The 71,696-nt window shown below is 49.5% G+C and overlaps 2 protein-coding genes across 2 annotated transcripts; one reads left to right on the plus strand and one right to left on the minus strand.

The window, feature by feature from the left end:
• Nucleotides 1-11,198: 11,198 nt before the first annotated feature.
• On the plus strand, nt 11,199-18,118 carry MPEG1 (macrophage expressed 1). Its single transcript, XM_090032083.1, has one exon. It carries the CDS (start codon nt 11,290-11,292, stop codon nt 13,453-13,455), a length of 2,166 nt encoding a protein of 721 aa, XP_089888209.1. The 5' UTR covers nt 11,199-11,289; the 3' UTR covers nt 13,456-18,118.
• Nucleotides 16,211-42,844, minus strand: DTX4 (deltex E3 ubiquitin ligase 4). Its single transcript, XM_090032084.1, has 9 exons — nt 42,207-42,844; nt 32,531-33,281; nt 28,158-28,219; nt 27,595-27,756; nt 27,252-27,313; nt 24,546-24,698; nt 22,991-23,152; nt 21,217-21,306; nt 16,211-19,415 (listed from the first exon to the last, which is right to left on the minus strand). The coding sequence occupies exons 1-9, from the start codon at nt 42,415-42,417 to the stop codon at nt 19,182-19,184; spliced, it is 1,887 nt and encodes a 628-aa protein (XP_089888210.1). The 5' UTR covers nt 42,418-42,844; the 3' UTR covers nt 16,211-19,181.
• Nucleotides 42,845-71,696: the final 28,852 nt, after the last annotated feature.

A 71,696-nucleotide genomic window follows, 5' to 3' on the forward strand; every position in this document is an offset into this window, starting at 1 on the left:
CATAGCTATCCCTGACCAGTGGCTATCCAACCTCCTCTTGAATACCTCTGGTGATGGATTGGCAGGACCTGTGCATAGCCCAGAGACCACTCCTGGATAGTATGTCCAGTCCTAGTGTCCCACACTTCAAAAATCTGTTAAAAGAGTTTAGAAAATAACTAGAGGTGTGCTGATGCTCTTGTTGGGACTTAAGATCCCCAGCACTTCCTGGCTAGAAGGTTTTGCTTCTCCACTTGGGTTCAGAACGTTGCCACATTTGGGATTAGGAAGGAATTGTGCCCCATGGGCATGTTGGTATAGACTGTGGGGGTTACTGCTTTCCATTCTAGTGGAGGGGTATGACCAGTAGCTTTAACTATGTGTGGGTGAGCCCAGCGATGGCCCAAGATGAGGGCACTGGAATGGAGGTAGCAGAGCACCTCCCCCTTCCTCCCTCTTGCACTTTTTACCTTTAGAGTCCCCCCTGCTAACAGACTTTGCCTTTTGAGTCAGGGGTGGGGATCAAGCCTGCCTGCAGGAGCCTGAGGAGCCTACCTTGCAGCTGAGAAGACACCACTTTCCCCCAGCCCTGTCCTGCCCTTCCCTCAGCTCCTGGGCTGTCAGCAAGAAGGCAGGGGGGTGAACTATGGGCTGGGGTTTGTCCAGCCTGAGCTGGAGGGTGGGGGCTGGAGGGGCACAATACACAACCCCTCCAGCTCAGGCCCCCAGCCTGCAACTGGCTCCTCTCCTCTCCTCTTCCCTCCTTCCTTCCTGCTGACGGTCCTGATCACGTGATAAATTAACCCTAAGGAAAACAAGTTCCCAAAGGTGCTCCAGAGTGGAGCGCCTTCATCTGATCCCTCATTTGATGAGGGTTAACTTGTTGTGCAACTAGCCACTTTTAATGCACTCTGCAGCTGTGCATGTGTCAGTATAACCGTAGAGTGCTTTTAGGGGGCCACTGATGCAAAAAACGTAACTTCTATCTGTGCCCACTGTGTTGATGTGGTGCTGGAACTCGGGGATGACTGCTACTGCTGCTCTCCCTGCCCCTTGCCTACTGCCGAATGTGGGGTCTTCAGTTGCCATTGATGACTCAAATCTGTGGCAGGAGAAAAAAGCAGGGGCGGGGCATGAGCCGTGGCAGCATTCACCCCACGGATTCTGGGACCAGGATTCCAGCAGCTGCCCTAATAAGCGTCCGGTCCAGGCTGGGGATAGATTGTCTGGCCTGCAAGAAGCCCCACTGGCCAGAGCCACCTTTTGGACCTAAATCCTGTCCTACATATTTTTTTTCCAAGTCATCTAACCAGGAAGATAACTGTATGACTGATGTATGCAGATACATTTGCATAGCATGGTGCTGAGAAGGCAGGTAAATTAGTCTGGGTGGGGCACAGAGCTAACATGGCTTTATTGCTTTTGGCACCTGAACTAGCTGGGCGTCTGCATGGAGCTGCATTGAGCAGTGTAGGTGTTCCCTTTATTATTAGGCTGTTGGCATTCTTAAAACATTGGAATCTTGCTCTCAGCTATACTGAATTTACAGGCAGAAGGCAGGGCAGGGTGGCAGCTTACAAACTAACTGGTTCAGAGAGGAATAAGTTTTTGTAGGAGACATCTTACTTCATCAGAGGGTCCAGAGGAGGGCCACTCGCATGATCTGGGGACAGCAGGGCAGACCATACGAGGAGAGCCTACAGGACCTGAACCTGTTCAGCCTTCACAAGAGAAAGCTGAGAGGGGATCTGGTGGCCGTCTACAAAGTTACTAAGGGGGACCAGCAGGGAATGGGAGAGACCTCGTTCCCTGAGTGCCTCCCTGAGTAACAAGGAATAATGACCATAAGTTGTTAGAGAGTAGATTCAGACTAGACATCAGGAGGCACTACTTCACAATCAGGGCGGCTAGGATTTGGAACCAACTTCCAAGGGAAGTGATGCTGGCTCCTACCCTGGGGGTCTTCAACAGGAGGCTTGACGATTACCTAGCTGGGGTCATTTGAGCCCAGTTTTCTCTCCTGCCCAGGGCAGGGGGTCGGACTAGAAGATCTACCAAGTCCCTTCCGACCCTGGATCTATGAATCTATGAATCAGATGATATGAATGGACTTGCAGAGAGCAGTGATATTAAATAGAAAAAATGTAATTTAAATATAAGAGATCACTACCCCTTTCCCTAATGTATTCCATTCCACCTCCATTGCTTGAGGCCCAGGACACGAGCTGTTTCCAGCTAGCAGTGAGGAAATGGCTTGGAAAGCTAAAATGAAGGGCACTGATGAAGCTGTGTTTGCAGGAGCCAGAGCTTTCTATTGTATTTTTGTGAGTTTTTCTAAATAGGCCTCTGTGCAGCCATTTTTCCATCCATATCTACCTGTGCATCTCCTGGTGGTGTCTGTCTAATGACAGACTCTTGGTAGGAGTATATCCTCATTTATTTTATCATCATCACACTCCTGTTCTACAGCAGCCTTGACTACTCTTAGCTCTTTCTCTGTACAGACCTCTAGCTACACCCTTTTAAATCCTAAAACCTCTCACAGTCCCAGGCTCACCTACTCTCCACTAGGGCTGCCAGCTGTCCATGAACTTACAGACAGTCAATAAATATTCAGGCTAAAAACATCTTTCTGTAAAGTCTATAAAAAAACAAAACAAAACACTCCCCCTCCCCAAGCCATCCAACTAAAAACTCTAAGCAGTTGGAACTTATCTGAAAGTCCCTGGTCATGAAGATGCTGAGTTTAATGCTAAGCACAGAAAGCACAGCAGTGCCACTGGGTATCTGAGTGGGAGCACAGCACCCTGCAGGGAGCCTTCTCTCACTCCCCACCTTGCCATGTGCTGCTGCTGCTGCTGCATCCTGCTGGTTGCCTATAATACTGCTGGGTCAGAGGTAGGCTTCTTTAGGGATCCATGCCAGGACAGAGGTGTTGTAATTATTTTGCACTTGCTAAGTGCTATAGGTGGCCATGTTCGCATGTGTTTAGTGTTTATGTAACAAGTGCTGGGTGGATGGGAGACTCTGGGGCTGCAGCGTGGAAGCACCATGCAGCTGGAATTTTCCGCACGGGGGTCTCTCAAGGGGAAGTCCAGGGCCTGTCAATAATGTGACAGTCACCGCTTCGGGCCAATGAGAAAGCGCCACATGTAATTAGACCGCCCTGCATCACAGAGAGTATAAAAAACATCGCGCAGTGAACTTTGGGGTCTTTGCGCGCCTGACGGAATGTACGGACTGAATCGACTCGGAGCGACCTTCGGCCTGGCCAGCCGGAGGGAAGGACGCCAGACCCGCCTGATCCCGGCGACCCTTCCCGGAGATACAACACCAGTGTGAGTGGGTGCTCACTGGTGCACCCAGCATAGTTGATTTTGTTTTGTTTAACCCTTATTAATAAAATTAAGCCTGACCTTTAAAGCGAGCGTGATCTGCGTAAGCCCGACTATCAAAAGATCCTGTGTGAGCGTGATCTGCGTAAGCCCGACTATCAAAAGATCCTGTCCACAAGGGGGAGCAAAGCTAGGGGGGATAAGATGGCCAGGGGTGCATGGTGCAGAGTGCATCAAGGTGTGGGGGTGAATAGGGGACCCCTTGAGGGGTATAAAACCACTGCTGCAGTCAAACAGCATTGCCAACCCAAGAACACCTTTTACTGAGAATCACACTTTTTCCCCATTTTTACCATGGCTGGTTTTAAACCTCTACTTTTGAGCCCAGTCCTTCAAACTGGGGCATGGCAGCAGGGCAGAACCTAGTAGAAGACTTATATTTACACTATGTAAAATAGGTGTCATCAAAAAAGTTTGATTGTCAGTAAAACCTTGCAGATTGTCAATAAAAATAATTTCTTGGATAGGCAACCCTATTTCTCACATCCATACCCCAAAAGGCTCATTCCTACAAGCAACCCCACAGCCCATATCTCCATAACCCTGTGCTGTGCTACCCTCCCACCCATGGAGTCCACCTCCTGCATAGCCCTCCTGCTCCACATCCCACTTGCCCTCCAACCCCACTTCCCATCCAACTTCCACCCATCACTGACACAGCCCACCTCCCTCCTGGTCATATTGCCAGGCACATTGTCTGCAATAGCTCCAGAACTGAAGCAGCATCACTTTGTTCATGTGGCACTGCCTGGGCTAATTACTTATGCCTGTGGTGCCACACTACACTGTGGTACTACAATATGACTCCGTGTTCGTTGGCTCATACCCACAGAGCAGCCTGGGATGTTTGGGGGGTAGGAGTTGGTAATAATGTACCCAGGGCTGGGTGAACAGGTCAACAACCCCAGGTGCCAATTTTGAAGGGGCATCAGAGTGGCAGACTCCAGGAAACATGCTATGAGGGCTGCTGCAGTCAGTATGGAAGAAGCCTGTCCTGCAACTGCAGCAGCCCATGCCTGCACAACTGGTGCTACCGCAGCAGTACCAGCTGCTGCTAGTAGCTGCTAGGTTGCCAATGTGTGGTGATCTACTGCCATGGTAGGTAATATTCTGCCCACTGACCACCTCCACCTGTCTGCTTTGTAGCCAACTTCTGCACCTCTAGACCCTTTGGCTGAGGAGCACTGCTGCAGGAAGCAATCATAAGAAAAGAAGGGTGAGCATTTGGGATGGTCACGTTATTCCTAAATAAGACTATCTATAGCCCATACATTTGATAGGAAAGCTATGATGGACACAGGTGGTTGAAATTCATTTGCGGAAAATAACGGCTTCTTGAAGGTAATTCTTTGTTGAAATAACTTTTCTCTCATTTCAGCTTTTAAAAAACTAAGCTTCCCTCTTCCTTTCTCTCTCCTCATCTCAGTTTACCTCTGCTTCAAAACAGAAAGCAAATAATATGTCAGGGAGAAGAGAATATTTCAAACAGGAGGTGACAATTTCTGTTTTTTTTCAAGTCTGATGCAGAAAATGCTTGTGGTGTTCAACAAGCTTTATTTACAGTGTAAGAAGATGGGGCTATTTTTGTTTCCTAACCCTCCTTCAAAAGCCATCCAGAATTATACCCCCAACCCCACCTCCCCATCCAAACCCCACCAGATGCATCTCTGTTCCCATGTGCACGCACACATGTGCACGTGCTCGGAGAAAACCAGATGGTGGGAGCACTTTGCAGCTGGTAATAAGGTTCCAGGGGTCCTGATTGTGTTCTTCATTGGTTCCAGCCTCTAGTGCACAGCCCTGAACCAGCTCAAAAAGGCATCAAAGTGTTTGGTGATTTACCCTACTTTTCACAGGCCAAGGATAGGGTGGGGAGCATTTTCCCCTAAGCTTCAGGAAAAATTGCTGGGGGAGATGATTTCCAGGGGCCAACACAAAGCAGGGAGCAGTGGAGCTCCTTGCCTTGTGAAGAAAGCAGGCCTAACCCTCCTTGTTTCCACCTTCCTTACAAAGCCAGCTAAGGGAAGCCTGGGGAGTCCGTTTGATAGCTTTGATAGTCAAAGTGTTGGGTCTCATGGGCACAAACAGACGAGCTCTGGTCCAGGCTGCTCTCACTCAGTATGGCACAGTGGCTACTAAGCATCATGTGCTGGGGGTGTGCCCTGTTTGTCCAGTGGCTACCACTCCTGGAATAGCCACAAGAGTTACATGAAGAGTTGGGCTGTTAATCACAGTGGATACCGAGAGGGGAACTGTGCATGGGGAGCAGGGGGAGGGCAAGAGGGATATATTTTCCCTTTCCCCAGCTACCACTACTGATCTAACCCCTGTGCTTGCTGATTCCCTGCTCATATCCTATGCCAGGTTCTTCTAATCTCCATCAGAGCCCAGGGGCTGAACAGGGTTTCTCCTTAAAAATCACACTGCTGGTGCCATGTGCCAGTTCTGAGAAAAGGGAACTTTTTCCTATGTTCAAAATGAGAATGAGAAGAAGAAGAGGAAGTAAGGTAAGTTTTTGTCTTTCCTCCCCGGACCTCCCATCTATGCCTTTCTCAATGCTTGATAGCACCTAGAGGGAAGGAAAATGGGCCTCTATGCCCCACCATAGCATGGAGTGGCACACCTCTTGGCAGCAGGGTGACTAGCAAGGGCAGAGCAGGCACAGAATGACCCAATAACACGCTCAGCACCTGGCACAGGAAAACTTTCATTGTGCAGCTCATCAGACAAAGAATACTTGCCTGCAGTCAAGTTTGGGCAAGGGCCAAGCAGCCATAGAAAGGGGAGACTGGTAGCCATTCTGTGTATTTGGTTGTTGCCACAGCTGAAGTGGTTAGAGATGGGGGATGTAAAACTAAAAAGCAATAGAAACAAGAAGAAGGGGCCACAAACAAGCTCTTTCACCTACACATTAAGTTCTTCGTTTTACAAGCTCTGAGGCTTGGTGGTCTCTCTTAACCATTTACCAACGCAACTCCAGGTGTTACCTGAGACACATCAGTACTCTCCACCACAGGAAATAGCTGCTTCTGGCAGGGGAATCATCTGCTAGCTTCTGTGCCAGTTTTTAAGTCCACTAGTCTAGGCCATATCTTGCTCTTGCAACAAAGGAACCAGGACAGGACTATGAGGTTGTAGTCCTGCCCTAATGCAAGCTTCCCCATCCTGCTCTTCCTCAGGAAGCTGGTTGTGGTTTAGACCTTGGAGCTCAGCCAGATCCTGTCCTCTCCCAAATCAACTGCCTAACTTTACTTCTTCCTTGCTCTTAATATATGTGCATGATATATCTCTCTCATTGACCACTCCCACCTTTCCCAATTATTCTATGCTGCTGCTGCTGAAAAGGATTCCTCAGATGGTTGATGGATTTACTTGCACTGCCCTCAGGACTGGCAATAATGATCAATTCTCATGCTTCATGGTTTTGCCAGTTGCCTCTAGGAGTCGAGAAGGATTTTTTTTTTCCTTTTCAAAATTTTTGCCTCCCTCTGAAGCACCAGAGAGTAATTGTAGCTGTAGAGGGAAGAGAGTAGATCAGGGGTAGACCAAATATGTCTCACCAAGGGATTTTATCTGGCCCCTGGTAAGAACCTTGGTTCCCCTGGCCCAGGAGTGCAGGGGGCGGCCTGGACCGTGGTACATGCGACACATCCTGCTGCCCCTGGGTATGCAGCGGGGCTGGGGCAGTACAGTGGCAGACTCGCTTCCCAGAAGCCCTGGTGGCAGCAGCTCCTTCTGACTGCTGCTGGTGCCAGACCTGGCCCCGCTGCCTCGGTACCCTGGCCTGTCCACCCTGCCCCACACCCAGTGCTGAGGATGGGACCCCTGCAGGGAGGATGCATTGCTGGGCAGATGAGATGGGACTGTGTGAAGGTGGGGAGTGGCATCTGGGAGCGGGACAGGTGGGTGGGGCTGTATCACAGGGAGGTTATAGTGTGCGGCCAGGGCCCAAGATAGAGCTGCAATCCACTGCCTGCACGTCCCTGTGATGGGTGCTGGTTCTGTGGGCAGGGGCATGTGGGGAGCAGATCTCAGATCTGCCCTGGCCCCGTACTGACACCACCCCAAGATCTTAGACCCAGCCTTGCCTGCCCATTCCACTCCCAGACACCGCTCTCCCTGCCTGCCTGTGGCACCATCCCATTTACCTGGCCACATCGCCTGCCTGCAAGGCTCCTAGCCAGCTTCCATGGAGACCCAGGATCACTGGGCAGTGACAGAGCAGGGCTGGGGTCTAGGGCAGAGCCATGATCGCTCCCTACACACCCATGCCCACAGAACCAGCACCTGTTGCAGGCACATGTGGGGAGCAGACTGCAGCTCTGCCACAGGCCCTGACCCTACTCTATCACTGCCTTGTGATCTCAGCCCCAGCCCTGCTCCCTGTCCAACTCCCTGCCTGTTTGCAGCTCCATCCCAGATGCCCATCCCAGCGCAGAGCCACTTAGCGAGTTCTGGTGAGCTGTAGTAGGGAGGGAAGGTGCTAAACTAGCCTGCGACAGCTCACCAAAACTCCCTAAGCGGCCCTTTGGCCCAAAAACCTGAAGTACAGGATAGGGCACTGGCCACCTCTGGAGTACAGGATAGGCCACTGCTCTGACATTGGTCAGAAAATCTCTTTCTGAAGTACCTAGCTGGTAAGGTCATTGAGGATGGGGAAGGAATTTTCCCCCAAGTCAGATGGAGGGAGTTCTCCTCCCTCTGCACCACAGAACATCTTTAGATATCTCTCACCTCATCAGCTTCCTGCCACTGCGGGATTTTAGGCACCGGAGGCAATGTGATCTTTTTTGTTCTCTGCCTGTTCAGTTTAAGATTTTTTTTAGACATAGTTGAACTAACTGAAGCTGCTGGCACTGATATGGGGGGGTCTGTTTGAAACTTAATGGGCTGTGATAGGCAGGAGGTCAGATTTGGGGGTCTGATACTTCCTTCTGGCCTTCAACTCTATGAAACAGGAGCTGGGGGTGCTGGTGATGCTTCTCATGTGGACAATGGATTGAAGCTCCCTGTTCCCCTTTCATTAGCTATTTCCTGAGACAGATAAGTATAGCATCTCAGTGTGATGTCCACTACCTTGGCTGATGTATCAGACCCCTGGGGCCAAAGCTCCCATACTGGCACCAGAACAGATTCTCATCCTTTATCTGTCAGCTGCAGAGGAGGGATCAAGGCCATGCTTTCCAGTGGTTCACTGGGCTCTTCACATTCACCATTCACACATGGATGTCAGCCACACAGATGCCTCAGGAGTAGAGACGGGCAGGCTGACATCAGGCCCATTTCATAGAGACACTGGCCAGTCAGATTAAGTGATTTATGGGTAGGTCACATAAGTTGCCTGTGGCTCCCCTGGAGCTAACCCCTATTCCTCCAGAATCCCAGCAGAAGCCTTATCTCTCACTTCCCTAGGGTAAAACCAGGCCCTATGCTATGTCATTATCTGTGCCCATAAAAGCTGTGATCAGATCACTTTGGCCACACACATGCACGCAAACATATGGCCTGTAGCCTCTTTGTCTGCTCATAATTGTCCTGGAAGAGAAAGTTACAGCCTGGGAATGGGGAAATGACACTGTCAGCAAAGGAGCATTTTTACTTAAAAACTCTTTCAGATAGGATCCCTGTTAACCCATCATTGCCCACAAAAAAGTTAAGGCACCACTGCGACATCAAGAGCATCAGCTGATTTTGGGGATTGTACTCAAGGAAAAAAAAGGTACCATTCCTAGACATATAAAAGGCCTGGCTACTGGAATACCTGAGAACTTCACTATCTTTTAATATCTGGATCCTCACAGCAGCATTACAAAGTAAGGAGGTGCCATTATTTTCATTCTGCACATGGCAAACAGAGGCAGGTTAAGGCTAAGTGACTTGCCCAAGGTCATACCAAGTCTGTAGCAGACTAGGGGAACTGAATTCAGGTCTCCCAAATCCTAAGCAAGTTTCAGGAGAAGCAAGCTGTTCCTCATCCTCAGCCCTTTGTACTGTGGGTCTGATAAGAGAGACAGTGTTCAGCCATACAGTGTTAAAGGAACCCTAGGGGAGAGTGACATTTGCACGTGAACCCATGCAGGCTAACAATGAGGAAATCCTTTATTACTGCTGCCAGGCACTCGGTCACATGCTGAATTGGAGGAGAACGGAGAGAACTTTTGGGACTGAGCCAGCTTGATCACATGCAGTGCAGAATCCTTCCAGAGCTGCCCATTGGCACAGGAGCACAGTGCAGAAAAAGGCAAACAAGTCACCAAAATTAGATCAAGATTGTCTGAAGAGTTCTGGAAACTCAGTGTAAGGCCTTGTCTGAGATTAAACAACAAGCTTTTTGATGTGCTTGCATTGTAACCAAGCCTGATGCAGGGGTTGGTTAGGAGGTGTCCAGCAGAGCTTTGAGGGGTCCTATACACATGCAGGAGGCTGTCCCAACACACTGTAATTAATCAAGTCTGCTGGAGTGTGGTAATGACCATACTCCAGTGTCACTTGGATCAGTGTCCCCACACTGAAAAATGGTGGTGGGATGCTTTCAACTAAAGCTGGTTCGATGAGCTTTAGTTAAAAGCACTCCACTGCCATTTTTTAGCGTGGGGACACTGATGCGCAAGATGTTCCAGGCGCTTTTAATTAGCACAGCTCTCAGAGCTGTGCTAATTAAAGTGTCCCCTGCTTCCTGGAGCAAAACTCCTGAGAGGTACCACATACTGTCACACCACCAAAACACTCAACATTTCCAGCTCCAAGTCTGAGGAGGTTCCTAGAGTCTAAGGACCAACAGAGAATGCTTTGTAATGACTGCCAGAAATACTGTTGTAACGACACCAGAAGTGGTCAGGAATTTATTATCAAAAAGGTGTTTCTAGCTGACCTCCAGCTACAAGGATCTTGGAGCTCCCTTCTGACTGGATGTTGGAGACTGGTTTGGCACAGTGTCCATCAGGTTCATTACACTACCAAATGTAGCACAACAGGCCCAGGGCACCTGGAACACCACTGCAATACCCTTAGGAGGGCTTGATGGGCTAAGGTGCTGAGCACTTCTCAGTCCAGCTGCAGTCAGACTCAACAGTATTTGCTCAGCACCTCTGAATAAAAAAAAAAAAAAAAAGGCTAAGCTCTTCAAATTAGTTTGACACTCAAAATTAGATACTGATTTTGTTGTGCATAGCTGACACTTAAAAGAGCATGATCTGCCCCTCCTCTCTCCCAGACATGAATTCTGCAATTTGCTGCTGATGTGAAATGATTGTTTAGGCTTGTGAGTCATTAAAAAGAAGGTTCCTCATGCAATTATTTTTTTCCCTGTGGCTGCCCAGATTCAGTTCCACCTCTTCACAGACCATCAGAAATTTGATTGGAGCCAGGGCTAAAATGTACACAACTCCACTGTAAGAGTCAGTGGTCCCAAGTGGCATTGGCATGGCCCTTTGAAGGCCTTAATGGAACTGCAGGGTCAAGGGAGAGCACCGATCAGAGATGAGGGAGCCCAGGGCTGGGATAGTAGGAGGCTGCATGCCAGGAGTTATGGGCCCTTGAGAGGTATGAATGGCCACTTCAAACTGGAGTAGCAGATACAACTGTAGCTCCATACAAGGGTGCACTGAAGAAAGTTCATGCTGTCAGGGTCTGCCTGCAGTCAGCATGTTCAGATCTCTCCTCCTGCAGAGCACGACACTCATTTGCCAAAGAGCAAGGTCAGGGTCAGGGCAGCTCCTCCATGTTTCCCCTCTTCCAAAGGGTGTCTGATTCTCGTTCATATCAATTCCCACTTCCTCTTTTCCTCTCCTTAATTTGATCACGAAAAGGAAGAACTCTCACACAGTTGTGCTAGGAGCAGCTGAATCACCATCTCATTCTTCTGGGTGTCTCCTCTCTGCTCAGACATCTGCATCTCTTTGGTATTGCTTCAACCATGAGCAAGACTCTCCGGCTTCTTCTCTACTGGACACTGGTGGCTTGCATAAAAGGGGCAGAGAAGCCTCCTAGACCAGCTCCTGCAGCAGGGTTTCAGGACTGTAAGAAAACTCTGAAGCTTCCTGGTCTGGAGGTCCTGCCTGGTGGGGGCTGGGACAACCTGAGGAACTTGGACATGGGGAGAGTGATCAACCTGGGCTACTCACTGTGCAGGACCACGGAGGATGGGTATTATATCATCCCAGATGAGGTCTTTACCATCCCCCGCAAGCAGAGCAACATGGAGATGAACTCGGAGATCATGGAGTCCTGGATGGATTACCAGAGCACCACTGCTGCCTCCATCAATGTGGAGCTCTCACTTTTTTCCTCTGTCAATGGCAAGTTCTCCGGTGACTTCTGCAGGACGAAAACCCACCAGGTAAAGGACCGGGCTGTAACAACCAGGGTGCAAGTCAGGAATCTATTCTATACTGCCAAGTTTGACCCTGGGGCAGCCTTGGATGAAGGGTTCCAGAAGCAGCTGGTCATCATTGCCAGCCACTTGGAGAACAACCAGACCCGGATGGCTGACTTCCTGGCAGAGATCTTGGTGCTGAACTATGGCACTCATGTCATAACTTCAGTGGATGCTGGAGCCAGCTTGGTTCAGGAAGATCAAATCAAGTCCACCTTCTTCAAGGATAGCTTGTTTATGCGGAGTGCCATCACTGCCTCAGCACGGGCTTCCTTCCACAATGTTGTTGACTTCAAGGAAAGTGGGTCGGTGGCAATGGAAGACAGCTTTACCCAGCAGTACTTGACCAACCGCACCAATTCCAGGATAGAGAGCATTGGAGGCATCCCTTTCTACCCTGGTATCACACTCAAGACCTGGCAAGAGGGCACAGCCAACCAGCTGGTGGCTATTGACCGCTCTGGCCTGCCTTTACATTTCTTCATCAACCCATACAGTTTGCCAGGGCTACCCAACCCTACAGTGAAGAGGCTGGCCAGGAAGGTGGAATCAGCCATCCGCCGCTACTACACCTTCAACACCTACCCTGGTTGCACTGACCCATCCTCATCCAACTTCAACTTCTATGCCAATGCAGACGATGGCTCCTGTGAGGGAACTGAGACCAACTTCACATTTGGTGGTGCCTACCAGGAGTGTGCCCAGCTTGAGGGCCCTGACACTGCGGTGCTCTGCCAGGGGCTGGAGCAGAAAAACCCACTCACTGGGGCATTCTCCTGCCCCGTAGGCTACACCTCAGTCCGACTGAGCACCCAGGAGCGGGAAGAAGGCTACAGCCATTTGGAGTGCCACAACAACTGTGTGCTGGGCATCTTCTGCAAAAGAGTTTGCAGGGACGTGTTCTGGCTCTCCAAGGTGCAGTTCAGTGCCTACTGGTGTGCAAGAAGACAGGCCCCCGAGAACACCGGATACCTCTTTGGTGGCCTGTTCAGCAGCAGGAGTGTCAACCCCCTGACTAATGCCCAGTCCTGTCCTTCTGGTTACATCCAGCTGATGCTCTTTGACCAGCTCAAACTGTGCGTCAGTAGCGATTATGAAGCAGGGGTCCGGTACTCGGTGCCTTTTGGAGGGCTCTTCAGCTGTGAGATGGGGAACCCTCTGGCAGGAAACCACAAGGGAACACTAGACGACCCCTATGTGAAGCAATGCCCAGCTGGATTCAGTCAGCACTTGGCACTGATCAGCGATGGGTGCCAGGTGAAGTTCTGCGTTCAGGCCAGCCTCTTCACTGGGGGATCCCTGCCTCCTGCACGGCTACCTCCGTACACTCGCCCACCAGCCATAAGCCTGGTGGCCACTGACACTGTCCTGGTGACCAGTGGTGATGGGGAACACTCCTGGATTAAGGATGCCCAGACCCAGCTCTGGCGGCTGGGGGACCCATCTGAGGTACAGCACAACATAAAGCTGAGTGGGGGCTCAGGCGGGGGCCTGGCAGGAGGGAAGGTGGCTGGCCTCACAGTAGCTATTACCACTGGCCTGGCTGGCCTCATTGCCCTGGCAGTCTATGGCACCAGGAGGTATAAGAAAAGAGGGTACCACACGGTGGCGGAAGGGCAGGGCCTGATCCCAGAGAGAGCTGAGTATAATGTGGAGGCTGAGTTGGGCGAGAGCTACCAACAGGATCCTGAGAGTGAAACAGCTTGAGTTTCCCCTCACCCTTTGCCCCTTGTTTTTAGCTGCTTCTAAAAGCTTTCTGCCACCTCAGGCAGAGCTGCAAGCTTCATCCACCCATCCCCTTCTTCCCCAGCCCCCTCTCCTGGCAGATCCCCTCCTTGGCAGAGCTAAGCCCCTCCACTCTACTGGACAGAGATACAGGATCCCTGGCCTTCCCTTGCCCTCCACTAGGCAGAACCACAAGACCCACCCCCAACCCTCCCACCTCACCCTGCCAGGCAGAGCCATGAAGCCCTCTCCTCAGCCTGACAGGACAGAGCGGGCCTGTGCATGAGGGTTCAGATATTTTGCCAGACTTATGGGAAGGCGAGAGGGGCCATTGATACATGACCAATACAGTCCAGACAGCAATGTGTGGTAGGGGACAGCGGAGGGGGGGAATCTCAGCCTACATTATGGTGAGGAGCCTATGCAATATAGAGATAACTTTATGTGCCCCTGCCTGGCATCAAGTGGGGGCTGAGGCTTTCTTCTCACACCCACCCCCTCACCCCTACTTCAGACTAGACTCTCCAAGGTAACTAGTGATTTGGGATCCTCTCTTTTCAGGGAAAAAGTAGAGGCTTCAAAACTTCTGAAAAGGGCCTGATCATGGCCTACTGCTTGGTCCCCTGAGAGTCTTGATCTTTCATTCTTCCCAGAGATGGAGGGTTTTCTTGTGTTGTGTCAGGCTTGACTATAGTTTTGCTAAGAGGTTAGATTATCAATTTATAGGATGGTTTGGCTAGGGATGATCCTACCTCAAGCAGGGGGTTAGACTAGACCTCTGGAGGTCCTGCCCAGCCCTACTTCTTTATGATTCTATGAATGTTTGCCCCTGTTTTGGCAGGGAAGCTTGTTAGCTGGGAGCCTTTCTCCTCCAGCAGCTCCAGTACATGTCTGGAGACAGACACAACAGCTCTATCATGGGATGGGTAGGACCCTTGGTCAAACTCAGAGCTCCCCCCGCCAGTAACTCTGGGGACACCCATCCTCGTAGTATTAGGACAAGCAAGCACGGATATGAGGGGGAGGATGCCACAGGAGGCAAGGGGAATCTGATGTCAGTGTCCAGGATTTCCAGACTAACCATGCTTCAATGGGAAAGCCCAGCCCTACTTCCTGTCTTGATTCTATCAAGCAGGTGTAGCCCTGGTCCTGCCCAATGCCAGTCTCCATAGGATAGGCAAACTTTAGGGTCTTTCCTTCCCATAGTTATCTTGGGAGGAAACCCCCTTCTCATGCTTTCCCTCCAAATTTTTCTCCCTTTCTTCTCTGATCAATACATTGTCCCCAGAGTCCAGTACAAAGGTGGTAGCAGGGTACACTGTCTGATGGCTCCAGGCAGAGACAGAGTCACCATTCCCTCCCGTCACCAACTCTGTGCCTCAATGTCCCCACCTGGAAATCAAGGGAAATATCTAAGTAGCATGAAGAAACATCATGGTAACTCACAGTGCCTCAAGGGTGCTAGAAAAGGGAGTTAGTGTCACACATGCAACTTAAAACGGAGGCCAGTCAGATTTTAACAAATAAAACAAACCCACCAGAGATCCTGCTCTGTAGCAACCAGAGTAAAAGTCAAGGGCTGGAGAACAACAAGGAGTAGACAAGCGGCCTTTGTGAACAGAAGACTTCTCCAGAGGGCATCTGCAAAAGCAAACACAAGAATGTGCTTGCTGGTCTGCTCTACTGAAATCCCCATCATCCCACCCATGTGTCTACCTGAGACCAGCTCAGAAGCAATTAGAGATGCATGACGTCACAGGAACTGGCTGGAGAAAAGGACCTTGAGGGATATGTCCTGAGTCAGCCATTAACTTCTCTCTATAAACCACAGCCAGGTGGCTAGACCGTATAGAACACTGCATCTTGTCTATTTTTTATTGCATCCCGCAGTTAACAGCACAGCTGAAAAGGCATTAAAAGTGATTGTAAAAAAAATATACCATTGTTGTACGGTAAATATGAAATCCAGCACGTCAGTGGAGTGTGAGGTAAGCATGTACCTTGATCAAGGACTTTTGCATAGATTGCCTCTGCTCTTTCAGGAGCAGGGATATAATCCCAGGTTTCCAGGACAAGAAGTCAGTGCAACTCATCTTGATCCTTGAGGGAAGATCAACTTCATATTTGAACAGCAATGAGATAATTTAAATATGAGCTTTCAACACAAAAGAGAGATGGGGGCATGAGAGAATCAAAGACCATGTCTCTAAGGTGCAGGGAACTAAGTTCTCCCTACCAACTAAGAAGACATCATCGACCCAGGCAGACTCAGCAAATGAGTATTTTGACTCACTCTGTGGGTCCCACCCCTTTCTTAATATTTTGCAATAGCTAATGCCACATGAATTGTTCTCTCTCTAGAGCAGTACAAGTTAAAACTCCCTGTCAATTCTACGCTTGCTGCTATGGCAGGAAGCATCGGCTCCACAAACTTCCCAGTAGCCCTAGGGTTGTACCCATGCCGCTTCCCTGAGACTCTTCCATCTGGGGTTGTCACACGTACTCCGGCTCTAGGAACACAAACAATTAACAAAAGACACATGTACAGGCCAGGGAAACACAGACAGTGGATGCCCTCTGGACTGACAGGAGGGCTTTCCCCATTTATTATTCTGCAGTGCTGTCCTTTCACATGGCAGCGAACCAGAGACGGGCGAAACGCACCGTTCACAAACAAATGGAAATTAAAAAAAAACAATATACAGCAGGACACTTCCCTCTGCGCCCACCCCCCCACCCTTCCCCCAAACACACCAATCACCACCACACACCTTGCATTGAACGCAACGAGGACACACAACAAGACCCCGTGCCCTGCTGACGCCCACCAGTGCTGGGTCTTCTGGAGAACGTACCAACCACAGACAGTTTGAAATTAAACAAAACAAAAAAATAATAATCTGTGTGTGGGGCGGGGCGGAAAGAGACAATGAACACCTCTCTCCCCATAACTCAGTGGAGAGGGATATCTGAGGGGCCTAGAGGATACTCTCCAACCCTGCCACCTACCCTGGAAGCCAAGTCATGCTGAAGGCAGCACACTGGTTGTGGGATGGTGGAATATTGGTCCTTAAAGGAATTTTCTCCTCTTTTTAGGGGTAGAGGGTAGAGAAAGACCAACTAGCTGGATGCTGATGGGGGTGGGGCATAGGATGGGGAGTCTGGGGTAGGGGGCTGAGATGCAGAGAGGGGAAGCTTACAAGAGCAGGACCACTTCCCACCCTGGTAGCTAAGAAGTGCTTGAGGTTCTTACACAGATGGCATTTGGGCATCCACAGGATAAGTGTGAGCCCTGTGCTGAGAACTCTGGAGCTGGGGAGGCTCTGGAGTTCACGTCCAGGGCAGGATGAGACGGTCCGTTTTCACTAAGCCCCTAGGGCAGAGATTCTCAACCAGGATGCTGCAGTGCAAACACCTACATGATAAACTCAGAGATTCCAAATAGGAATTCACAGTGTAAAAAGCATTCTGACCAGTTGTGGTTTGAGTTCTTTGCAATTCTTTGCAAAGAATTGTTCTATTATTTTTCCACAGTCAGAAAAATGAATGAAACCTAAGAGCTGACATTTTCTGTGGGGTGCCTTCAGTCTAGTGAGGGGTGCCCGAAGTCTAAAAAGGCTGTGACCCATTGCCCTAGAGAAGAGACCATGAAGACACCCTTGCAAAGGCAAGACAGTGGAATTACCAGGCCTTATGAAGTCTGTGGGGCTCCTCTGAATCCTACTCTTCTACCACCGTTCTGATGAACCTTGCCCACAATCATGACTCCAACCACACCCCTTCCTGCCTCACCCGACCCAATCATCCACCATTGCATGTACCACCTGCCCTGTTCCCCCACTCCCACCCACAGAGACTTCACAAGGGTCTCAGGACAAGCCCCTAAGCTGGTAAAGAGACCTACAGGATAAGACAAGAGAGATGTTAGGATGTTCTGCAAGGTGCAAACATACCTGCCCCTACCCTGGAGAACACTGTTGTGGGAGTTACTTCACCTGTGATGATGTACCAGAGAAGCCACCAGATGGCAGTACCAAGGGAGCCAAGTGGTGCCTTTTAAACCACAGCGTAAATCCTAGCAATCTCTCATTTAGACTGTGGTTAGACCATGTGGTTAGACCACCATCAGGTCTAACCACAAGGATGGTTTGTTGCTAATACCCCCAGCCTGCGCTAGTGTGAAGTGAATGTTAATCTCAGGACAGACATTCTTCACGCTGGAAGCAATGCTACTAATGGATCACACTAATGGGTGGGATGGGGCATTTTTTCTTTTTCCACCTTTCTGAAGTGCACTTGGCAGCCAATTTGAAACACGGGCAGCAAAACATGGTGTCTCCATTTCAAGATGGCCATCTAGAGAGCCTCAACCCTGTGCCATGGCACACACCAGCAGACTTAGCCTCCAGGTCTAACTTAAGTACCGTTTCATTTAAGTATCCTAACGTCACTGTCTTTTTCAAACATGATGTAATATATACGTATATATATACGACAAATCCCCCAAACATGAGGTATATAAATTCCAATCAGTATTCAGGGGGACTCCCCCATACACACAGTTCAAAGAACCCACTTTAGTGGGGGAGGAGGGAGCACAGGGAAATAAGACTCTCTCCCATCCCACCCAACCCTCTCAACTCAACTCTACTGGTTCTGATCCACAACAGGAAAGGACCAGATAAAACAACTAGCTGGGGCACAGTTTATATGCAGCCGAGAAAGGGCTGGGACACAGTTCCGGGATAATTCGCAGTAAACTTAAGAAAGAACCAGACTTCAGATCCAGCCAGTAACAGATCCAGGAGACGGGAGGTTGCAGTTTCCCTTTCAATTTCCCTGGACACAACTGAGAAGGCTGGACTTGTTCTAAACTAGTTCTGAACTGGTTCTGCTCCACCCACTGTGAAAAGAGGATGCAGCTAGTGCTGGTCTTGGTCCAATTTGGAATGTATCAAAGAGATGAGATTTCCACCCCACTTCCCCAAGGCGTAACTCAGATCCAAGCTGGGGATAGGATCAGAGAGCCAAGCCTGGCTAGGAGTAAATGGGAGCATGAGGTGGAATGAAGGGGGCAATACCAGACCTGCAAACAGCACATTCCCAACTCACAATGAGTCCACACAATGAAAGCAGCAGTGACATGACAACACAAAACCAGCACCCTGACCGAATGAGACGACTAGGGCTAGTTCTGAATCCTGTGTCCCCAGTGGCTTTTGTAAGAAGCCTCCTTGGCTCCTGAGTGGTACTGGAGCTATGTGGACAAGAGTGCTTGCCAGTGGCTGGAACGCCCCCATGAGGCAATTAGTTTTCACAGAGTTTAGCAAGTTCAGTCCCTCTCCCCTCCGCCTGAGCTCAGTGCTAACAGTTGATAGCAAACGAAGGGCAACATAACCTCAGAAGAGAAGCTGTGGCCATACTGGGGGCCTTCTTGCCCCCAAACAATGAGCAGTCCCAATCCACAGATGCTCCAGTTAATGAAGTACTGTGTGTGGGGGAAGGGAGATACTAAGATCAGGGGTTCCTTCTCCTCCACAGCCCCCTGCAAGCCAGATTTCTGAGTGCTTTCAGAGCTAGGGGGTGGCTATGGCAGGCAGAGGAAGTGAAGGGAGGGACAGCACACGCAGGGACAGAAGGAGATGTTGTTAAGGGCCGTGGCTTGGCAAAGGTCTCACCCTCTGCCATGGGATCCCCTCCCCCTGTTTTCAGTCCTTCTCTTGGGCTACACTCTCCTCAGTGATGCCCTGGGCTGCCAGTTCAGCCAGCACGTTGTCCAGGTAGTTGGCATCAGGGTAGCCATGGCCTGTAAGGTTAGAGCCGAACTCCGTCTTGTGGTGAATCTCATTCCAAATCACCGTGTCTGACTCGCCTGTGGTGCTGGATGTACCAATGGCAAAGATGAGGCGCCGGTCCCAGGCCACCAGCAGCAGCTTCAGCACCTAGAAGTGAAAAGCACAGGAGAGAGACAGCTGAGTGACTATCTCACCTTGGGCCTGAGCCTATAGACACAGCATTGTCAGCTATTCCTTATCTGATCACTCAGACTCAGTCAGGTGATGTGCTTACATACTCCCCCAAAAGCTCAATCTGCCTCCCATGGAAATGTTTATAAGGGCAATGATGAGTTTGCAGGATGGAACTTTACACTGTCACTGGGAAATGAAGAAGCAGTGTAAAAATCAGAGTTTAACTCTGTAACTGTAAAAAGCAGAATGAATTTTCCTACTGAGTCCCATAAAACCTCCTGGTATTGTAATTATACAGTAAGGTACATGTGATGGCCCATCTCTGTGATAAAAGGACCCAGCATATTGTAAAATGCATAAGGCAGAAAGTGGGGGAAGTTCCCAAATGAGCCAGGAGTTTCTGGAATGATCTGATAGACATAGCATGGAAAGGGCACATTATTGGGACCATGAATTATTTTCAGAAGACCATGTAAAAGGTGCTGATACATGTTAAAACTAAAGCTCCTGTGTCAAGTAGATGTCACGATGGGGACATACGATTCAGTAGGACCACACCACTGGGGGTCCATGAAAGACAACCCCTGTACTAGAGGGTTCCCCGTACCCCTAGAATGACGGAATCTAACCCTGTGTCTCTAGAGTTTTTTCGGTTTAAACTACACCCCTCACTAGGCACAGAACAACATCCATCCTAGCGACCTCAGACTTACCCCGAGCTTCAGGACTTGTGCCAGTCATTAGTAAGGGCCAGGAAGAACTTTTTTCCACCAAAATGCATCATTTGCCTTCTGAGGATTTTTACTGCCCTCTACTGAGGCACTGGCTTTTGGCCACAGTGAGACATGGGAGACTAGCCAGGATGGAGTCATGCTCCCCTCTCTGATACCTGACTGGAGGATCTTGTTCATGTGCTCAGGACAAACCAACTGCCAGATTGGTGGTCAGGTGGGATTTCCTCCTCCACCGAGGTCTGACTGACACAGATATACATTTTTTGCCAATCCTAAAATCATGTGAGCCTATTTTAATCCAACATATTCCCTGCTGTTGCACTGGCAAGGAATCAGCAGCAGACTTGTTTCTCCTGCTCTTAATGCATAGGTTTTTAAGGTAATACCTTTCATTGAACCAACTTTAGAGTAAGGGCTGACTTCAGTTTAATTAGATAAGTTTTGGGACACAAAATACTTTTCTTCAGGACTTTGTAGTTTTGTACCTGAAAGCTTGTTTAACCTCTCCCAATTATGCAATTTGTCCTATAAAAGATATCACCAAAAACCCTTGCTTCTCACATATTTCTTGGACAATCATAGCTACCGTAACCCTCCAACCCCACTTTAACCATGGCCTGTTCATTGGTACTTTGTGGCTGTTCTGTATGAGAAGGGGTGGACATTCTTGTGGGCCATTCCAGACAAATGGATGCCCATGAAGGCAGGGGCCTGGATCTCATGGCTCAGAGGAATCCAGTACTGGATTCCTTCCCTTCTAATTACTCCCCCTCCTCTCAACTCTTCAGGACATGGTAAAGGGGAATCAGCATAACTTAACTGTGGTGCCACAGATACAGAGCATCTGGGTTATTAGTGGTGCACAAGGATCTGGTCTGTTAGCTATATGTAATGAATTTACATGGGCTTTCTTCCTCTCCAAACCAGGCAGTCTTATTGGAAAAACACAGCCCTAACAACCTTTTCTATGGAGAAAAAGTCTCTGTCCTTTCCTCTGTTACCCCAGGGAAGCAGCAATGGAGGACAGGACAACCCCTCACCTTCCTGCCCTTTTCACTGTCTGGGAGGTAACAGTGTCGAGGGAAGCCACGTGCTGTGAAGCTTTTTCCAGCATTTGGATGCTCTGGTCCCTACAGGGAAAGACAGAAAGAGAAAAAAAAATGGGATTCCTTTGGACTGTTGAGAGAAGGATTGAGATGCATTGTTGCCTCCAAGGACCTGCTAGTCCTACTACAACAGTATGGATAAAGCACAGAGTAGCTAGTCAGTGGGTATAAACTTACTATACACTTTAAGTACTGAAATAATGCATGCATATTAATGATCTTTATAGTTATCCTTCATATATCTATTGTACTTCATTTTAGTTGTATCATTTTACATGCTTTCCGTATGATCAATCATGTTTGGTGCCATGCACCTTTACAATTTACTGATTAATTAAACTGATTTTAGGTTTGGTCATGCCATCCTATGTGCTTTTTATCAATTTTTGCAGTTTATACCGAATCCAATGATTTCAAGATGTTCTTGAACAGATCTCAAATGTTTTGATGCACTCTGGTCCCTTTCACAGAACTTCAGGCCTCCAGGCTTTTAACTCTTCCTGGTGTACCTTATGGCCTATAAGATCTAGCTAAACTCATGTCACTGTAGTGCCTCCTGCTGGTATAAGCCATAAAAGGCAGCTGCAAGGTTTCTTGTGCCAATATTACATACTGCTGAATCAATCAATGGGCCCTTACAATATTGGCTCTCAATCTTTTCAGGGTCAGGGCACCCCACCAGCACTTTTTTAATGTTGAGAACCTCTATTGGTGCAGCCTCAGCTTACCTCAGTGCGTTTCAGCTGGGTTCTGCAGCTGGGAAGGGCTGGAAAACTGTGATGAAACTGCCGTGCACTGCACAGCCAGCCTGGGAAGCACTCCTCCCATGTTAGGGCTCTCTGATCAGCTTGAAGCAGGCAGGAGCTGCCACATGCTGTGCAACTATTTCTGCACAGCATGTGGTCTGGCACCCCCAACTCTCCTCTTGGAAACAAAAACAGATGGGATAGTTTCACCTGTGTCTGTTTCCAGAAGAAGTGAGGGGGGGGGGCAGGGGCAGAGAGGTGCAGATCAGAAAGAGCTGCACAGCACAAGGCAGCTTTGCTGCCTGCTTTAGGCTGATTAGAGCCTTTATGCAGGGGGAGTTAACTCCAGAGCTGTTTTACCTGGCTGCAGTAGCTACTACAGCAGCACCACAGTTGAGAACCTTACACCTTTCATGGGGGGTGACCCTCCAGGCAGTGGCATAACAAGGGCAAGGTGACTGGGCCAGACAACTTGGGAGGGTGGAAGAAACAGCTGCTGCCACAGATGCAGAGTCATACTGGTAGTGAGGCAACAACCAGAAGTCACTGCCGCCCCTGTGTGCGGCAGTTACCCCAGGCACCTGGCCACATCAGTTCATCTCTGCCTTCAGGTGCTGCTGGGGGAGGGGATTGTTTGGGGAAATAGTATTGCAGAACTGGTGTTACCCTGAGCTCCTCTTACATCCTGTCTCCTATAGCTGTCAAGGCCCCCAAGCTAGTAGCCCACCCATCCAAACAAGGATGATTCTATGGCACATGCCACCACCAAGCACAGGTAGCAACTGCTTCATTTGCTGGTATGATCCTCCCACCAGCAAAAACTGAGCACAGCTAGGCAGAGCACCCAGGAAACCTGCCACAGGGCAGGGATTACAAGGACAATGCATGAATAAATGGGACTTTCCTTCACAAAAGAGGCAGACATCCCCATCCATGGTGTCTCCCCAGAGCAGGTGTCTCACCTGGACTCCTGGTGGGATGTTGTATATAATGCGGATGGTCTTACAGTCAGAGTGCCCAGGCAGTGAGTGAGGAATGAGATGATACTCCATTTTCCCAGGGGGCTGAGTTCCAGTCTTTACCCCATAAATGGTTTTGCAGGTTGGGCACTGCAGACTCCCATCCTGAAAGTGAGCAAGGATGATAGAAAAGATTTTTAAAAATGAAATCAGGAGACTTATTTCCCTTTGCTGTTATCAGATTATAATCATACAAACTCCCCAACACCCTCGGTATCCCAAGTAGTTAAAAATGGCTATTTTTCATAGCACAATTTGAAACTAAATTTCTCTCTTTCCAAAAGTTTTCACCTTTTTGCAGTTTAATTTGAAACACAAAGGCTTCATTTCAAATTTTACTTCTTCTATTCCTCTTCCTCCCTCCTTCAATAATTTTCCATCCCTTATTCTTTACAGAAAATGAACAGCTCAAAACAACAATGAGAAAGAAGCAAAATGTTTAAACTTACTGGGAAATTCTGTGGAAAGTACAAGCTTGTATTTGATTCCAAAAGCCAATTTTTGTGAGAAAAATATTAATTGAGCCTAAAAAAATTCTACCATGTTTCCTCGCAAACGTTCTGGTTGACATTCACAATCCTGCCATTTCCAGGTAGGGAAAGGGGAAGGTACCAGTCCAAGGTTGCAGGACAAATCAATACAGCAGGTCAAACATTCGCCAATGTTGGATTTTTGATTAAATACATTTTTTTGGAGGGGAGGGAGAAGAGGGAGAATGTCTACCGCTTTCTGCTGCTTTCCACAGGAACAAAAACAAAAAAGCAAGCTTCCATGGCCATTTGATTTTGTTATGTCCCATTGTGGTAGCTTACTGGGTAGCTCATGCTCCCATTCTTTTCCATGGGATGTCATAGTCAGGTTCCTCTCCTCCAGTGCATTGTGGCCATATCATATCAGCCATGATGCAACCTTCTCCCTCATTGGCACAGATCAAGTTGCATCTTGGGAGAGGCAGTCCAATGAGGGAGCCTGGCATGCTGAGAAGAACAGGGATAAAAGAGTAACTGAACTACAACTCCTATGTAGCTCTGCAGCCACATGTCCAAATTTAAATGCTTTGGGCTTTGGCCAAAATATTTTGGATTTTGATGCTTTTTTCTGGGTAGGCATGAAGAGGAATAGAGGGTAGCATCTTGCCAGAGATGGAGACTTTGGACAGCTTGATACTGAGGACTGTTTTACTTTGACTCAGTGATCTTCAAAGAGACAGCCATGCAATTGGACAGAATCAATCAAAGCTCTCTGACAAGTGCTAAGTGATGTTAGCCCACAGCCTGTAAATACACACCTGGTTCAACATGAATGGGACACACTTGGACAATGCCTTGCATTCCCTCCCTACTGTGGAAGGCTCTCACAATCAATGAGGAGGCAGGATCCAAACCCAGTCAGACCTGATTGGCTCAGTGTTCAATTCTCTGGAAGAGTCTACAATAGGATCTGATCCTACCAAGTCCTTAGGGGTCCCCTGGCAGCTGAAGTGGACTGGGACACGCACCTTGTTGCCATTGTTGTACATGGCAATGAGGCAGTGGAGGTGGTAGATGTGGCCACACTTGGACAGCTTTCCCACGAGGTCTGGCTTCACAGCTGGCTGTGGCCCTTTGTAGCCAGATGGGGCAGAGAGGCGCTCCATGCAAATGGTGCAGTCCTGAGGGGGACAGGCAATGAGTCAGTCAGAAGGATCTGGTTCAAACCCAGCCCACAGGAGCACTGGGTGGAAATCCGTTCAGGTACCACCAGAAATGGACAGCCCCTTCAGTGGTGGTGTCAAGGCGACAAGGCAAAGAAGTAGCCAGGAGTCAGAGCTCTGTTCCTGCAGAGCAAGGCACTGCCAGAGGGAGCTGGGGATTTCCAAACCATGCTTGCCATGGAGAGCACAGGTACCTCAGGTCAATCTGAAATGTCTTGCCAGGGCCCCGTTTCCTCCATGCCTGATACATGCAAAGAGCCAGGGTCAAGTACCAGGGGATGCCTAGAACACAGGTCACACCACAGCTCACTCCCAACCTAGACAGAAAGCAGCTGTGAACATGCACCCAGCATGAAATCCTATGGCACACCTGCACACACACACACCACACAACCTTGCTGCACACATGCGCAGCAAGCAACCCTTCTTCACACATACTGAAGACATTGTGTATGCATGTTGCATGTGGTATACACATGAGCAAATAATCCCTCCTCACACACAAAGTACACAGCCTCACTGCACATACAACATGCCACCCCGCTGGACACATGTGCACAAGCAACCCCTCCACACACACACACACACACACACACACGCACGCAGCTCCACTGTGCACATGCTCATGAAGACGGCTAGCCCTGCTTCTCATATACCCAGCAAGCAATTCTTCCTCACACACCATGTGCATCCCCATCTCTCTCTCTCACACTCAGTGGCAGATTCTATTCCACCTATTAGACCTCCAAAGTAGACTCAGGCACCTAAACATCACTGTAATTCACCATAAGAATGTAAGAAATCCCATTTACTGGATCAGACCATAGGTCTATCAAGCACAGTATCCTATCTCACACAATGGCAGAAAGCAGACGATGGAGGAGCAGATGAACAGGGCATGTTCAATAACTGATCCAATTCCCTTTGGAGCAGGGTTAAAACTACCAGTTCTCCAGAATTTCTTGTGACAATGAGTACCAAAAGTTATTACTTACTGCGTGAAAACAACTGTCTTTTGTAAGTGATAAAACCTACTACCCATGGTTTCATTTTATGCCCCTTAGTTCTAATATTGTGAGAGAGTAAATCATAAATCCCTATTTACTTCACTGCACCAGTCCCTGAAAATCTATTAATGCAGGGGAGACCAATCTGCAGCACATTCACTACAAGTGGCATGGGCAGCTGCTGTATGCGGCATGTAAGCCCTGAGTGCTCAGTAAAGACAGGCAGGAGAATGGAGGAAGAGAGCAGAGTCTGGAGCCTAAACTTGGAGCAGAAGCAGGTGTCCTGCCTGAAACAGCATCTCCTGCTGTGAAAGGAGGTGTCAGGTGTCACCACAAAGAGCCCTTCTATGCTCTTCCACGGTTAGCCCTTCCCTGGGCTGCAGTAGCCATATAAAACTGTGGGTTGGGGAGCCAGGGAAGGGTTAACCTAGCTAATGTTAGCAACACCTCTTGCAGCAGTGTCCTGCTCCAGCTCTGCTCCTCATGGCCCTGCTTCGTGTGACCCCAGACAGAGGCTCAAGCCCCATTATGCCTCCATTCTGGCATCCTACGGTACTCACTATCAGGTACACCATTGTGGGGGCACCCGAATAAGAGCAGCATTCAAGGAGGGAATGAAGCTTAACTTGTGCCATGCCTTCAAAAAATGTTGCCCACCATAGCATCTACTTTTATAACATATCAGCATCTTAGTTTAAGGCTGAGTTGCAACAAAGCAATGAGGAAGACCTCTTTCTGCATTAAGTGTTTTTCAGACTCAAGCAGCATGGAACAGAACTGCATTTAAGTGCCTAATAGAATACGATATCACCCACTAAGCACATAACCCTACCATGCACACGCACATGGCAGCACCCTTCACACTTGACTCCCCCACAAACAGCACAACTGCACCTTTCTCTTTCACACACACATACAAAGTGTGCAACATCACTTCTCTCCCACATACACAGATCAGATGGGGCACAGCCCCACTCATATGCACACAAAACACACTGACCTGCACACAGCATGTTCCACTTACCACCTCACACAAACCTACCAACCTCCCTGGAGAACACCATCACCACACAAACACACACACAGCATGCAACTCCACCTCATACTCTCACACACAGGCTACACTCTCATTTCCATAAGAGGTGTGTTCTGTCAGCATAGTAAGTAATCTGAGCTTGCACTCATGCCATACCACCCTAGTGGGGACCAGCTATGGTTACTTTTGACTCGGAGTGCATCAAGGTCATACCAGGATGCAGGGTTGTGGCACTGCAGATCTGGCTGAGATACACTCAGATAAAACCCCTTTGGATCTGGTCTCCACTAGGCCAGGACAGCAAGGGAGCTAATGAGGTGCTGATGCACACTTCTCAATGGGAACAACCCTCCCTGAGATGCAGTACCATGCACATACATGCCCAGATGTGCACTGGGACAGTGTACATCCATGCACACTCAGAGCAGTCCCAGCACCTCTGCACCTGCCAGGCTTCACTGCTCTCACCTCATCTGGTGGGTGTCGCACCTTCTGCAAGTATTTCTTCAGCACCTCCTCTGGGGTTTTACCTGCAGGGGTTGTGGGAGAGACAGGAAGACAGTACATGGGAGCATAAGTCACATGGACCCATTAGCCCCACCATGGGCCACTGGAGAGAAACAAGGCAGTCTAGAAAAGGGAGGAAGTTGGGGGTGGAGAGCTCCTGTGGACTATTGGGGAGGGGCTGAGTGGGAAGAATCTAGGCACTAAAGCTGAGGTGAATGACTGCATTGAACAAGATAGAGCTCCCCCTCTGGGAATGGGGAGAGGGGGCATCCACAGGGACAGGAAGGGACTGGACCCTACTCACCTTTCTTGGCCTGTTTTTTGGTGGTCTTGCGGCAGGTGTTGGAGATGCCTGGGATGGACTTGATCTCGCTCTTGCTGACGGGTGGGGGGTGTAGTACTAGCTTTGGGGGGCGGGTGAGGCAGACGGGCAGCCCTGCTGCACTCATGAGGATACCTGTGATCCCTGGGAAAGGGGGGCATGGAAGGTAGAGAGAAAAAGAGAGAAGGGTTGGCTCTGAGAAACCAGCCCTGTGCCCAGTTGCTCTGCCCTGACACACTCTCTGGCTGCAATATAACTCAGAGATGTCTCACTCCCTTGCGTTCTAACCCACCCCTCATGCAAATCAGCCTCTCCCTGCCTCCAATTCTGCACTTCATCCCATACCAACACCAAAGAGCCTTTCCTCAGGACACAGGTCTCCCCAGAACCTCCCACAGCTCCCCCCACTTCTAAACAGGTGGGTTCCCTCCTTTGTCCATTCCTCTGGCAGTGTTAGAATTTGTTCCCAGGGACCTGCTGTGGGCCAGCTGTACCAGATGGTACAAGCCCAAGACCCCAGCAAAACTTGGACCTGGATGCCCTACCTGCCAGCGCAGGGTTAACCGGACTCGAGCCATTCAGGTTCTTCACGGGGACAGTGGGGACCCTAGAGGGAAAAGAGACGGGGAAAGGTTAGAATTCACCACAGGGCAATACTTTGCCACAGCTCTTGGGGGGAAGCTCCAGCCCCATACACTGATGCCCCCAGTGCACCATCCCAGGTGCCCTCTTCTTGTGCTGGGAGTCCTGCCTGGAGAACAGGAGATGAACTGAACAGGTGGGGAATTCTCTGTGCTAAGTGGAAAGAACTAATTCTAGACAGTGGGGGCACATCAACCCTGAAGATTTCTAGCCAGGACTGCGCACAGGGTGGTGGTTGGGTACCCTTTCAAGAGACCCGTCTGGGTTGTGCCCAGAAGCATCCCTTTGTTCTCTGCAGCACCGTCATTGACTCTCTCTCTCTCCATCTGTGTAACATGAGGCTATTGTCCAGAAGAGCAAGGAGTGGTGCAGTGAAGATAGGTGCAGGTCCTCAATCCCAGAAGGCTTTGTGCTCTCCATTCTACCCAATGCCTGCCAACGGCAGCCTAGAATCACCCCATTATCTCTGCCTGTGCAGGTAAGGTAGAGCTATTACTGCACACACAAGAACCAGCCCAGCAGGTTCCACCTTCAGCTCCAGCTCATGCCCTGCAGCACAAACATAGAGCTGAGGAAACCAGGTTTGGGCAGTGTCGGCACAGGAACTCCAGCACAAGGCCTGTGCATAAAAGCAGGGTGGGAGTGTGGGACAGTGGGTGTGTAAGGAATGGAGAGGACTGAAATACACAGCTCACAACAGAAAACCTGTCATCACTTAATCTGCAAGTAAAAATCACTAGAGCTCCTCTGAGATGGAGCTACTGGCAGAAACCTAGCCACTAGATCAGTGGTATATTGGGGTTACCCATCAAGCAGGCCCCAATTCCATTCCACTAGGCCTCCCCTTCCCTTCCCAAAAATACCCAGTTCAGGGGATGAATTTCTTGATTGCTATTTTACATATGTTTTCCATCCTGGTGAGCTTTGCACTGTTCCTCCAGAGATTTCAATCTCAGTCCTGGGCCTTGAAATCCCCTCAATCAATCCCCATTTTACATTTCTCTCTCTTGCTCTAGTCCCATACACAGCAACCCAACAACAGCCATAGTAAGCAGCTGAGGCCTCTGAAAAAGCTGGGACTTCCCAGGGATTGTCAGGTGAGGGAAGGCAGTGTGGGTTTCAGTGCTGGCAGCTCTTTTGCAGGCAGCAATCAGCACATTCAGGCAAAGGGAAGCAAAGCATAGTCAGGACAATGGGATTTTAACGTGCAACTCACCCTCTTCAGTGAACTCTGTTTTAGTTTTTGAACTAGTTGATTAGAAACAAGAAACCCCTTGATCTAGCAGTGCAGCTGCAGCACCCACTTGAGGCCTGATTACGGCAAGACCTTGGGTCAATGCCACTGCTGCCTAGCTGGACAATAGCTTCATGTTACCCAGATGGAAAGAGCAAGTCAAAGATGGGTGCTGCAGAGACCACAGGGGTAATCCTGGACACGACCCAAACTGCACAGTGAGCCCTCTCCAGACAGCCTTTCCAGCATGCTATGTCTGCATCCTGCTACGAATCAGGTCAAGATCAGGAAGCTACAGGGGGTGTTTGACCGGTGAGCACAATCTCCTCTCTTTAGGGGCTAAACTGAGCCTGCATGGAGAGACATACACACTTGCACGCTTTCTTCCTGCTGCTGAAGTTCCCTCTAACATCACAGAGAGGACATGGCTTGGGCCTTCTTTGCCCACATGGCTCACCATACGCTGGCCTTTTAAAAAGCGGAAGCAGGACTAGGCGACGCTCACATTCAGGTAACCCAAGCCCACCCTGTGATGCCAGGATGATCATACACACATGCATAGGAGAGTGGTAGAGAGGGGCTAAAATTGAGCATGCAATACCAGCCAAGCCTCTGGGATGGCTAGTGAGACACTGGGGCATGGTATGCCTGGACACCCACTCAAGGGCATGCCAGAGGGTGCTGTTCCCTAGCTGGACTCCTGCCATGGCTTACAGACAGGGAATTGATTTCACTCCTGGGGGTGGCACCACAGCAACATGAAAGGTGGAGGGCCAGCTAGGCACAGCTAGCTGGACAATAGTTGCCGTAGCGACAGACCGAGGCCTGGCTGGAGACAGAGAATTCTCTAATCTAGCGACAGCTCCCCACGATCCCCGCTCCCCCCTTTTCTCTCACTCTTTTGAAACCCGGCTTGTGTCTCCAAACTATTCACAGCCCCCTTTTGTTCCTGGGGATGTCTCCACGGCTGCTTCCTCCCTCACCCGCTTCCATGGGAAAGTTTCCCGGAGGGGTCATGGGCCTGGGGGAGATGAGGAGAGGGAGAAAAGGGGGTGAACGGTGACAGAAGGCCGATGGCAAAGCGAGACAAAGAGGCAGAAACATGCTAATTAAATGGCCGAGAAAGGGGCCTGTGTGCAGAGTGGGGGGGATCCCTTCTCACCCAGCCCAGGGACGAAAAGCTTTCTATAGGCCTTTTGATGTGACCACTCCCCATCCTCCACTGAGGAGAGCTAAAGAATGTCCCTTGGCCTCATTAGGATTCAAACAGGGATCATGGGCCTCCCCCTTTTTATGGCAAAAGGGGTCTCTGGTGTTTGCTGAGATGGGGGAGGGACACTGAGGGGCCGCACAGGGGGAGCTACAGTTATGAGGGGCTTTACTGCTTCTGTGGGGACTTTCCACCCTGCTGTAGGTCTGTGCCACACAGGGCCCAGGACAGGGGACTCAAGTTCCTCGACCACAAACAACATGGGCTTGATCCTGAGCTGGTGTCAATCAGTAGAGAAGGTTAATGGAGGTATGGCTGGCTTATATCAGCTGGGGAATCTGGCCCTCTGCACTTGTTTCACCAACTGCAGCTAAAACAGGACTGCTCGGAAATCACCAGCCCAGGCATAGTGAAGGTCCTGAGTATTTATGGTCTGAGTCCTGGGAAGGGCTAATGTGCTCTGGACCCAGCATGAACTTCATCACCCTATGCACCGGACCTGGGTCCCCAGGTCCCTCCAGAGCAGTCTCCTATCTCTGCTGCACTGGAAGGTGTAATAGCCATGGGATAATCTGTCTCCACATGATATCAGCCCCTGTCTTCTCAACTTCTCTCTGCCAGAGCTTTCCCAGACCCAATTCATGCCCCTTTGATCCATGCCATCATACTGCCCCCTCAGCATGAACCCAGGGTGCCCAACACTGCATCCACGGTCCAGGTGAGGCTTCAGCGAGCGTGACAGAAAGAGATCAGGACTCCCTTTTGCCTTCGTCTCTGCCCCATGTTGTACACTTCCCAATAACTGGTTTGCTTTGTTGACTGCAGCTGCACCCTGAGCAGAGATCTCAACCAACATGTTTGCAGCGATGCCCAAGTCCCTGCCCTGAGCTGCAAGTCTGTGTCAGCTCCCGCAAGGTCTAGTCATAGTTCAGTGTTTTCCCTCCAAGGTGCAAGACTTTGCATTTATTGACAACAAAAATCATTTGCCTGCTTGTGGAGGCCTTTCCTGCAACCTTCTAAGGTCCACCGCTAAGACCCTTCTTACTCCTCACCGTTCCTGACTCACCTTAATAACTCTGTGTCATCTGCACACTTTGCTACTTCCCTGCTCAAATGCTCTGATAAATATTTTAAATAATGCAGGCCCTAGTGTCTTGATGCTCTCACCATTCACCTTCTGCTGTGATGCAGACAGACTGCCCACCCAACTCTTTGGTTTTTATATCCTTTTGATCCTGGATGATACTTAGCCTCCCAGCCCAGGGAGACTCCTCAGCTTCTTTATCAACCTGTTGTCCAAGGCCCCTTAGCACTACAGTGATACCACAGCAAACGCATCTGGAAAAATCAAAGCAGTGGCCTGGTCCTGAATGGGCAATGACAAAGGACTGACCTAATCTTCCTGCGCAAGCACTGATTCACATGGGGGCAATGTTCCTGGTTGACCAGAGGCATACAAGAGACTTCCTAATGTAGGCTCATAGCTTGCTAGAGTGGCTCTTTAGTTTTAATTTAATGCTGTCTCAAAGGCCAGACCGAGAAACTTAGGAGACCATTCTCAGATCAGTGACAGGACAGGAAAACCCAGGATGAGGTTCCAAAAGCAAGCTGCCTCACCATCACCCCCACTGCTGCCTGGTTGTGTCAACACTAAAGGGTTTAGCAGGAGTTTGGTCTCACTGGCCAACTCCACTGATCCCTGGCTAACACGAAGTTCTGAGTAGCAGCCTTGGGAAGCGGTCTTTTGGGATAAGGGCATCCTGAGCCTGAGCTATCCCCAGCTCCCTCCCCCTGACTTTTTGCAGGTGTTGCAGGAGCAGAGTGGCACTCACCCAGAAGCAATCAGCACACGGGACTGTGCAATGGCTAGGCGCTGCAGATGGGTGCGGTTCAAGGTGTTGAGGCTGGCGCGGGAGACCTTCCCATTGGCACTCGGTGGGCTGGCAGGCGAGCCAGCTGAGCTCAGGGCCGGTGTGCTGGCTGCCTGTCTCCGGCTCACTTGTGATGCCAGGGTCTTCAGTGAGCCACGCATTGTGGTTGTGCCATCGAGGGGCTTGTTCCCAGGCATCAGGGAAGGCGGCTTGGCTCCACCAGGTGGGGCAGAGGCTTTACGCTGCTGCTGTTGTTGCTGCTGCTGTTGCTGCGGGGTGATGGTGCCCGTGCTTCCATTGGTCCCAGCTGAAACTGCAGCCTTGACACTCATGACCAGTAAGCACTGGGGACAGGTGCAGGATGGTGCTGAGGGCAAGCTGACCACTCCAGGGCTGGCTGGCCAGGACTGGGACTTGGGCAGGGTGCCTGTGACAAGTGGGTAGACCATGTCAAGGCGCCGGCGGATGCGACGCTTCCGCTGGGTCTGGCGGTTGATCTGGCCCATGGTGGCAAAATCAATGACATAGCAGAAGCCAATGGAGGTGAGGTCGATCCATGGGTGCTGTTTTTCATAGGCATGCTGGATGGTGATGCCCACCTCCATGTCATAGGGTGTCCATGACCCACTGTCGTTCTCCCACTCCCATACCATGCCCTTGCCTGGTGCAGAGGATGGGTCATAGTAGCTGCGTCGCACTGGGCGGATGGTCCCTACAGGGAGGGAAAGAGAGATGGTGAGAGGTGGTGGCATCTCCCCTGACCCCTTCCCTTGAACTCTGGACTTTGACGGTGTCCATGGGATACGGTGAGCTTGGGGGACCATGGGAGGACCAAAACATACCTCCCTTTCTTCCCAAAGAATAGCACAACCACCAGGTGCGTCTGCCTCTCTCCCCCAGGCCCTATTCTGTGCAGTAAAGATACCAGCACTAAGATTAGGAGACAGAAATTACCTAGAAACAACCTTACTACACACTGGCATCACAACAAAGAGGAAAGAACAGTCCGGAGGCTAAGTCACTGGACCTGGATACAGGGACAGTGCTGGTTATGCCTCAGCACTTCCAGAATGCAAGTTTAATGCAGGATTTGCAATGATTGATCTGCAAATTAAAATTGTTGTCATCTTATGAAAACAGCAGCCCTAGATCATTATCTGAACTGAAGGAGCACTGAGGAACCCCAATCCCAGACTAAACGACACTGTCCAAAGCACACACAGAACTCAAAGACAGATTTTGTTACAGGATTTGATTCAGCTGATCAGCACACTAAGGATAGAATCCTAATTCAATGTACACACCCAAACAGCCACTGTCTAGTCACCTAAGTGGCATTTTTGGCACGTAATGCAGTTTGCAATGCTATTCCCCTGTACTGTGGATATGTAAGTTCTATACAGATACCAAGCACATGTAGTAGGCAACCCTCTGGCTGGGCAGCTCTGTATACACATATTTAAGCCCAAAAAACTGGGGAGACCCCATTCATGCTTTACCCCAACAGCTGACTAGTTAGGACACTTGTCCAAAAATCCAGATTCTGTTGCACTCATTCTCCCCATCCTAGAGGGTTTGATCCTGCATCTCTGACTTACCAGCACAGTGCACTAACCATAAGGCAACAGATCAAGCATCACTCAGGCCCCTTTCTAGCCCCCCTCTTGAAACAGAGCCCCAGCACCCAGTATGCACTAATTACTAAATGAAACAGAGAGAAAACAGTGGGAGAGTTTCTACCCCAATGGGAAGCAAAGGGGAGAGGCTAGAATGCAGGACTTGCTCCTATTCAGGGCTGCAGCCACCTTACTGAACTACGTAAATTCCTGACCATGCTTTTTCTCCCTTGACTGCTCAGGAAAACAGTTTCAGAGAGAGCTGGAGAGGGTACCTGGAAAATGCCTAATCTGTGGTTTGGTAGTACTGTGGTGGGAAAATAGATGATAAAAGATTAAACCCCCTCTGTACTAAGAAAGGGGGGGGGGAAGGGATTTGGCTTTTCTGCTTCCTCCCTAACCACTCAGCTGTTGGGGCTAAAATAGAGCAGGATCCTTCTCTTCCAGTGTCTGACACCTGCAAGTCACAGGCTTTTGCCAGGTAGAAGTCTATGCCCTACACTTGTTCAGCATATGCACATATGAAGCAGAGTACCTGCCCAGGCAATACACAGCCTGCTACATAGGCCCAGCAGCCCTGTGGGTGCTTGTAGGTCCAGACTGCACATGAAGCAGGGTTATAAACCATTCATGTGTCAAAAGTGGCAGTTATGTGCCTGGGTAAGCGCAATTTGGGTGCCTAAAATGAAAAAAAAGAATCTTCCCTAAGATTAACCATCTTATGCGAACGGCAGATTTTATACTTATAAAGCTGAACCCATGTAACCCTTTTCTGTCAGCATAGTTTTACGGCAGTTTAGTTCGTCAGGAAATTTACAAGTGCAAGCTGATCCGATGTAGCCTGTTTTAGGCCGAGTGACAGGTCACCCCTAAAAGTTGCTTTTGTTTTACCTAAATTGATCCAAACCATTGGGAGATGGGCATGTGGACAAGGCATCTGTACTGTATCTGGCACAACATAACATCAGTCTCACCATGAGTCTCTAGGGAATAATACACTTCCAGAAACAACTTGTAAATATCAGGAAATGTTCAGCCACTGTTTTCCCAAACAACCTTAACTCTGAACCCTTCTCTCTGCCAAGCTGCCCACTTCTGACTGGATTCTGCTTGCCAGGCAGTGACAGATCTATGATGCACTCCACTCAGCATAAATTTTGTAGGAGGGAAGAGGTATTACAAGCTCTTCTGTTCCCCTGCTTTTGCCTTCACCCCAAATGCAACTACTTGTCTGCTATTTTCAGTAATCATATTTGTTGAAACAGGCTCAAAGGTACAACCCCAGCTAACCAAACTATAGGTGACAGCGTTCACATACACCTGCATTTCACAGATCAGTTAGGTCACAGCTACCTGTGACTACATGGTCTCTAGCCTGCAGGAGGAGAGGAGCAGAGGGGTCTCTTACCTTCGATAGGGAGCTGAATGGAAGTAGAGGAAATGTGGGCTGCCATTTCAGATGTGTAATGTTGAAGTGAGAGAGGAAAAGATGTGAGAATGTATCTACAGAACATTAGTTAACAGGATTTCTGGAATCTACTATGGACCTAAGATCATGGGAGTCCAGCATGACAGAAATCCCATGGGCTCTGGTTCTTTGTACATGTACATACTAAAATAAGTCACTGAATCAGTGACATATCACCATAGACAACATTAGGGCAGCTTGTAGGAAGGTGGATCAAGCTTAAGTGAGAATGTGATATAGTATTTTACGGTAGAGAGTGGGGCCAGGAAGAAGATGGGCACTGGTAAGAAGTTAGAGTTATGGCTCTTAGTGGAATATTGCCCACTTGACTTACTGCAAAACCACTTCACAGAATCATAGAAGTTGGGTCGGAAGGGACCCTGTAGATCTTCAAGTCCGACCCCCTGCCTGGGTGGGAGAAAAAAAAAACCTGGACTCAAATGAGTCCAGCCAGGTAGGCATCAAGCCTCTCCTTAAAGATCCCCAGGGTAGGAGCCAGCACCACTTCTCTTGGAAGTTGGGTCCAGCTCCAAGCCGCCCTAACTGTGAAGTAGTTCTTGCGGATGTCTGATCTAGACCTACTCTCTAATAATTTGTGTCCATTGTTCCTTGTCATGCCAGGGGGCGCTAGGAGAAACAGTATCTCCCCCAAACCCTTCTGGTCCCCCCTAGTGAGTTTATAGACAGGTCACCAGGTCCCCCCTCAGCCTTCTCTTGTGAAGGCTGAACAGGTTTAGGTCCCGCAGTCTTTCAATGCAGGGTCTGCCCTGTTGCTCCCGGATCATGCGGGTGGCCCTCCTCTGGACCCTTTCAATGTTGTCCACATCCCTCCTGAAATGGGGCGCACAGAACTGGACGCAGTTCTCCAGCTGTGGCCTGACCAGTGTCGCATAGAGGGGGAGGATCACCTCCCTGGCTCTACTTGAGATGCACCTGTGGATGCATGACAAGGTCCGGTTAGCCCTGCCAACTGTGACCTCGCATTGTCGGCCCATGTTCATCTTGTTCATCTCCATTTACAATTTACTTGGTTAAATAACTACCAAAAAATGACAACTGGTTGATTTAACGCATCCCTGTTTACAGCCTGCATATAATTTTATGCCTGGGACTTTCCTTCATTTTTAGAAAACACTTTCCATCATGGATGCAAGAACTCAATGTAAAAACTATCCTGAGGATACATGTCTAAGACAGTCATACTATAATTACAGCTGCTGCAAAACCAAGACTCATTACTGAATTAAATGCAAGCAGACAGTGAAGAGGTCAAGTACGATGGGTGCCAGGAGGAACCTTTTAACCAGAGACGTTCAGTCAGGTTTACAAACTCAGTCAAAGTAAAGTTTGATAAGGCTGCTGTGCATGTTCCTGACAGGCAGTGTGATTTCTGAGGAATGTACATCCCCATGATGTCTAACTGCTCCATTTTGTTTCTGCCCTTCCTCTGATTCTACTCTCATTTAAGTCAGTGGCACAATTTCATGGACTTTGGTGTAGCAGGATCAAATTCCTTATGGAAAAAATATATACGTGGCTAATGCAGGACTAAAATGTGCTGCTTCCACACCCTTTTGTTTGTGAAATACCAACAACAAATGGCAGAGGTCCACAGAATCATCAGGATGAATGGAACCTCAAACATCATCTAGTTCAAACTCCTGCACAGAGGCAGGACACGCTGTTCCTACATCATCCCACCTAGTTACACATGCAGTCTCTTTTTGAAAAGCTTTGGTATAAGAGATGTTACAATTCCCTTCCACAGCTTGCTCCACTGCCCTCCTAATCCAACAGGCAGGAAATTCTTCCTGAGATTTGAGCTAAATCTACTTTATTGCGTTTTAAACCCATTGTTTCATATTTTGCCCTAAGTGGCAAGGAAGTTATATTATAAATCCCACTGAGGAATTATGGTTTTGTTGGTGAAGACACTAGGTTGGGCCTTAAGCTGAATTTCTGGTCATGCCACCAACTTCCTGTGTGAACTTAGGCAAGTCACTTAGCCTTCCTTTGCCTCAGTTGCCCATCTGTACAATGGCAGGGAATGGCATTGCCATATATCGCAGGGAAACTGTGATGGTAAATGCATTAAAGACTGTGAGGTGTTCATGTGATGGAAACCAGGTAGGTAGAGAAAAATCAAAAATTCTTCAGCCTAGCAAGGAAATAAAAATAAAACTGGACTTGAATTTCAACTAGGTTCAATACTTCATGGCCCTCACAGGCACATTGCAGCTAAGTTGTGTAAAACAAGCAAATCTGGGGGTCTGTTTTACACATGGGTTTGTGACAATGCAGGTTCTACTGAGATACCAAAACCAATCTGACCTCTTTCAAGGAAGCATGTATGCTAGTTTGAATGTGCACTGTACAACAAGAAGTGTGTTCCCCTTCCTATATTGGTACAGCTCCAGGAGACCTAACTGGACACCTGGTCATTTGGGTCCCAGCCTTATGGGCCTCAAAGGAAGTTGGACAGGACAGAGAGCCACCTCATGGCTTTGCATGCTGCCAGCTTCAGAACTCATGTGCTTTAACTGGGTTGTCCTGGTGGGGATCCTCTGACCCGAGTCCAGCCCTCCTGCATAAGCACCCTTCTCCTGGCATAACCACATCTGCAATAAGGCGTGGGAGATTCATTCTTCTGGGTCAGCAGAATCAATATTTCTGGGATGTAGACAAGAGTTTGATAACAACAGAACTCACCCCCCACCTCCCATACACACACCCTTCCAGGGCATCATTAAATCTTTAGAAGTTACTATAGAGTCCCTGTGTGTGCAGTTTGAGTTGTGAAAATTAAAGAGGTTAGGGAAGGGAGTGGAAGGGAGGGAACAGTGGATTGCCAACACCTGATTTATTTTTTTTCAACTTCTAGCCTGGCAACCAATTCCTTGTTCCAATTACTTGAGTTCCTGGTACAGTAAAATTAAAACACAAAAGCCTGAAGGAAATGACAATGAGAGATTGTGACTGGACAAAAAAGATTTTCTGAGGGACCTTGGAATCAGGCTTGCCATGGAAGGGAGAGTTACAACCCAGGTAAGAGCACAGCCCCCACAGCTCCATAATTTATTATAATCCTCCATGAGAAGAGGAAGGAGCCAGTGCTGGCATCTCAGCATCTGGTGGGTCCAGCACCAATCGGCAGTCCTGTGAGAAAATACTCTCCCCTCTACCCGGGCCCCTGTAGCTAGACATGCGGACAGCCTCCCATTCAGGACGGGAAGAAAAGGGACAATAGCTATTCAAGACCCTGCCAGGGTCACGACCCCCCCCACATCAGAGCCCCTTAATAACCCAAAATAACAACACCCACAGCAACCCCAGGGAGAAGCAGAACAATTCTCCATTCAGTCCAGCTGCTGGGGAGGGTGGTATGTGTGTGCGCCTCTGTGTGTGTGTGTGTGTGTGTGTGTGTGGAGTAAGGGGGCACTGTTTGCTGCCCATCCCCCCGCATCCGCCTAAAGAAGTCCCCAGAGCAGGACATTCCCAAACACAATTCCCTGCTCCCCTCCCTCCCCTCTCCTCAGCCACTAGGAGCTGGATCCCAGGGATAGGCTGACTCCCTAGTGCAAGCCCCAGAAGGGTGTATAGGGACATCTTACTGGGCACTACACCACGCTCAGCTCCAGAGAAGGGGGCTTGGTAGGGACTGGCTGGTGTAGAACTATATGGGCATAGAAAGCAAATTCTTCCTCTCTGGAGCTAGAGATTCAGATAGGTCCAGCTTCCTTTGCTGGCCTCTGCATTTGGACCGAGGCTCGGTCATCTCCTCTAGACAGGACGGGTTGGCAACACTGTCCCTCCATCCACTCAGGGAGCAAAGGGGGCACACTGAGCGCATCCCACTCCTGGATCAGCCACACTGTGCCAAAGAGAGACCACAGGCTGAGTGCAAGGAATGAGCACCCAGTCCAAAGTGCTGCACAAGCCCCATGGATCTTCTCCCCAACTGCCTTCTGGGCCCCAGACAACATCTGAGGCAGGGAATGCTGGACTTATCCTACCCCCTTTCCTGACAGAGGGTAGGCAATGACTCTCTGGCCATTACACCATGAGGGAGAAAACCTCTATGGAGGGAAATCTGATCCCAGGGGCAGAAGCTTACCACACTTCCTTATTGGGCTAGGTGAGGGGGCTATGACACTGGCCCCTGGAACAACAGGACTCACATGCTCTAGCTGGTTGAACGTGGGCAGGATTTTTCAATGGCAAGACCAACAACCACCTGACAGAGGGCTGGACAGACAGATGGGTCCATCCCTCTGTTCAGCCCAGTACCAATCAGGATGAGGTTTGTATCCCAGATGAGCTGAAAGTTCACTTCTGTCTCATTCAGTGACAGACATGGGGGATAAACAGATGCACAGCCACTGCCTCTGTGGTGACTGGCTGATCTAAGCATAGTGACTTTGGTTTGGGGAAAGAACCCAGAATCCAGGCAAAAGAGGGAGCTGGAGCCCTGGGTGCATTTGACTGGGGAAGCGGGGTCCCAGTGCAGCAGTCTGTACTACATGGAACAGGTCAGGACTAAGGAGTGGTGGCAGAACTGTGAGGGAAGCCCAGGGTTGGGATAGCAGGGGGCTATGCATCAGAACTCAGGGGCAGTAGAAGAGACAAAGGATTAAGGGGACCAGCCAAGGGCTTTCATAAAACTGTGACCCACTCTGCTATCAGGGGGTATTCTGCAGCTCCAACCCTCCTGCCTCCCAGTCCTTCTTATTACTGCCATCTCAGTCCTGTTCCCATTATCTCCAAGGGCTGCCTCCTGTCCCCCTCCTCCCCAGTCCCAATCCCAGTCCCTTCTCTGACCCACCCAGCCCCAGGTATAGCTGCACTCTGGCAAACCCTGCGCCACAACCAGGTTTGTAGTACTAGGCCGACAGCATGTGCAGGGCGTGCTGACTAACCTGCTATCTCCTCCCCCGCCTCTCCTGATCCAATAGGCTTCCCCTGCTCACAGCCAGCTCACAGGGATTTCCAGGGAAGGGGCTTGGTGGCTTTCCCGGGTATGTTCCTGCTCTTTGCAACACAGGCAGCAGTGTTCTGATCACGAGATTAGGGCTGCTTCACTATAGGAAGTGCAGGTGCATGTGCTCCAGGAACAGCAGCTGTTTCCGCCCAGGGAATCCAAGCAGCTCTATTTTCACTCCTGACCCACATATTGCTGCCAGAGCAGCACAGGGCTCCCCACATAGCCCTGCCAGTGCCCTTCATTCCTGACTCACAGCTCCCTACCAGCTCAGCCCTAGGTTCCTCCGAACTTTGCCAGCACCCCTTGTTCTTGACCCAAATCCCGCCCCAGAGCTCAGGCTGGGACCATAGCTGTGGAGTCTAAATGTCAGCACCCAGGCATTAATGTTATGTTTGGTTTTCTTCTCCAGTGCCCATCAAGATGTGGAGGCTGCTGTCAGGGTCTGGGATAGGATGAGTAGCAGCAACCCAATCCCAAATGTCCCTAGCCCTTTTCCTCAGAGACATTCCCATAGTGTTTGCTCTGTTTGTTTGCTGACTCACCTATATACCCACAGCGAGCTACTGCAGGCCACTCTTCACTTCTTGCTTGCCCACTCTCACAGGGACAGAGGAGCAAGAGGCCCAATTTCCAACCAACTCTCAGGAAACCTATCCCACAGCTGAGGTAGTGCCACTGGGACCTCTCTCTAGGCACATATACCTCTAACTCCAGAGGCCGGCCAAAGCAACAGACCACAGGGCAGAACGGCAGAGGATGGGGCCCACCATTGGAGGCAGGATGGGGCAGAGGATCACAGAGGCTGGGCCACAACAACAGCAGTGTGATTCAGGATACGCCTGGCCAACAATATATGGGAGAACAGGGGGAAGCAAAGGGTGATATAGGATAGACACTGGGAACACAGTGTGATCATCAGAAACAAAGCAGGGAGGTACAGTGCAGTACAGAGCAGCCTGGGATTTGGCAACACGATATAGGACAGGACAGCCTGCAGCAGTGTAGTGCAAAACAAGCAGGGTGATACATGTTGGGCAGGGGACGCAACATTACGTGGAACAGGACAGGCAGGACAAAACTGTGGACTGCACTACAGTACCAGGCACTGCCCCAAGGAGCAGTGCCAGGTGATCCAGGACTGGGCAGCACAACACAGGACTGAGCAGGGCAATCTGGAACAGGACACTGCGATGCAGTACAGGGAGACGCAGGGCAGGGGAAGGCCATGAAGTGCAATGCCAGACAGGCCATGGCTCTATGGCACGGTGCAGCCTGGCCTGGGACAAAAGAGAGGGGTGCGATGGCATACCCTGTGGGGCAGGGAAGAAAATGCAGGCGAAGAGAGGGCAGGGCTGTGCAGAGTGATACAAGACTATGCTGGATTGGGCAAGGCAACATAAGAGGGGGCAGCATAGTTCAGGACAGGCCAGCACAGACTGCAGGAGGATCTGGCAGTCCCGGGTCAGGCAGTCCATCCCGTGGGGCACTGGGCTGGGTGCTACAGCCCCGCAGGGCAGCTGGGGTCCAGCCTGGAGGCAGGGCCGTGCCGGGCCGAGGGCAGGGCTCACTCACCCGTGTCCTGGCGGAACTGGTGCATGGACTGCAGGTCGATGATGTAGGGCGCCAGGCGGCTGTCCACCTGGCCCAGCACCACGCTGCCGCCGGCGCGCGGCCCGGCGCGGATCACCGCCTCGATGTGGTGGCTCACGGCCGGGCTGTAGGGTCTCCAGCGGCCGTGCTCGTTCAGCCACTCCCACACCACCACAGCCGAGGCCAGCAGCATGGCTGCTCCGCCCGGCGCTCAGCGCCTCATCCGCGCCTCGCTCCTCCGGCCCGGCCAGGCGCAAGGCGGCCCTTCCCGCCGGGCTGCGGGCCGAGGACGGCTGAGTTACACCAGTTGCGTCCCGCGCTCCGGCGGCTGCTCCCCGCGGGCGCCTGTGGAGCCAGCCCCCGGCCGCCGGGATTTCATGCTCTAGTTTTCCTCCTTCTCCTCCCTCCGCGCCGCCCGCAGCAACTGCAGCTCCGCCTCCCGGAGCTCCCCTGCCCGCCGCTCAGCAGGGACGTGGCTGCCCGCGGTCTTCTGCCCTCAGCGCGCGCGGCGGCCCCTTCCCAGCGCCGGGAAGCGATGTCCCGCCGCGGGGGCTTTGCAGCCGGAGCCGCAGCGCCAGCGCCCCCCGCCCCATTACCTCATGCTCAGCTCCGCCCCGCCCGCGTCACGGCGCCCCCTGCAGGCTGCGGCGGGGCCGGCCCGAACCATCTCCCCCGCAACACGGGGGCCCCCCGAGGGCTGAACCACCTGTCCGGGGTCTGCGGAGAGCCGCTGGGGGCGGGGCCGCCCCAAGAAAGGAGGCTCCCGAGCGGCGAGTCCCCGGCAGGGCGGTTGGCCGCTGGGTGCCTGGCGAAAGAAAGGGGGCTGCACCCGAAAGCTTGCCAGGGAGTTTTTTTCCTGACCATTTACTTGGTCTAATACAAAATATCGCTTCTACCCAAAGAAGCCTGTCGGCTTGGCAGGGGTGACGCGCAGGGGGTGCAGGCGGGTGCACGTGCGCCCCCTCAGCGTGGTGGCAGGCCGCCGACACCATCCTGCCGCTGACCCCGCTCCTGGCCAGTGCTGACACTGCCGGCGGCGCCCGCGGGTGGTCGCCGACCCCTGGCCGGCGCTTGCCACCTCCGCCATCGACAGTGCCGGCGGCGTCTGCGGGCCGCGCTCCCGCCGCCACCGGCTCAGCCGCCAGGGGCACGTGCCGTTCATGCGGCTCGACAAATATTCGCGCTCACAGGCGTGCAGCCGTGACTCAAGGCCATCCCAGAGATTTCAAGCAGCGAGTCATAGTGCTCAAAACACCCTGAGCTGGAGTGGCGTGTTGGTCCAAGGCAGTGGGCAATTGATCTCAGTGCTGATCGCGGACCCTCTGACAGTCGATCTCCCTCCGGGAGGGGGTGCTACGCGGGGAGCGGCTGGGACGCAGTCTGGGCGTGGTGGGATGTATGAGAGGCAGGATGCACCCGGCTGGGCAAGGTGAGTGGGATGATCCGCCTCCGTGTCCCCTGCCACCGGGTGAGTGGGGCTCCGGCCAGGCCGGGCCGGGGAAGGGTTGGAGCCTGGGCGGATGGGAGGGCTCCCACCGCTGCATGCACCCTGGTGGAGGCCCAGGGAGCACGTGCCCCGCCAATCTGTGTGCAGGGCAAGGCGGCTGCTGCTATGTGCTGGGCTTTGCACCCCAAGTCCTGCACACAGATTGGTTGTTAAGAACATAAGAATTGCCATTTACTGGGTCAGCCCATACAGAGGTGGATTAAGGTGTACTGGGGCTGCAAGGGGAGGGAGGGGGTCCTTCCCCACCTAGTGCTGGCAAGGGAGGCTTGGCTGGGGGTGCTCCCCTCTTCTCCCTGCTCCCCACCCCCATCCCCCACTATGGCCAAACAGGCATGCACACAGAAAGGCACACACTCTACTCCCACTCACTCTCTGCACATGGACACAGACACAAATCCACTCTTCCTGCAGTAAACAGATATGTGTGCATGCACGCACACACAGGTGCACAGACACACACAGGAACAGACACATACAGATGCACAGACGTGCACACAGACACAAAAATGCATGCACACAGAGGCACACAGACACAAGAAGATGCACACACACACAGATGCACACGAACACAAGCAGACGCACACACAGACACACACAGAGTGTTACACAATTGCAATTGCTAAAATCACGAGTGAGACCTTATGATGTCATTCACACCCCAATTTCTGTTCTGCGCTGGTATACATTACCAGTCTTATCAGTACTCAGATCAACTTAGTGGCCAGCCAAGTTGATCACAAGTAGGAGCTGAGCTTCTGCCGGTCCATCTCAACCGATACTCCAGGATGACATGCAGAACAAGACCCAAAATCGATAGTCTCACCCCTTCTTTTATAGCCTTGTCAATTCACCCAGTCTTCTGGACTTTTGCTGTGTTAGCTCTGTGTTCTTCCTTGAAGGTTGATTGCCATTGTTCTCTCGTTGTTTTAGGGCGGATTTTTCTTGTTTTGGTCTTTTATCTGTTTGCATTCTTCGGCCAGTCACCAGCTGATGTTTTCCTTTTCCACAGACACGCTCAGTGTTTAACAGCCAATGGTCTTTAAGCCCATCAGTGTCATTGGGCATCCTGTGGCTTTCAAATAAATGTAATACATAACATTTCATACACCATTGAATAACTTTAACTGAAATACATGTACCCATTTTGATTCTTTTCCCCAATTGTATTTTATATACCACTGGACTAAGATGGTTAATGATAGGCACCAGTCCAATTCACTTGGAATCCAAAGTATGTTTTTTCTTACCCAGTTATAAATACATAACTTGATGATCAATTTCCCATAAAAATGGGTTGCAAATCTTTTCTTTCTGTGTTTTCTCCTGCATTTGTTGAATGCCTTCCTTCATTCATAGTTGAAGGGTTACCTTGTTCTCTTTTTAATTGTGCCAACCATTTATACACATTGTAGTTAATGGTATCTCCCCCATCATTAAACTGATCCACATCCATCACCAACTTTATGGGCTGTTCAAATTTGATAAGGTTATATATATTGTTCACAAACAGTTAGTTTAGAATTAAAGACAATTTATTAATGAAATCTATTTGTAACCTACTTCATGGGCCTCCCTTCCTGTGATGAAACAGTGATTGGGACTCAGAAGGTTGGGCCTCCTCTTCTACACATTGGACATAATTAGCTATCCAGGGTTTCACAATATTTTACATACCCGTCCATTCTGTATTTGGCTTTAATCAATAAAGAGTTTCCTTTACTTCTTTACACAAATACTGATGTGCTAGGTTTATTAACTCATGCTTTGCCTATAAAACTATGGGTTTATGCGGTTTTCACACGTTCTGGTATTGTTGGTGTTATAAATATTTGTTATACAAATGAGGTTTACTTTAAAGCCTTAAAAACATTTCATCAGATTATTTAATAAATATATACATATTATCTTTTTAATAAATGCCATTTTGCTAAACAAGTAAACTTTACAACATGAAACTTTCTTATGAATTGCTGTTCTTTGTTTCAAAGATTAGAACAACTTTCCTGTCTAACCTGGATGGAAAGCATCCTGGTCTGGGATCCACAGACAAATTCAATTTTAGAGAGAGTATTACCAACTTTTTTTATCATACCTTTATGATATTCACATACATTTAAAATTTTGACAGCTTAAACCAAACAAAAAAAAATACACAACAAGACAAAAAACACAAAACAGACAGACAAAACACTTTTTGCCATGGTGATAAAGCTGTGGCTTAGGTGAAGAAAGTGCTGTTGATGGTAATGAGGCCTTGTAGTCTTTCAGTCACCTTTGCCACTAGATTGAATTTTATACTATAGTTTATGCAAAAGAAAACACACAAACCTGCCAAGGAAAACTCCTTGCAGTAAAATATTATTCATAGTTACACATTTATAATGCTGACATGCAGTAACAATGTATATATTATTACAATTATCGGGATGTTTTTCTTGTATACATACATACATACATATATATATGTGTATATATATATATATTAAGTGACAAGGATTATTTACATTTATTTTACTGTTTTTAGTGGTTCATTGCACCATTTTGGCAATTGGATTTGGGACCTTTACAATTTTTTTTCCAAATGTGAGAATAAGAGATGCCAATACCCTTGTTACACTTTAACCAAATTGCCATTTTCAAAATATTTTTTCCCTTTAGAGGAATAATTTTCCTCTCAGAATTTTTATTTAAAAAGCTTTTTCCGTATTGTTATTGCTGGGACATTATAAAATCTTTAAGGTATTTGGATAGAACAATACTATTGTTCTCATGAATATTAATTCCAAATTATACCAGCACTTTTGTGCTAAGGAAGTAACCAAAATATTATATTAACCAAATTCATTATTAAAAATCATTTTACCCCTCCTGCTAAAGCTGCTGGAACTTCAAAGTATTTTGCTATACCAGGAGCTACAACAGTTGTTACTGCATTTAAAGCTTTGAAGTTTATTGTCAGTGTTCAGGTTTTCTTGTTTGCCTTCAAAACAGACCAAAATGGAAACTATTCTTCTTAAACAGCTATACTATCATTTCCTAACTTAAACCATCTATTATAACTTACAGTAGATAGTTTATTTCAGCCTCTAGTGAATATTTACACAGCCTTTGGGTTTGATTTCTCATTTAAAACACATGCCCGCACCCTGCCACATTTAATTCTTTCTGCCTGTGCCTTAAGAAATGCCTTCATTTACTTGTCTTGATTAACTCTATCAACTACAGAAAGAGTTTTAATAGTTGACACTGAGTTTTCAGAACCATATTCTTTTGTCTTAATAAGCTGTTAACACTTTCCTCTCTAAAAGATTCACACTATTTCTGGAGAGTAAGGGGGAGGAAAAACATTTTCCACCCCCTTTACCAATGCAATTGCAGATACTTACTTCCAGCAATTTCTCTGCTTTGCAGGGCACACAGGGTGTGTCTAGACAAGTGTGCATGTGCCTCTTGCCCCACCTCAAACCCCTGTGAGGCAGGGCAAGAGGCATGTGTGGGAATGAAAAAATGTTCCCTGCGTTGCAGGTTTGCAGTGTGGAGAGAAAATAAAAAATTAGGAAAAAAAAACTCTGCAGAAGAGTGGAGCAAGGCATGGTGCCAGACCGTGCCTGGAGCCAGCAGGAGTCAGTCCTCCAGAAGAGATGCACTGGTTTCAGCCAGAGTGTCTCTTTGGTGCTCCTGCTGCCCCCGGCCCCTGGTGCTGTCCAAGGTAAGTTGGGAATGGGAGTGGGGGGTTTATGGGGGTGGGTGGGTGTGAGGGGTGGCAGGTGGTGTGGGGGGGATGTCCCTGGGGCTGCGGGGGGTGAGTGGCTGGAGCAGCCTTGGAGGGACCTGGCCCAGACCTGTGCGGCTTGCTAGTCTGTCTTTGCACCAGAGCAGGTTGAACGGCTCCAGGAGGTGCGCAGAGGAGCCATGCCTCCCAGAGCCGTGTGACTCATTCCAATGCAAAGCCGGACTAGAGAGCCACACGGGGCTGGGGCTGGGCCAGGTCCCGACCCCACAGGCACAGCAGGACAGAGGTGGGACATGGAGTACAGCCGGCCCTGGGGCCCATCTGCCACCCAGCTGGGACAGGCCCATGGTGACAGGTCCCAGCACGGCACATGGGGACCGCATGCCAGGTCCAGCCAGGTCGTGCTGCCCTTGGGGCCACTCTGCCACCTGGCCAGGCCATTCCTATAGTGGCAGGACCCGGCGCAGCGTGTGGGGACCATGCAGAGCCCAGGGCTGGCAGGACCCAGCTGGCCTCTGCATGGTCCCTGCACTCCAGGCTGGGCTGGGCCGGGCTGGGCAGCACTATAGGAATGGCCCAGCTGGGCAGCAGAGGGGCCCCATGACCTGGCTGGGCCTGGCATGCTGTCCCCACATGCCGCACCAGGTCCTGTCACCATAGGCCCAGCCCAGCTGGCCGGCAGAGCAGCCCCAAGGGTGGCAGGACCCAGCTGGGCCCGGCACATGGTCCCCACATGCTGCACTGGGTTCTGACACCATGCAGGACCTGGCTGGGCTCGACTCATGGTCCCACCACTGCTGCTGTGAAAGGTCAGTTATGGGCCCTGGGCAGGGGGCTGTGGCTCTCCATGGTGCTTGGGACTCTGTGCAGAGGGGCTGGGGCCCTGTGGGGGATAGGAGCTGTGGCCCTCCAGGGAGGAGCGGGGATTCTGGATGGCAGGGCAGGGACCCTCAGGGGTGGAGCTGGGATTCCGGGTGGGTGTGGGGCTTCAGGGTGGAGCTGAGACCCTGGGGGAGGGAGAGGGCTGGGGCCCTCCAAGGTGCTTGGGAACCTGGCCGGGGGGGCTGGGGCCCTGTGGGGGATAGGGGCTATGGCCCTCCAGGGAGGAGCTGGGGCCCTGTGTGTGTGTGTGTGGGGGGGGGGGCATTCCACGTGCTGTGTGTGGGGGCTGCACCCTGTGGGGGCCAGGGGACCCACTCCTCATGAGCAGCCCCCTCACAAGGTCCCCCACACCCACAGTTTCCCCAGCAATTGCCCCACACCAACCACAAACCTACCCACAAACCAACCCACATCCCTCCACACACACCCACACACCCACCTGCCTTCCCCCACCCCTCTTCCCACCCGCTTCCTGCAAACACCACACCCCCCATCACACCCCTATCATGTGAGAAGAAAACCAAAAGCACACATCAACGCATATAGGTATTTCAAATTTATTTTTTCATGATGATAGAGACACTGGTAGGCTTCTAAATTGCTTTACCACTGTAAATACACCAATAAAGCATTACCCAACTGATCGCTGTCTCTGTCTCTCTCTCTCTAGATGTGTGTGTGTGTGTGCGCGCGCGCGCGCGTGTATGTGTATAGAGTGGTCTTTTGTTTTAATTGTGGAAGAACATGGATTTTGGGGTATTTTTAAAAATGGATTTGGGATGCTGCTGCAGCAGTCCAGCTGGCACAAGGGGTTGTGTCCCCAGGTACCAAATGGCTGGGCCTCAGAAACTCCTGAAAGCGAGTAGACCTGAGCTGCTTGCCAGGGCAGCTTTTTATATGGATGGGGCCAGGACAGGGCAGCTTTTTATACTGCTGGGGACAGCACGGGTACTGGCCCCTGCTCTAGCTCCCCCTGGCTGCAGATCCAGCAGGAGTCAGGCAGGGTTATTTTGCCCCAAGTGGCACAATTTGCTCCACAACAAAGTGCATGTCTGAGCACGTGTGCTGAGGCAAAAAACCCCAGCTCAAATTTGCACTGCTTCTGTTTGAGCTGCTGCAAGTGCATGTGCTTGCATATGTGGATGTGCCCGCACAGAGCAAACATACCACACTGCTCAAACTCTCTGTTTTGCACCAACACCTTAACAATCTTTGCAAAACTGCTTACTTATTAGGCTCTTTAAGCTGTACTTCTGTTACAAACATTCACAGTTTCTAGCACAGGGGTTAATTTTCTTTGCTACTGACTTCTTATGGGACCAGCAATAGAAGGTATTTTACTTAACCACCTGAGACATGCTCTGAGATCAAGTTACAACTCTCTTTCAAAGTTGCTATATTTATTTTTGCTATAAAACAATTCTTTCTAAAATTCCATTCTCATTCTCTCCTCTCTTCTGTCAACGTGGCACCAAGGTGTATTTCTACCACACATCTCTTTTCCTTGGTCTCATTCTCATCAGTGGCCCTTCTTGCCTTGCACTTTGCAAACCAAGACATCCAGCAAATCTTGATCTTTCTCTCACAGCTTTTCAGTTATTACAATGCACACACAATCCAGCAAGCTTCATTCTAGGACTGAGAAAGCTCCCCCTGAAAGACTGTGTGTGATATATTACACACCCCACACAATCCCCTCAGAAAAGCTCTTCCTGCCTCCAAACGAACTCCCCAAACCATGCATCCCTAGAGAAAAAACAAAAGATGTCTCTAATAAGCTCACTTTTCCTCTGCCCAGAGTAACTCTGGGCACTGATCTCTGTTTACACAGCTGTACCCTGATGTTTCACCAAACAAGATGTTACACTCCTATAACAATCTCTTTTAGGCTCCTCACTGTTCATGGTGGTGGGGGGGGTGGGGGGGACCAACTTTTACCCTCACTTTTCAATCACAAATTCTCTGCCATTGCCTGAGAAGGTGTCCAGTAACTTACCCTGTCTCTTTCTATGCCCTCTGCTGCCTCTGTTCTCTAGGGCACACAGGATCCCAAAGTATTTGTCACCAGTAACATGCCTCTCAATTGCCTCTGATCTTTCTGATGCTGCACTGCCTGGAAAACTCTCTGCCTTGCCATAACCTGCCCCTGTAACCTACACTTTACAAACGCCACAGAAAACACACAAAACTGCTTTTGTAACCATCCACAAAAGACTGTATCCCTTACCAAAGACCTTAGAGTCAAAGGACCCTGTTCATTCACACAGCCTTTTCAGCAGAGAGGTGACTTTCTCTGCTCTCTAGCTTCCGAATGCAAACACAACAGGAGGTTCTTACTTAATCCCAAGTGGACCACAGCATGTAACACTGCTCTGCCTAACCTAAGCAAACAAAGTCTCCCAGTCAGCAGTAACAAACAACCTCTCCTGCACAAAACTTACAACCCTAGTCACAATTACCATACAGCTCTACCTTACTACAAGTCTTAGCTAACCCTTCCAGAAAGGGTCACGCTGTACCAAAAAATTCCCTGATTGGTCAGGTTACTGCCCTTGTGTCCTGGCAAAGTGGCCAATTGTTGGAGTGAATTTTAGGAACCAGCCTCTACATCTTCGTTCTGGACAAGCACAACCCTTAGACTGATCACAACACCTGCCAATTGATAATTGGAGAGTTTATTGATTCAGCCCGATAACAAAAAGCAACAGTACAAACAATCAAACTTCTATATCTACCAATCCTAGAGCTGTCGTCAGAGTCAAGGTACATCTGGCCAGGATGCAATCTTCACTTCTGAGGCTCTCTCTTAGGTGTCAGTCTGGAGGTGGGATTCCAAGGCCCACAGTCCCCTCCTTGCCTGCATTCTCCACCACTTAAATGTTACACAAATTATCAATTGCTCAAATCTTGAGCGAGACCTTATGAGGGAGGATAAGGCAAGCTGCCGCTTTTATTGATTAAGCACTTAACACACACACACACACACACACACACCAATTTCTGTTCTGCGCTGGTATATGTTACCAGTCTTATCAGTGCTCAGATCAACATAGTGGCCAGCCAAGTTGATCATGAGTAGAAGCCAGGCTCCTGCTGGTCTATCTTGTCAGATGAACTGATGCTCCAGAATGACATGTAGAACAAGATCGAAAATTGATATGTCTTGCCCCATCTTTTATAGCCTTGTTGATTCACCCAGTCCTCTGGGCTTTTGCTGTGTTATCACTGTGTTCTTCCATGAAGGTCGATTGCCGTTGTCCTCTTGCTGTTCTGGGGCAGAGTTTTCTTGTTTTGGTCTTTTATCTGTCTGCATTCTTAGGCCAGTCACCAGCTGATGTTTTCCTTTTCCACAGACATGCTCTTACCCATTCTCTCACACATACAGCATACAAAGGTCAAGCACTTACATCAAGCTATAACTTAAGCACTTATGTCAAGAGCAATACAAAATGGAGTTTCTTAAGGCAATGCAAAACTCAAGAAAATACATAACATTAAAAGGTATAGGCAAAAAGTCTATTTGTATAACAAGAGATGCAGACACATAGACACAAGCAGACATACACACCAAGGCGCGCGCGCACGCACACACACACACACACTTTCCCCCCACAGGACCTTCCCCCTCCCCCACTTTCAATCACTATGAGGCTGCCCCCTCCCCGACACGAGCCATTGGTGGCTCCGTCTCACTCTCTGCTGGCCCCGTTGCACTGACTCTCAGGGAGCTGCTGCCCGGCTGTGTCCGTGCTGCTGTGCACATGCATGGGGTGGGGCCAGCTCAGGCTGGGAGTGCCACTCTGCCTCTGCAGGCAGGTGCTAGCACTGGGAGGGCTGGCTATGGGTGGCTAAGGTGAATTTAGTGGGGCTATAGGACCCCCAATGTCTGCATGTGAGGCCATACTAACCTGGAGCAAACTAATTTACTCTGCAGCAGGATAGTACAAGTAAATACAAATACTATCCTGCTGCAGATTAAAATATTCCATCACAGTGCATGTGTAGGTGCCCCAGCCAGCTGGGCTAGCATAAGGGCGCTGACCCCCCGGGCCTGCTGCCAGCCTGAGCTGCGCTGCCCCGGCTCCATGTGCTGAAGTCCCAGGTGCACATGACAAGTGCAAAGAATGCTGTGACAGGCCCCTGCCCACCTTACCTTGGTGCAGCAGCCCCGGTGGCCAGGCTGTGACCCAGGGCCTTGCAGATGTGTGTTGAAAACTGGCCTGGAGATTGGGAGCACAGCAGGAAGCATCCTCCAGACACCGGAGCTGGAACTGGATGTGCTCCCCACCCCTGGAAGCAACCTGCTACTTCCCCTGCTGGCTGGGAAGCCCAGGAAAATGGCCCAGGCCTGCCTTAGCCGGGGGCAGCTAAAACAGAGGGCACACATGCCCCAGCCAAGAGGCCACTAGGAAAAAACCAGGCACAGCTCTGGTAGCTAGCTCAGGGCCAAGTCCACATGCTGGGAATGAGCAACCCGGGCTGAACCAATGGGGCCTGCCAGCTGGCAGAAGGTTGAAGCCCAGAGGCAACATGGAGCCTCTAGACCCAACGGTGGTCAAACCATGACTTGTGAGCTGCATGTGGCTCTGTGGAACAGTCCTTGCAGCTCTCTGGAAATTGGCTGAAGCCCCGTCCACTTCTCCTGGGACTGCTGCTCAGGTGCCACACTGCTGAGATGGGGGCTGCAGCCATGCTGCTTACCCTGGGGTGTGCTCCCTGTGGCGAAAGGTAGAGTGGTTCGACACTGTGGTTGGGCGTGGTCACCTCCACTTTGAGTTGCTTAGCACTACCCCTTTCTACTCTCTGCCTCTTGAACTCCCAGGGTGAGTAACTGTGGCCACCTGTGCACCTAGACTCTGCTCACTGGCAGTCTGGCACACTGACGAGTTTGCCTGCCATTGCAGTGGAAGGACCACCCAGAGTACTGAAGGTTAGATGAGGATGGGAGAGGGCGGTCCAGCGGGTGGCCACCCAAAATTACCATATAACAAGGTCCTTAGATATAAAGGGGGCTGTCCCTGCTGCCTGCAGGAAAGGCACAAGACAGAAAAGATTGTATGGATTTTGCCTGGAAGCTTTTATAGTTGCAACAGACAGACATGCTCACAAAGCAAAGGAGTCTGCCGACCTGCTAGACTTTCACCTCCCAGCCACCACCACCACCAGGCAATGGGCCCATTGCACTCACAAGAAGCTCTTTATCTCTACGTCTGCTAAACACTTGCTGGAGGGCAAGGACTCCATTTTCTGTCCAGCAGAGACCCATTTTCCTCACTTGAAACCAAAGGGCCCCTGACAACCACCACCTGCTATATGGACATCAACCAGTGCACCATCATCTCTCATCAAGAAATAGCTTTTTGTCTTCTACCACACCATTAACCATATCACCAGAATCAGCCAGAACTACCCTCTAGTAAAAAGAATGGGAGTAACTAGACAACAAAGCTGTTGAATGGAGCCAGTGAAGAATTACCCCCAGTAAGGAGTTAGCATCCAGCTCAAATGGCACACATGGCAGAGCCTGAACAGATTGAGAGCAGATCTCAGAGGATGCAACTTTCTCATAAAATCAGTCTGGCACTGGTCCCCTCAACCCTCTCCTTGCCAGGACACCAACCCCTGTCTTCTCCATGTCTCTGTAAGAGAACTTTCCCAGGCCCAGCCCATACCTCTCTGATCCCCAGCTCGTCCTGCCATGCTGTATGAAGTAATGCACCCAGCGCCCTTCCCGGGTGAGGCTGTGCTAGTGGCTAACAGAAAGACACTGTAACACTCTTGCCATATTTCTCCATCCCAGCTCTTCTGCTTCCCAACACTTCGGTTGCTTTTGGATGGCAGCTGTAATTTCATCATGTCAGAGCAGTGCCAGAATAGCCCTGACTGAGATTCTGGCCTAGGGTGCCAGAAGCACCCAAGCAGACCTCACTCTTTGAAGCAGCACTTGTGACTTTTTTTCATGTAAAGTCAGGAGAATGTATGCTCTAGCTTTCTGTCTCAGCTGGCTCTCTGCCGCTGGCTGGCCTACCACTTGGGTGTTCCTGGCTCCATCCCTGGAGTGTCTGACCTCCACATAGTTTTTATGAAGAAACAGGTAGCACAGACTCACTGGACCTATTGTTCTCATTCCTTGCCTTCCAGGGGGTGAATGAGGTGCTTAATTAGTGATCTGTACTAGACAAGAATCTGGTTTATCCTTGCAGAGAACTGGGCCCATGTCAGTAGCAAAGCACCTTCTAAAATGCACCATTAAGTTACAGAACAGCACTGATGAAGCATGGTGGGAAAATATGTATAAACCTCACGCTGACCCAGAATGACTGCACTGTCAGATCGGAAAGGCAAGCCACATGCAGCTAAAGATGGGTCCCAGCTCTGAGGGGTAGGCAGTCATCAAAGGAAGGCAGGAAGTCCTAGGGGGCCTTGGCACTTTCTGGGTAGGAAAGGTAAAGATGGTAGTGAGGTAACAAGAGTGGAACTAATTTCTGTGGTGGGACCTGTAAAAAAGGTCATAGGCCCAGGAAGGTAGTGTTATGAGCTGGCATGCTGCACAAAGATGTGGGGCATAGTGAGAAGTGGGAAGGAACCAGCAACGAATCTGAGGGAGCAGACCTTAGGTGTCTGGGACAGAGAGGGAGGCTTGACTTCACCCACCAGCCACTGAGGGAGATGTCTGGAAACTCTGCTTCAAGCTTAGATGTGAGGTGTGAAACACGAGGGCCACTAAGCCCCACTTTAATGACCAAAAGCCTGGTGGGAGGTCACTGGGGTGGGACATGTGACCTGGTGTGACCATTAAGTTGTCATAATTGGATCCCAGCAGAGAGGGATCAGTTGTCAGCAGAGGGTGCTGGAGAAGAACAGCTTGTCACATCACCCCAGCCAGCATAGGGGCCCCAAATGGCATGTCACCCTTCTAATCAAGAGTCAGCTCCTAAGGACATTCAGGGATACTAGGGGGGGTCTCAGATATAGGGGGCCTCAACATGATTTCATGGCTTGGAGCCTGCCACCACTTGTGAAAAATGATGCAGCATTTGTCTGCAGTGAAGAAACCATGGTCACTGCACAAGGTTGTCAGTGATCAGGCAGGGAGCTGCAGAAACATGTTGACATGGTATGAGCTAGAAGAGACTAAAAGAGCAGAGCCCAACTTACGCCCAGAGTGCACTGAGTGATGGGGAGGGCTCTGGCATCACAATGTGGTAGGTACCCTGGCCTAGCTTTGCCTGCCTGCCTGCATTTATGATTCACATGACAAAGATAGCCTGGTGGCTAGGGCAGTAGTCTATGCACCAGGGTTCAAGTCCCTGCTTCATTACAGATTTCCTGCATGACCCTGGGCAAGTCACTTAGGCCAAGATTCTCAAAAGGCACTTAGGATCTCGCTGAAACCTTCAAGCTTTCTTTGGCATAAAAGCCCCTGTGCTTTGTACACAGTTTGGTCTTTCCTCCTCTACACTGATTAACCACAATTGCAGTGAATTCACCCAGGTGACTTTTTTCCCCTTCACCCAGAAATGCATGCTGTTTATGTGCTAGTACAGCTCAGGCTGCCTTTGAACTAGTGCACTGTGGGAAAACCTAGGCAGTTTTTCCATCCTGCCTCACCAAGGGGTAGATTTGTCCCAGTGTATGGACAGCTTGGCACCAGCAACAGGTGGGGCATTGCATTCTGGGATACTGTCTTGCACAAAGAACTGAGCCAAGTTGGCAAGTCACACTGAGCAGGTCCCCTCTATACAGCAGCGCAGCAGCATTCATATGTGGTGGCAGAAAGCTGACTGTGAAGGACTGACTACTACTGTATTAACTCCAGTAAGTTGGGTGGGCACAAACAGCATCCAGAGCCAAGCAGCTAGAGGTAGCTAAAACTCCCACTAAAAGTTACATCATAAAGAAAGCTGTAGACTTGCTTCTCTAAGTCAGGAATCCCTACCAGAGGGGTGGGAGTCAGGGGAGTGGGAAAGGAGAAGCAAAATGGTTGGTAGCAAATGGAGATCCCAAATAACCTTCCTGTAGTGATAGGCATGAGCTGACACTGGCTGCAGTGGAACTGTGGTCTGCTTTGACAGGGAGGGGAGCCAGTTTTTGGCAGAGATAACAAGAGCAGCTCTGTGCTCTTTTAACAAGCAAAGGGTCAGGGAGTGTCACCTTGACTGCTGCCAGGGTTTTCCTGGCCAAGTCAAAAAGTAATTAAGCAGCAGCCTATCATCATCATAAATGATAAACCACTCCCCTTCTATTCCTGATTTTGCACTCTTCGCAGGAGAATTGGTGCAGCAATGGAGCTGTGGCTGGCAGAGAGCACGTAAAGGCAGCCAGGCCTGGTGGGTGCTAAGTTGCAGGCATGGCTGGGACAGCAGTGTGAGCTGAAGTGGCAAACTCACAGAGGTATCCAGCAACTCAGGGGACCCTAAGCAGCTCTTGCCTGCTTGGCCCATCAGATTAGAATGATAGATTCACTTCAGCTGTGTGCAGAGAAGCCATTGAGTGCCTGCTAGCAGTGAGAAAGTGGCAGTGCCAAGACAAGGGGAGTGCAGAGGCAGGGGAGGGTAAGGAACAACAGAGCTGACTTAGCTTGGTGAAGGGTAACAGTGATTTTGGGCACTGCCTGGGGGCCACCATGCTCTGCATTCAAGGGGTAATCCCCAGTTTCATCAAGTTGAGACAAAGGTTTTACATTTCCTGAGCTACCCCAAAGTGATATGTAACCTGCAGGGAGGGGCCACTCCATTTGGCATGGACATGCAGCTACGTCTGGGAAAAGCATAACAAATATTCAGTATTTAGCATAGGGAGATAAAAAGAAATCCATGATAAACCAAAACTGAATGGGGTGAGGCTAAATAACATACTGGCCACGTTCAGATTATCAACTTACAATGCCAACAGTGACATCCTCAAACATTGTCTCCTTCCATGGGCGCAGAAGGAGACAATCCCATTGCGCATAAAAGGGGTCAAAGAGGCCAAGAAGCCTTTTTTGGTTGAACAGGGAAGTCCAGGAAAGTCTAAGGGCAAAGAAAGAGGTATACAGGCTGTGGAAACAGGGGGTAGCTATACCAAGGAGGAGTACACCCCCCTGGCTTGCACTTGCAGGGAATCAGGAAGGCCAAAGCAGGATTAGAATTTAAGGACAACAAAAAGTCCTTCTTCAGGTATATAGGGAGCAAAAGGAAGGGACAGGGTATCATAGGACCCCGACAGGTCAAACCAGGGCAATTGGTGACAGAGAGGGTGGGCAAAGCTGAGCTCTTCAATGAGTTTTTTGCATCTGTATTCCTAGACACAGACCAAGACAAATCCCCCAAATGGATCATAGATAGACACAGGAGGGACACCAGCCCACCAACTATTAGCACAGGTTTAGTGAAGGGCACTTAGAGGGGCTGGATGTGTTCAAATCAGTGAGCCCGGATGAACTTCATCCAAGGAAGGAATTGGCCAGTGTCATAGCAGAGCCACTGGCAGGCTGTTTGAGCACTCATGGTGCTCCAGACAGGCCCCAGAGGACTGGAAAAGGGCCAGTGTGGTCCCTACTTTCAAGAAGGGGAGGAGGGAGGAACCGGGATAGTCTCACCTCTATCCTTGGGAAAACTGGAAAAAATCATTAAGGATTACATTTGTAGGAGCCCAGCAGGGGAAATAAGGCTGAAAGGAAATCAGCATGGATTCATTGCAGGTAGATCTTTTCTGATTAACTTTGTTTCTTTTTATGACCAGGTCACAAAAAGCTTAAATGCAGGAGTTGAGGTAGATGTCACCTACCTAGACTTTAAGAAGACTTTCAGTATGATATCTCATTCTGTTCTTGTAAATAAACTGACAGGCTGTGATGTAGATGATCACACGGTCAAGCGGGTGGTAAATTGGCTTAGGGGTCGCACCCAAAGAGTGGTGGTGGATGGGTCAATATCCACTTGGAGAGATGTGGGCAGTGGAGTCCTGTAAGGCTCAGTCCTTGGGCCGGTGATATTCAATGTCTGCATTAGTGCCTTGGACAAGGCCGTGGAGAGCATTCTGTCCAAGTTCACAGATATTACCAAATCATGGGGCAAAATTAACACACCAGAGGGTAAAGAATGGATCCAGGAGGATCTGCACAGTTTGGAAAAGTGGGCAGAACAAAATAGGATGCAGTTCAACAAAGACAAGTGCAAAGTGCTGCACCTAGGCAAAAAGAACCACCAACATACTTACAGGCTGGGGAGATGACCTTCTCAGCAGCACAGCAGTGGAAAGGGATCTTGGAGTCATAGTTGACTTTGAGATGAACATGAGTCGTCAATGTGATGAAGCGATCAACAAGGCTAACTACATTTTATGATGCATTAGCAGATGTATGATGAACAGGTCCAGGGAGGTGATGCTTCCCATCTATGCGGCACTGGTCAGACTGCAGTTGTAGTATTGTGTCCAGTTTTGGGCATTGCACTGCAAGAGGGATGCAAAAAATCTTGGGGAGGGTTTCAGAGGAGGCCACTCGTATGGTCAGAGGCCTGCAGGCAGGGTCTTACGAGGAGAGATTGAGGGGCCCGGATCTCTTCAGCCTTTGTGTAGCCCAGGTAACTTGGGTATATGCTCCCCTTCTTCAACTGAAGGGGATTGTTAGCTGGCAGGTGTGCTGTGGTGTGGGAACTGCAGACTGCTCAGTTTCCCTCCATCGCTATACAACCAGGCCAGGACGGTCAGGGGACTTAACTATATACAAATTTATTTGCATTCACTTATCACAAGGGAAAGGAACACGAATATAAATGTACAATGTATATATATATTTATACATCATCTAAACCAGTGGTCTCCAAAGTGGGGTGCATGCACCCCAAGGGGTGCGCAAGACGATCCATTGGGGTACGGGAAGAAAATATTAGAACTTCTTTTTATATTTATTTTTTATCTAAAAAAATAAGAAAGAAATTAAGCTTCACTAATATTTAATATACGGATTGACACTGGCCGCCCTCACTCGGTCCGTATGTCAGACGGTCACGTGTCACGTACGGTACATGAGGTATCCTGAGGGAAGAGTGGGAGCTCCACAACGTGGAGGGGTTGACAGTGGCGTATTGCGACGTATTGCAGTTTACGTGTGCCCGGTTAAGTGGCGCACTCACTCGTTTGTTTGCTTTCAGCGTATTGCGACGTATTGCAGTTTACGTGTGCCCGGTTAAGTGGATTTACGGGTTATATTTTCTGGTTTCAACTAAACTAACCCTCACAAAATGGACAAGTGACTTGAAAAGATTCCTGCAAAGAAACCACGGATTGAAGATAATCCTAATAATGTGAGCACAAGCAAACAAGAAGAAAATGGCAGAGCTGACACCTCTCCTACTCCTAGTACGGGCTCTTTGTCAGCCACATTACAAGGTAAAAACAATGATGATCTAATCAGCTCTGACAAGAAGTCGGCCAAAAAAATTCGAAATTATCAAGAAGACTATTTGAAATATGGATTTACATCCACTATCATTAACGATGAACCTCGCCCTAAGTGTATATTGTGCCTTGAGATATTAGTTAAGGATAGTATGAAGCCATCATGATTAGCAAGACATTTAAGAACTAAGCATCCAGAACATGAAGACAAACCTCTACAATTTTTTCAGCGATGTTTAAAGTCTTGCAATACTCAATCCAGTACTTGACAAAATTTCACTAAACTTAATGATAAATGTTTAAAAGCCTCTTTTGAGGTTTCTTACTTAATAGTGAAGACAAAAAGCCACATACCATTGGGAAAACGCTTGTTCTTCCTGCCACGGTAAAAATGGCTGAAATAATACATGGAAAACAATATGGCGATAAACTAAAATGCATTCCTTTGTCAGCAAATACTGTTGGAAGACGCATAGAAAACATTGCTGAAGATTTAAAGAAACGAGTATTAGAACAAATTACGCAGCGTGGGAGGTTTGCTGTACAGTTGGATGAAAGTACAGATGTTTCTAACAGGTCTCAGCTTATGGTATTTTCTAGATTCTGTTTCACCAAGGAAATACACAAAGAACTACTTGTTTGTGAGCCACTAACGGAAAGATGTACCGGAGAAGATATATTCTCAACAGTAAATGACCTCTTTAACAAAAACAATGTTTTATGGAAAAACTGTATAAGTGTAACCACTGATGGCGCAGCTGCTTTGACTGGAATAAAAAAAAGATTCCAGGGTACGGTTACAGAGATAGTACCACACGTGACATTAATTCACTGCATCATTCATAGGTAAGGTATCGCAGCAAACAATTTGGAGCCAGAAGTGCACCAAGTGCCACAGGATGTCATCGATGTGGTTAATTTTATAAAAACAAGACCTTTAAATAGTAGAATCTTTACAATACTTTGTAATGAGATGGGGAGTGACCATGACAATCTTTTGTACCACACAGAGGTTCGACGGTTATCTCGTGGCAAAGTGCTTAAAAGAGTTGTCAGACTTAAAGATGAGTTATGCATTTTTCTTTTACAAAAAGACAAGTGTTCCAAATTTGCTGACCTTTTCTGTGATGACAAGTGGCTGTCAGTAGGATGCTACCTAGCAGATATTTTCGAAAAAATAAACACACTTAATCTATCCCTTCAAGGTAACGGTGACGTTTTAACAATGAGTGAGAAAGTAACTGCTTTTCGAAAGAAACTTGTGGTATGGAGAGAGCATTTTGAAAACGGATGTTTGGAAATGTTTCCATCATTATGTGATTTTGTTGCTGAAAATGATGTGTGTCACCTGTAAAAACTGTCATATCTGCACACTTAAAAAACTTGGAACCAGAATTTTCTAACCTGTTTAAAAATCTTCCAAATGAAGGGTTTCAGTGGGTTTTGAACCCACTTGTTAAAAATAGAAAAATGCAACACCTTCCGATTAGTTTGCAAGAACAACTGATTGACATCAGGGAAGATGAAAATTTACTAGCCAGATTTCAACAAAAACCTTTGCATAATTGGTGGATGGGATTGAAAAATTAGTATCATGATTTAGTAAGCGCAGCCAATGATGCACTTCTTCCATTTGGATCTACGTATCTTTGCGAGGTATCTTTTTCAGCCATGACATCCATTAAAGCCAAGTATCGAAATAAACTGAACTTAGAACCAGACCTTCGAATTGCTGTATCACAAAGTGTTAAACCACGATTTTCAAAAATAATGAAGCATGTTCAATCACATTGCTCTCACTAAAGAGAGCAAAAAGGTTTTTGTACTGTTAATAAATAAAATAATAAAAAAATTATTTTAAAAATACTGTTTATTTAATCTTTATCTCATCCTTTTTTAATTTATATTTTTGTGTATATTTTATAATGTACATAATACATTAATACAGTAGTACATGTATACAATTTATAAATAAATGAATATACATATATTGGGGGTGCATGCTCAAAAATTTTATACTGATAGGGATGCACGATCAAAAAAGTTTGGAGACCCTGATCTAAACTAGTAACATAAACAATACCCTCTGGGTAAATGACATAAAACCTTATACCAGTGCTCCAGATACAGGTAAGTCACAGGTAAGTGTCTGATCTGAAACAGATAAACCCCAAAGATAAACTCAATCCCCAGGGGAAACCCCAATGCCCTTGGGCTTTTCCCAAACCCTACAAAGAAGCTAGTAACTTTAGGGGGCCCTCTCAGTGAGACCTCCCCTTTCAGGAGCCTTTAACTAACGGGGGGGTGGGGGGGACTCTCCTCTCCTGTGGGAATCCTCTTTTCCCTGCAACTCATGGCTCCCAGTTCTGGAGGGTGGTCCTTGTCCTTTGCGCCAGGGTGCTCTCTCGCCTGCAGTGGGTTTTGGCGGCGGAGGGGTCACTGTGCCCTGGAACAGGGCTCCGCTACGCAGGGCTTCTGGGGCCTCTGGCTTGGCCCTGTCTGCTGGCTCAGTAACCCGATCACCGGTTGGCTCTCCGGACTCAAGCTTTTGCTGCAGGTCAGAGGCCTAGGCTGCCTCGGGCAGCACCAGGCTCAGTCCGCTCCCGGACCCTCTGGGCAGTGCCTCCTACACCAAGCTCCCAGCCTCGTTCCAGGGGTTGAGGACCTGAGTTGCCCAAGCGCTCCAAAGGTCCTACTCTGTGCACCAGCCTGTGCATCGTGTCTCTGGCCACATGCCAGAGGTTGCAGACCCGAGCCGCCTCACGCAGCTCCCAGGGTCTGGACTCCATGTGCCGTGTTGCACACTGAGAGCCTAGCTGCTGGAGCCATCTGCCGTTTCCTGCTGATGGAAGTCTTCAGGGGCGCTTCTAGGCTACTGCTTCGCCCTGCTGAGCAGCTCCCCTCAGCCTTTCTAAGCCCTGCTCTTCTCTCTCCTGGATGTGTTTTCTTGTATATGCTTTTCTAAGCTCCAGGGCTCCACCCGGAAGTCTTCCAGACCTGAGTGTTGCAGTCTTCAATCAGGTCCACAGTAGGGGGGGTACAACACCTCCTGTCCCTCCCAGCTCAGGAAACGGGTGTGACTGAACTCCTCTTGCTGCCTCCTGATTGAGGGATGGGCTCAACCAAGCAAAACAGCAAGATTTCAAGCCTGGGACTCAACCCAAGCTCCAAAAGGCAAGCCTGTTACATTTGCAAGAGAAGGCTGAGAAGTGATCTTGTAGCTGCCTATAAATTCATCAGGGGAGGGCAGCAGGGAATAAGAGATGCTCTATTTCCTAGGGCACCCCCTGGAGTAACTAGGAACAATGGCCACAAATTGACGCAGAGAAGGTTTCAGTTGGACATTAGAAAGAACTTCTTCACAGTAAGGGTTGCCAGAAACTGGAACGGGCTTCCAGGGGAGGTGGTGCTCTTCCCTACCTTGAGGGTCTTCAAGAGGAGGTCTGGGCAGGATCTTTCATGTACTGGGATTACTGCAGCCTTCTGGGTGTTGCCACAGGCAGGTCAGTTAGCAGTACTGAGTAATGGGGCCAATTAGCTTGCCTTTTGCTAATTACCCCATCTTCGGTGCTCCATGAATGTAGCTACACTGGTTCTTCTTCAGGAAGTAGGCAACATGGAGCAATGTTTAGCATTTTATTGCATCATTCAGGGGTACAGTCAGTTTGTGCCTTGGACATGGGCCTTCACTACAGTTAGAAATTGGCCAGGATGCCAGGGTTAAGGCCACTGTTGCCACAGAGTGCCAGAGCCTTTCATGGGCCCTGCTCAGTGACCAGGCTACACATATCACTGCTTGGAGGCAGGGTGACCACCTTTTTAAAATGTAAGCTGGAGCCAAGCTGAGGAGGGTGGAGGTAGATGCGAGCTGCCCACTGGGGACTCAGGGCTCCCTTCCCTGCTGTCTTTCCCCTCAGAGCTCCATGCTGACTGCATGCCCCCTGCCTGCCCACCAGCAGTGGGTGGCACAACTCTATGCTGCCACCCCTGCTGCTGCCAGGTGGGCAGGGGGTGCCTCGCCATGGTGGCATGAGTCTCCTGGGGGGAGGACAGCGGGGTGGGGAGCCTCAAGCCCACAGTGGACAACAGGCATCTGCCCAAACCCAAGCACATGCCGCCCATGCCCCCCTCCCTGGGGAAATGTGTGTAGCGGCAGACAGCTGCCCTCTCCCACATCCCTTGGATGAGCCACACATGGCTTTGTCCTGCTCCCCACCCTGGCCATGGGGCCCCATGCACTACCCTAACCAGGGCAATACCCCCAGCCCCAGTCCTTGACCCACTCCCTCCCTCACTTGTAGGAGCCTTGATATGCCTGCCCCCCTCATACTCCCTCTACCCGCCATAGTCTACCTGAAGGGAACTGCTCTCCGAGCTGCCCTGCTCTTTCCTAGCCACATGCATGTGTGTGGGTGCACACGTGCATGTGGCGCCCCTTGATTCCCAGTTTTGGCAGCCCCAGGCATCCCCTTGCACGTTGGATGGCTGCCCGCCTGCAAGAGGAAACCTGGATCCCTACATGATGTTGCAAATCCAGGACAAATGAGGTCTTGGAGCCATGCACCTTGGAACTGGGACTTGTTCCCTTTCTGGGGCTGCCCCACTCAAGTAGGGATGAGTGGTCACCAGTGTTCCCGCTAAGCTGCAATCATGCACAGCTGTGCACAAGTAAAAATCCTGCCATGCACAAACTTTTTAAGGCTAATGCACCCGCCTGGAGAGAAGCTGGGTTTGGAGTATGGCAGAGGCACCAGGGCTGGCGTGGGACACTTACTGAAGGTAAGCTCCTTACTCCTCATGCAGGGTAGGCAGTGGCTTCTCCCCAAGGTGAGGCAGGGTCAGGGACGAGGACAGGGCTGGGGGCTGGTGTGGGCTCTGCTGGCTCTGGGGAACCGCTCCACTCCCCTGCATGGCCTCGGGGAATGAAGAGGCACATGGCGTCAGGGCTGGGGAGTGAAGCAGTCCCCTGGAGCTGGTGGAGCCTGCACCAGCCAGCCCCAGCCCTGCCTTGCCTCACCTTGGGGAGTGAATTTGGATAGAGTGCTTTTGCCAAAACTTTAAAAAGGACCAAACCTTTGAACTGGTAAACCTTTGTTTATAAAAATATGGAGCCAGAGTTGTATGAAGTTTTAAAGCAACTTTTGGCAGGTGCAGAGACAGATTTAACCTCTTTTGCAGGTGCAGAGACAGATTTTCTGTACTTTACTTGATACAGTTAGTTCTGATCAATTATTACTCCATTTAACGTTTAAACAGAACGGGATTAGAAAACCTGTTTTTCCTCTTTCAAACTAGAAATAAAAACTAGATACATGAGGATGAAATACATTAGTTCTAAAATCTTGAAGAGTACAGCAAAAACAAAGAATTCATTAATTAATTATGGATAATATATTTTAATAAAGCATTTCGTTTTGAATGTGAAACATAACTCTTTTTTTCTTTGGTATCCAGCATCTATAAGAAATTTTCTTCAATGAAAACAATTAAATATTTTTGCACATTTAAATAGCTTTGAATTTTCATTCAAACTCATCTTAACAAAACTATAGTAAGATACTCAGCATCTAGTAAATCAGAAACAGGTTTCTCAGTTATGATCATGATAGATTCTTATATTTTAAGTTTTTAGGTGTTACACTACAATAGATTGTGTCCGGGCCACGGCTGCCCCACAGCACTCCACTGTGCTGCTCTGGGCAGCAGTTAGCATGCTGAAAGGTGGTGACCAAACCCTGCCTACTCCCACCTGGACACTTACTTTGGGACCCTTACTGGCAAACCGCGCTGAAAGGGGGAGGCAGGACCAAAGCGGCATGCTCATGGACCGAAGCGGCGCACTCATGGATTGAAGCAGCACGCTCATGGACTTCTTAGAGGGAACATTGGTGTTCACCCTACTTGGAGGAAAGTCTGGGCTAGATAATCCATCAGGAATGGATCTACTCCTCTGATCATGTTAATTCTCTGCAGTCCTGGATGTGTCCCACTGCAGAGCTCAGGTTGACCCAACTACCCCAGGGCAGAGAAAGACGCTGAGCCACAGGGCTTGATTGCATGGAACCATAGCCCCAAAACCAGGATGTGTCTGTTACTAGAGCTGTAAATACTGGTTTTAAAAATCCATTTAACTGTAATTACAATGGTTAAATGATTAATCAGTAGGAGGGAGAGAGGAGGAGGAAGGGGGACTAGTACTTAATGGCTAGATTCTGCAGACCCTGGTGCAGCTGCTTGTAGCCTTGTCACTGCCTGGTGCAAGCAGCCTGGGCTTCGTGGTGCATAGCAGGAGCTTGCCCAGAGCCCAGGATGCTCATGGCAGATGGCGAGGAGGCTGCAAGAGGTTGCATGAGTGGGGCAAGGGGCTTATGAAGTCTAGATATATGTACTAGTCCCCTTCCTTCTCCTTTCCACCTCACTCCTTCCTCCCTCCTGCCCTGCCACCTTCCAATTCCTGATGGGGAACTGCATGGCTTCACTTTTCCCTTCTCTACTGGACTGCACCCCGTGATAACTGGTTATCACTGGGCTTATCGGTTAAATGGTTGTTTAACTGTTCACATCCCTACCTGTTAGGGGTGTGCGAAATGGGCCGTATGTGATTCAGATTTGGATTGAATTGGACAGTGAATTTGATTTGTTGATTTGGATCACTGTCCCCTATTTGATTCGGCCGAATCCAAATCTGAAGATTTGATGCTGATTTAGAGAATTTTGATTTGGATCACTGTCCCCTATTTGATTCGGCCGAATCCAAATCTGAAGATTTGATGCTGATTTAGAGAATTTGTGATTCAGCCATAGACACAGCTTTCAATGTTTTTTCTACATACTTAGAAGTACCAGCGTGGCTCATGAAAGCTGTGATGGTGGGGCAGTTGGAGCATCCCACAGGAGCGTGCCCCCACCCCCATGCTCAGTGGCAAACCTGGAAGTGGACCTGAAGTGCTTCCAGTCCACTTCCAAGTCCACCAGGGAGCATGGAGGGCCCCCTCCTCCACGCCCCCTTGGCTTGGCAATCAGCCACAGGGGGACCCTGGGTGCCCCTCCAGACCCAGGAGGCACCAGTCACTGAGCCAAGGGGTGCTGGGGGGGGTGGGAAAGGGGAGCCCAGCAAGCTCCCCAGCAGACCCGGAAGTGGACCGGAAGTGCTTCTGCTCTACTTCCGGATCTGCTGCTGAGCATGCTCAGTAGCCTACCATGCTCCTGTGGGACTCTCTATGCACCCACGAGCTGTGTACTACTGGAGGTATGTAGAAGAAAAACATTTAAAGCTGTGTCTATGTCCAAATTACTGAATCCTTCCCGAATCTCTCTGAATCCATTCGGAGGGTTCTGATTCGATTCGGAGAGATTAAAGGGGCCTCTGATTTGGTTCAGAGATTCAGCCACTGAATTGGGCCAAATTTCCACCAAATTGAATCAGAGACCGAAGCTTTGCACAGCCCTACTACCTGTTACCTGAGCATGAGCCCCTTTCTCAGACACAGGAGGAGGCAGGGAATGCTGTCACTGAGGCTTATCCCAAGACAGTACAGTACTAGAATTTTCCTGTATTCATAATAGAGTTGTATGAAGCCTGAGCAGGTGCACTGGAGTTTTAAAAATGTATCTTCATTACCTTATTTAAAAAAAAGGTAGCCAGAGCATCAAAGCTGCACAGTTCTGGATTCAGTTTATGGTTTAACATTCTCTCTCTTGACACATTGCTTCTGTTGCTTCATCAACAGAAACAACAGCCTAGAGAGTCAGGCCCGTCTGAGATGGAATATGGTATTTAAGAGGATTGCTTAATTACAATTATTTTGAATCCACCAAAATAGCTTTGCTTTGCAGTTAGGGCAGTGCAGAAGCATATTACACAGCCAAACAATTGTAAGGAACTCTGGGACAGTAATGCCTTTCTCTTCAAAGCACCACCTCCCAGGGGTGCTCATCACTCGTATGGATCCAATGAACACAAAGGAGCGGAACAGATTTTCATTGATGGACAACACCAGAGTTCAATTTTGCTGGATAATAAAGGTTACAAAAAGCAGAGAAAAGAAAGTTCTGGAAAACAGCCCACTGGTGACACCAGTGAGAATGGGCAGTAGCAAAAGCATCACAAGGATTCAGGGAGCAATTCTCGGAGATACTGGTGGTTTGCATTCTGAGCCACAGTCACTTTCCATTATCACATCATTTGTTTTAGCACTTGTAAACTCCCTCACATTTGCTGTGAGAAACCTCTCTAGTGGCCTTGCAGCAAAGAATGGGAGATTCTAAACATCTCCCAAGCTCTCTACATAAAACTCACACAATATTGGAGCCTGCTTTTTCATGCCTGGAAAAAAAAATGGCCTCCATGAAATAGCCCCATGTGATAAGGCTGTGCTCATGCTCATGGTAATTGTATAGTAACCAGCACCATGCATAACAATCAATTGGCCAGATGCACTGAACACAGGTGAATCAGAGGATCTCTAGAAAAGATGTTGTTATAAGTGACTATATCAGGCTTAATCAGTCATTTCTTGGAGACTCCTAGAGGTGAACATGTGGATACATAGAGCACACCTGTTCTCAGAGGTGGGACCACAAGGTGTAGCTGTGACCCTCTGACTACCTTTCTTGGCAGCATTCAATGAACCTCCAGGCACAGTCTCATGGGGTGATTATAGAGCAGCTATCTGTGAACTTCTTTCCTTCTGTGTAGCTTATGATATAGATCAGGCCAGGGGGAAAAAATGTCACGAGAACCCCCCTGGGAATTTAGCATTACTTACTTTAGTTTCAAGATAGCATAATCTAGATCCTCCTTGGAGATTTCCAAGTGCAGCTCAATGAAAAACTATTCATCACTTTTTGGATGACTATTTTCATAAGAAAACACAGTCCTGCCACACTGGCTAATTTCTGCCTAGTGCTGCTCAAATCCCTCCTAAAGTGGGGCACACAGAACTGGACACAGTACTCCAACTGTGGCCTGACCAGCGTTGCATAGAGGGGGAGGATCACCTCCTTGGCCCTGCTTGAGATGCACCTGTGGATGCACGACAAGGTCCGGTTAGCCCTGCCAACTGTGACCTTGCATTGTCGACCCAGTTCATCTTGGAGTCAGTAATGACTCCAAGATCCCTTTCTGCCTCCGTGCTCTCAAGAAGGGAGTTTCCCATCTTATAAGTGTGCTGCTGGTTACTACTGCCCAAGGGCAGCACCCTGCACTTGTCAGTATTGAAGCGCATCCTGTTTTTGCGAGCCCACCCCTGTAACCTATCCAAGTCTTGCTGCAGTCTTTCCCTTCCTACTAGTGTGCTCACCTCACCCCAAATTTTGGTATCATCAGCAAATTTAAACAGGTTGCTTTTCACCTCATCGTCCAAATCGCTGATTAAGAGATTGAACAGTGCGGGCCCAAGGACCGAGCCCTGGGGGACTTCACTGCCTACTTCCCCCGAGGTCGAATATGACCTGTCTACCACCACCCTCTGAGTACGACCCTTGAGCCAATCTGCAATCCATCTGATTGTGTAGGCATCAATGCCACAGTTGCCTAGTTTTTTAATGAGGATGGGGTGGGAGACGGTGTCAAAGGCCTTGCTGAAGTCCAGAAAGACTACATCCACGGCAACACGTGCATCTAGTGCTTTTGTGACCTGATCATAAGAGGCAATCATGTTGGTCTGACATGACCTGCCCCTAATGAAACTGTGCTGGTTGCCCTTGAGCATCATCCCTGAAGCTGGCCTATTGCAGAAATGCTCCTTGATAATCTTCTGAAAGAGTTTCCCTAGGATTGAGGTAAGACTGATGGGCCTATAGTTGCCCGGGTCCTCCCTCCTCCCCTTTTCAAAGATGGGGACCATGTTGGCTATCTTCCAATCATCTGGCACCTGGCCCGAGCACCACAAGCGCTCATAAAGCAGTGCCAAGGGCCCTGCAATAACCCCTGCTAGCTCCCTCAACACCCTAGGATAGAAAGCATCTGGACCCACTGATTTGTACATGTCCAGCCCCTCCAGAAGCTCTCTAACCCGATACTCCCCAGCCTCAGGTCTGGAGGTATTCCCCTTGAGTCCATCTTGCATCACAGTGGGGAAATCCTGGCCCCTGGACAAGAAAAAGGTGGTGAAGAATTGGTTAAAGAGGTCTGCTTTCTCCTCTGGTGCAACCACCAGATTGCCCAGAAAATCTTGCAGGGGACCCACATTTGCTGGTGCTTTCTTCATCTTCCCTATATATCTGAAAAAAGACTTTTTATTATCTTTGATCTCGGACACTAGTTCTAGCTCTATGTCTGCCTTAGCTTTCCTGACAGCCCCCCTACAGGCCTGAGCAGAGGAGGTATACTCCTCTTTGGAGATAGCACCCCCCTTCAACCAGTTGTACGCCACCTTTTAGCAATCAGGCATTCCCAGATGCCCTTGGTAAGCCAGGGGGGCTTTAGGGCACTCTTGCCCCCCTTGCTTCTTGTTGGGATGGTCACCCCTTGGGCCCTGAGTATCGTCTCCTTAAGAAACGACCACTCATGTTGGGTTTCCCTGCTCTCAAGAACCCCAGCGCCTCTCCCACTAATTTCAACTCGTTGAAGTTTTACCTCTTGAAGTCTAGGGCTACCACCTTTCTGGAGGCCCTTGACACCCTGTGCTGGATGGTGAATTCTAGCAAGCAATGATTACTATCACCCAGGTGGTCAAGAACCTGGAGGCCCCTTACCAGGTCATCGCCTGTGGCCAGGACCAGGTCCAACAGGGCAGTTCCTCTGGTGGGACTGTGCACCTCCTGAATTAGGTGGAGGTCCTGTATGTCGGCCAGGAACCTGCTGGAATGGTCTGACGTGGCTGACTGCTCCTCCCAGCAGATGTCCGGGTAATTTAAATCACCCATGACAACTACATCACTTGCCTTAAGTGCCTGTGCAAGCTGGCCCAAAAATTCCTGGTCCAGCTCCTCCCCTTGGTTGGGGGGTCTGTAGTAGACCCCCACCATTAGATCCCTCTCTTCACGGCCCCCTTGTGTCTTGACCCAGAGCACTTCAGCTTGCCCCTCCTCTGACCCCATTCTGCTGGCAGAGGATGTGTAGTGCTCCTTCCTTCTCTATCCCACCTATAAAGCCTATAGCCCCTAATGCTAACTGCCCAGTCGTGGGATGAATCCCACCATGTTTCTATAAGCCTTATTATGTCTGGGTCTGAACTGGCTATTCTGAGGACGAGTTCCTCCTGTTTATTCCCCATACTATGAGCATTGGTATATAGGCATTTAAGGCCTTGCCTAACTGCATGTGCCACCCCCTGATTTGTGAGACTATTTGGACCCCTGTTTCTTACCTGGGCACTCCTTGCATTTGTCACCTGTCTTGCTCGGGTGGTGTCTCCTCATCTTCCTGCAGCCCCCTCCCCCGGCAAGGCTCATTTAAAGCTCACCGTATGAGATCAGCCAAGCTGGAAGAGAAGACACGCTTGCCTTTAGGAGAGAGGTGAAGCCCATCCCACGCCAGCAAGTCCCCCACCTGAAAGCATGGGTCACTGTCTAGGAACCCAAGGACTGCCTTGCGGCACCAACTGCATAAGCACCAGTTGACCTCACCAATGCAGGCCTCGTACTGCTGTCCCTGCCTACTCACTGGAAGAAGAGAGGAGAATACCACCTGCGCCCCGTCTCCTTAAGCTTGTCCCCCAGAGCCTTGAATTCCTTCATAATGCGTTCAGGATTGCCCCTGGCTGTGTCATTCGTTCCCACATGGATGACAACCATGGGATACTGGTCTGCAGGTCGGATGTAGGCTGGGATCCTCTCCGTGATGTCCCTAACCCGAGCCCCAGGCATGAAGCAGACCTCTCGCGTCATGGGGGCAGGCCGGCAGATGGGACCTTCCAGTCCTCGTAGTATAGAGTCTCCGATGATGAGGACCCAGCGTTTCTTCCTGCTGGTGTTTGCTTTCTGCCCATTCTTTGTCATGTGGGGAGTGGCATAGTCTCCG

The sequence above is a fragment of the Crocodylus siamensis genome, chromosome 2 (assembly GCF_052110815.1).
Source record: "Crocodylus siamensis isolate JL-2025a chromosome 2, ASM5211081v1, whole genome shotgun sequence".
NCBI lineage: Eukaryota > Metazoa > Chordata > Crocodylia > Crocodylidae > Crocodylus > Crocodylus siamensis.

Excerpts from the sequence above, each read along its gene's own strand:
- MPEG1 (XM_090032083.1), top strand. The coding sequence starts at position 11,290 with ATGAGCAAGACTCTCCGGCTTCTTCTCTACTGGACACTGGTGGCTTGC.
- DTX4 (XM_090032084.1), bottom strand. The coding sequence starts at position 42,417 with ATGCTGCTGGCCTCGGCTGTGGTGGTGTGGGAGTGGCTGAACGAGCAC. Across the intron at positions 27,314-27,594 it reads CAAAAAACAGGCCAAGAAAG|GTAAAACCCCAGAGGAGGTG; the intron begins GTGAGTAGGGTC and ends CAACCCCTGCAG. Across the intron at positions 21,307-22,990 it reads ACATCCCACCAGGAGTCCAG|GGACCAGAGCATCCAAATGC; the intron begins GTGAGACACCTG and ends CTTTCCCTGTAG.